Source organism: Argopecten irradians, unplaced genomic scaffold (assembly GCF_041381155.1).
Source record: "Argopecten irradians isolate NY unplaced genomic scaffold, Ai_NY scaffold_0017, whole genome shotgun sequence".
NCBI classification, from domain to species: Eukaryota; Metazoa; Mollusca; class Bivalvia; order Pectinida; family Pectinidae; genus Argopecten; species Argopecten irradians.
In genome coordinates this window covers 613134-685222 of record NW_027187484.1, presented here as the reverse complement: position 1 = coordinate 685222, position 72089 = coordinate 613134, and the positions used below count along the sequence as shown (strand labels likewise).

The following is a 72089-nucleotide window of genomic DNA, read 5'->3' as shown; positions in this document are numbered from 1 at the left end:
CCAAGATGGCTACCTGTCGGCCATCTTATTCACAGATTGGTCCTAAAATGCAATATGCACAACTAGACCCATAGAATGCACATACAATTTGAGACAGATCCCTTCAGTACATTCTTAGACATAGCGGAAAAAAACTTCAATTGTCAAAATCCAAGATGGCGTCCTGTTTGCCATCTTGTTCACCGATCGGTACCAAAATGCAATATGCATAACCAGGGACCTAGGGGAACCTACACATGAAATTTGAGACAGATCCCTTCAGTACTTTCTAAGAAATAGTGGTAACAAGCTTCAACTATCAAAATCCAAGATGGCGTCTTGTCGGCCATCTTGTTCATCGATCGGTCTGAAAATGCAATATGCACAACTTGACCCCTAGGGGAACCTGCACATGCAATTTGATACAGATCCCTTGAGTACTTTCTGAGAAATAGTGGTAACAAGCTCTAACTATCAAAATCCAAGATGGCCGCCTGTCGGCCATCTTGTTCATCAATTGGTCCCAAAATGCAATATGCATAACTAGGCCCCTAGGGGAACCTGCACATGCAATTTGAGACAGATCCCTTCAGTGCTTTCTGAGAAATAGCTGTAACAAACTTCAATTGTCAAAATCCAAGATGGCGGCCTGTCGGCCATCTTGTTTATCGATCGGTCCCAAAATGCAATATGCACAACTAGGGCCCTAGGCAAATCTGTACATGAATTTTAAGAAGAATTCTTTTGGTACTTTCTGAGAAATAGCGGTAAACAAACTTTAAACTATCAAAATCCAAGATGGCAGCCTGTCGGCCATCTTGTTCACCGATTGGTCCCAAAATGCAATATGCACAACTAGACCCCTAGGGGAACTTACATGTGAAATTTGAGAAAGATCCCTCCAATACATTCTGAGAAATAGCGGTAACAAACTTTAACTATCAAAATCCAAGATGGCTGCCTGGCGGCCATTTTGTTGACCGATTGGTCCCAAAATACAATATGCAAAACTAGGGCCCTAGGGGAGCCTACATATGAAATTTGAGAAACATCCCTTCAGCACTTTCTGAGAAATAGCGGTAACAAGAATTGTTAACGGACGGAAGGACGGACGACGGACCACGGACAAAAAGCGATTTGAATAGCCCACCATCTGTTGATGGTGGGCTAAAAATGCAGTCAAAATCAATTATCATGGCCGAATAATGTGCATGACAACTGTTTAACACTAAAGATATATATTTAAGTACAAGGTCAAAGTGTGTCACAAAAACAAACCAATACATTTTACAGTATTAATGCTTCATATGCAGATAACATTTTGTTTACTTGAGCCTATGTCACAGTATTGAAAGCAGTTTCCAAAATGTAATGTTAAATACTCACGTCATTTACAGAAATTCTCTGGAATTGGTCTGAAAATAGATTAATTCCCATTCATTAATTAACAAATTGCAACAAGAGATCCCAGAGGGATCTTGGCGCCCACCAAAGAATGATCTTTGTCTGACGATGGAAAGAGGGATCTTTTCCCTGCTTTTCAAACTTTTTCAAACACACTATATATAAAATTTGAGACAGATCGCTATAGTACTTTCTAAGAAATAGCGATAACAAACTTTAAGTATCAAAATCCAAGATGGCCGCCTGTCGGCCATCTTGTTAACCGATCGGTCCCAAAATGCAACATGCACAACTAGGGTCCTAGGGGAACCTGTATATGAAATTTGCGAAAGATACCTCCTGCACTTTTTGAGAAATAGCGGTAACAAACTTTAACTATCAAAATCCAAGATGGCCGTCTGTCGGCCATCTTGTTGACCGATTGGTCCCAAAATGCAATATGCACAACTAGGACCCTAGGGAAACCTATATATGAAATTTGAGAAAGATCCCTTATGCACTTTTTGAGAAATAGCGGTAACAAACTTTAAGTATCAAAATCCAAGATGGCCGCCTGTCGGCCATCTTGTTGACCGATCGGTCCCAAAATGCAATATGCACAACTAGGGTCCTAGGGGAACCTGTAAATGATTTGAGAAAGATCCCTTCTGCACTTTTTGAGAAATAGCGGTAACAAACTTTAACTATCAAAATCCAAGATGGCCGCCTGTCGGCCATCTTGTTGACCGATCGGTCCCAAAATCCAATATGCACAACTAGGGTCCTAGGGAAACCTACATATGAAATTTGATAAAGATCCCTTCAGTACTTTCTGAGAAATAGCGGTAACAAGAATTGTTAACGGACGGACGGACGGACGGAAGGACGGAAGGACGGACGGACGGACGGACGACGGACCACGGACGAAAGGCGATTTTAATAGCCCACCATCTGATGATGGTCGGCTAATAAAACTGGTACTGTTTGCAAATGCGCCAATATATTTCCCACGTTAGTAGACTGGAGTATATATTCTCGTTAATGGTTGGATTTTTACCAGATCCTAATCCTACTGTTAATGGCTGGCATTTTTATGTTATACAAAACATATCATATATGTGTATGTTGTCTTGAAAATATACTTTTAATGACTCCTTACGTTTGATTGTACGTTTCCTCTTGGCTCTTGTTGGCAGTTTCTTAAGAAGAGGTTCAGTGGACAATTTTCGTTTTTTGGATGGTCTCTTTGGAGGAATATTCTCCAACAGCAATGAACCATTGGCAGGGCAACCATCTCGGAGTTGCTCTGATGCAGAGGACAGATGTTTTCTTGCCTCTTCCATAGCCTGAACGGAATCAGCAATGTACGTGAGATTGTATAAATCTTTCAAGATTTCCCTGACCTTCCTGGCAGAGTCAGAAAGAGAAGGACCTTGCGGCTGCTGTGGCTCTGTGATGGTGTTATCTAGGTCTTTACAAGGTGCACATGCTGTTGTAGAATGCTCCACTTCTTGTATGTTAAAAAGTTGATCTTTCGGCAGCTTGACACAATCCTCATCAATGATAAAATGAGGATTGTTCATGTAGAAGTTTGTCAAAGAGTTCCATGTGATGTTATTGATGTGGCATATCAAAACACAGAAATGCTTACAGGGGAAATGTGTTTTCTTGAATGCCCTACAGTCACAAGATGGCATGGTGTGACTGGATTCATCACCTAGGTTAATACGATAGAAGTGAGACTGGCGGTTAGATGACTGCACTAGAAACTCTTTCTCAGTTACCATTGTGACCATGTCTGAAGTGATGTCCGAACATCTAACCGTTGCTTCACGAATATGTTGTACAAGGTATTTGGGCCGGTTATGAAGCTCTTTTGGAACAGAGCCTGATGGTTCCCTCCAACCAGCTGACATTGTGACATTGCTCTCCAGGTACCTGGGGAAAATGTAATTATTTACCAGTAAAAATTTGTTAAATTTGAAAATAAAGTGGATTGCATCACTGATTGAATCGAAATATCTCCCTTATATACAATAGAATGTAAACATCAAGAATGATATATAAATCATTTAAGTATTGGTTGTCATATTTCGACACGCATTGGGTGTTCTAGCATAGCCAATGCTAGTAACATTGGTATGTTACACACCAATGCATGTCAAATGTATGACAACCAATGCTTATATTTACATTTAAATACAGTCATTCCCACTATAACAAGAGATCCCAGAGGGATCTTGGCGCCCACCAAAGAATGATCTATATCTGACAAAGGAAAGATGGATCTTTTCTCTACTTTTTAAACTTTTTCAAACATACTACATATAAAATTTGAGACAGATCGCTTCAGTACCTTTTGAGAAATAGCGGTAACAAACTTCAACTATCAAAATCCAAGATGACTCCTTGGCGGCCATCTTGTTGATCAATCAGTCCCAAATCACAATATGCACAACTAGGGCCCTAGGGGAACCTACATGTGAAATTTGAGAAAGATCCATTCAATACTTTCTGAGAAATAGCGATAACAAACTTTGAATATCAAAATCCAAGATGGCTGCCTGGCAGCAATCTTGTTGACCGATCGGTCCCAAATCACAATATGCACAACTAGGGCCCTAGGGGAACCTACATATGAAATTTGAGACAGATCCCTTCAGTACTTTCTGAGAAATAGCAATAACAAACTTTGAATAACAAAATCCAAGATGGCTGTCTGGCGGCCATCTTGTTGACCGATCGGTCCCAAAATGCAATATGCACAACAAGGTCCCTAGGGAAACCTACATATGAAATTTGAGACAGATCCCTTCAGTACTATCTGAGAAAAAGCGATAACAAACTTTAACTATCAAAATCCAAGATGGCGGCCTGGCGGCCATCTTGTTCACCGATTGGTCCAAAAATGCAATATGCACAACTAGGGCCCTAGGGGAACCTACATATTAAATTTGAGAAAGATCCCTTCAGCACTTTTTGAGAATTAGAGGTTATTATATAACAATTTTGATATCGCACCATTTAACAGCCCGAGACCGCCATATCAGCCCAAGGGCCGCAGGCCCGATGGCTGATATCAGGTCAAGGGCTGATAAAGGGTGCGATATCAAAATTGACATATCATAACCTTTTTATCACACATTTTGGGAAAAAAAAAGAAAGAAATTTTAACAATTTAAATACACGTATTAAAATGTATTGATCAATGACCCAGGGGCGTAGGAAGCGGGGGGACAGGGGGGGCAACTGCCCCCCCCCCCCCATTCCCCAGGACGGGGGGGCAAACATGTCTTTTTGCCCCCCCATTTTCGCCGACTGAAATTTTCTAAAAATGCTTATTTGAAAGAAAAAAGGGTCCTCCTGCACATTTTTCGTACTTCATTCAAGAAAATTTTCCACTGTGCGGCGCATTTCCTAAAACGTTCAAGCACATAATGTCAAACCTTAAATAGTAAAAATTCAATACACACGAACTAGACTAAAAGGGATTATATGTACTATTTAAAAAAATGTCCCTTAAAAGATCAATTTGTTTATATGTCGAGACAATTAATTCATTTTTTTATGTTACACAACAATGTGCCGATGGTGTGAAGCCGGTATATTCAGATCAAGTAGGGTTGCATAATGTTATGGCGACAATTATCATTTCTAAATGCAGGTAGCTTTAAATTGAAAAATTACCATGTTAAGAACGCTTTATAATAATTACAAGAGATCCCAGAGGGATCTTGGCGCCCACCAATGAATGATCTATGTCTGACAATGGAAAGAGGGATCTTTTCCCTGCTTTTCAAACTTTTTCAAACACGACTACACATAAAATTTGAGACAGATCGCTGCAGCACTTTCTAAGAAATAGCTGGCAACAAACTTCAACAATGAAATCCAAGATGGCGGCCGTGTAGCCATCTTGTTGACCTATCAGTTACAAAATGCAATATGCACAACTAAGGCCCTAAGGGAACCTACATATAAAATTTGAGAGACATCCTTTCCGGCGGCGGGGGGGGGGGGGGGGGGGGGGGGGGGGGGTGGGGGGGGGGGAGGGGGGGGGGGGGGGGGGGGGGGGGTTACAAAATATTGAGGGCCTTTGCCCCCACATTACCTTTCATCATCCTACACAACTGTGACCGATATTCCACTGGTCATCATGTAGTCAATTTGATGTTGAAAACAGTGGGAAAACTTCATTACATGTACATGTAGATCTATATGTTTTTAACAAATACATAATCCCCCCCGTTAAATGAACGAGTTGAAACACAAAATTTTAAAGCAAAATTAACAAGAATCCTATTGAAGGCTAACTATATCACTTAAAACAAAATGATAATGTTCAACAAATTCCGGCAAAGCGAGGTTCATACTTTCAGAATGATCAGTTTACAACGGACAGCAGGAATTATGAATCCAAGATCGACGGGAAAATTAAACTACATCGTATTAAACTGTCTTAATTTATTCCTGTGTCTCTTCTTGTTGACAAACGCATGTCGTTGATTTATGTCGTTGATTTTATTTATACCGAATACATTCTTTTTTGTGTTATAATTATGTGAATTGCGATGCTTTGCGTTTTCGGCACAGTGGACATTTTAACTCATTTCAACCTGATCTTAGTTACAGACAATATCTCCAGTAAAATCAATATGAAATTTGATAACCATTTCTGATTTCTGATATCTTTCTCGAAAATACCGGTTATCCGAAGCTATTTTGAAATTGAAATTGTATCCGTTATTCAACTTATCGTCTGTAGGAATCTGAATGGAATCGGCAACTCTAAAATCCGGACTGAAAACCCCGGATGACGTGATTATCACCGGCCGATAAACTGATATCAAGCCCGGTCAGTGGTCCCAGGCTGATATCAAATTATGACGTCAAATGTGATATCAGCCGGGCGCTGCTATGACCGCACGGACAGCACTAGTATCGCATGGGGCAAAACGTTCATTATCAAAACAAACTGTGATAAATAGGATATCAAACCTTAACTATCAATCCAAGATGGCCACCTGGCTGCCATCCTTGTTTTTCCCCTATCAGCCACAAAAATCTGTATGGCCATCTTAACCTCCAGTGAAGTTTTGAACCTAGTAGTTTCAGCCCTTATCTGCCAAAATCAAAGATATGCCTTGCACAACTAGGGACCCTAAGGTAACCTCCATATGAAGTTTGAAAGAACAAAATCCCTCCAGTAGTTTCTCAAGAAATATCGATAACAAACTTCAACTGCCAAAAATCAAGATGGCTGCCTGCGGCCATCTTGTTTTTTCCGATCAGCCTCAAAATCTGTATGGGCAACAACTAGGGACTAAGGGTAACCTCCATTGAATTTTGAACAAAAATCCCATCAGTAGTTCTCAAGAAATAGTTGATAACAAACTTCAACTGCCAAAATCAAAGATGGCTGCCCGGCGGCCATCTTGTTTTTCCGATCAGCCCACAAAATCTGTAAGCTACATTATAATCAAATATGGACCAAGGGGACCCTCCATGTGAAGTTTTGAACAAAATCCCTGCAGTAGTTTTTTAAGAAATAGTGATAACAAGTATTGTTTACGGACATACCCGCCGGACGCCGTTGACTCCTGGCCTGCCGTACGCCGACGCTGTGACTACGGACGCCGAACTACGGCCACGTACGCCAGGGCAATTTGAATAGCCCCACCATCTGATGATGGTGGGCTAAATAGGAAAGGGTGGGCTAAAAAAATAAATTGTGAAAAATAAAAGTTATACGTTTTGTTTAGTGAAAAATATAATTTGATGAAACAGCCAATTATTGTAAATGTATAGTATCTATATGTATGATAGAAAAATGTACTGAAAATATTACCAAAATTATAGTAAATTTTAACCAATTCTTGTCGAATGACATGTCACAATCATGCCCTACAGGATACGAAATTGCTAAAAATCAACCCAGCCCTGTTAGAGAAAAATACATAGATATACATTTTTTTTTGAAAATTAAAAAAAAGAAATGATTTTTAGGTGTGGGATCTAATCTAAATAGTTATGAGTTTCTATGAACAGTGCAGAGGATAGATCTAGAGTGCTGCAAGTTGGAGAAGAACATATTAGAAATCATTAGTTGGATTTTATATAGGTCAATACACAATATTCAATTACCATGCATTGTGCTGACATAATGGAATTCGGGATATGCAGAGGAGAAATGATATTTACAATCATGCAATGAATATTAGTGTAATAATGTACCAGACACCAAAGCAAAGCTGACACCAACACCAAGCCACACAAAATACTTATACTTACATACCAATAAACATCAATAAATTTTGAGCCTGAATGTGAAGAAAGCAGTTTTGAAATTTATTTCATATTCTTATAAAATGATGAAAAACCACAGTTTTACCAATCAATAACAAAATAACTAATTTATTTTTTTTTAGAAATAATATGCAATGTTTTAAAGTTGATTTACACATGTCATCTTTGAAAATATTAAACCATATTTCAGTTATGTTCACTTAATGAATCAAATGTGTGAAATTTTATACTCATATCATAACATACTTGCGATAGGAATCCACAAAGAAGTCCTCCACGAGCAGAGTCATGAGGCTTGATACAGTCTTCATAGGGAGAGATGACAGGTATTCATATTTAAAAACCTCGTTCTGTGCCTCCACACCATTGTTGCTATTGACAACCAGAGTAAGTTCATCCCCTCGGTATGCCCAGACCCACATCTTCAAATTGATATCAACTGGAATAAATTGTTAAACAAGAAATGTTTGTAAAACCATCATAAAAAAAGCAAGTAGAATTCTACAAGACGCAACAGGACATCATTTCATATGTTTCATTTCATTTATATTGGAAACTATTGCCTTTATATAACCGGGTCATAGATCAAACAACTGCATTCCTTAATGTAATGTCTTGCAAAATGGAATGGCATTGCATGTCATTGTCTAGTGTTACAAATAGAGGATATTACATGAGTGGTTATTAATAGAAATGATAACTGAATTTTCTAAATTTTGTCTATATTTAAAAAAGACAGTAGAAATCTGATGTGACTTTTCCATTTGCTGTCAGACAATCATGCAAAGTCATATAAAGATTATGACGTTAAAACTTCCTATGATGTCATAATAGTGTCATTACAGATGTGTCTTACGATACTTATGACATGGTCGTATAACATGGCTATAGAAGGGCCAGTTATACGATAAATAGCAAATTAAATGTAATATGATTTGTAGATTTTTACTTTACCTTGTGTTTGTCATTTGCAAGCCACTGTCCATTGATGTAATTTTGTAGCTTTGGTTGGGTTTTCCAAACCTGGCTTTCATGAAGACGTGTCAAATTTTGTTGAAATTCATCTTCAGTGAAAGACTCTGCAACAGCCTGCAAAATAGCAAGGTCATTCGTTTAAACAAACTTTGTAGTCCTTCATGCCGACACATGACTGGCCCAATATCAGGACTCTGAACCTCGTAGTTATTCACAAGCTCAAAAGATTTTAGCCATATTAAACATAGCTGCAATATTGTAGCTCAAAAGACTTTTAGACAGAAAATGGTGTCGTCTTTAGAGCTACAATTGGTGCCTATTACTGCTAATGGAGCAAAGTAATGATTATACAAACCATTATAAAACTTGCATTTTATCATACTTTTTTGATATCGCTTACCTACTAGGGAATAAAACTGAACTATATAAAATATCAAATTCTCATCGATCATTATTTTTTTTTATATAATACATGTGAAGGTCTTTCTGAAGGGAATTTATACGGCAAGTCCACAAGCTGTCAATTTTATGTCTTGTGAGCGGTACTGTATATATTAAGAATGGTAGTTATGTTTGTTTTAGACAAAAATAATATGTAAATGCATGTATACGCTTAAAATAATTGGAAACCTACAAAAAAGTATAGAAAATTGTGCCCGAGTGATTTTCGAAGGCAGTGCTCCACTACGACACATAGGGACCAATTCGTACCCGGCCGAAAGGTATAGTAGGCCGGGTACGTATATTCGTTCTATATTAAACCATGTGAACTTGAATGGGGGTCAAGGTCATTCCGTTCAACAATTTTGGTAGCCCTTCATCCCAGCATGCTACAGGTCAAATATCAGTACCCTAGACCTTTCTGTTATTGAGAAGAAGTCTCTTATGACGACTGACGATGTATGATGAAGATAGGTCATTCTGAAGTCACATATGTAGATTTTTGTCTCTGCAAAATTATAGTATGAGTACAATGAGGGGGAAATATCATCATGACCAGGCCCCAGGATCATGAAACAGTCTTAGACTTAAGATTTTGCTTAGCCAATCAAGAATGATGTAACCTTTCATATATTTTTACGTATTATAGCTAAAATAAAGTTTGATGTGGTATAAAATGTACTTTTGATTATTTTATTTATGATAACATGAGGAACTATATTACATTTGGAAAACATTACATAATTTGCATAATGTAGTCACGATATGTAAAGTCGAGAAGCGTTCCGAGAGCAAAAATGAACATGGCGGTGACGGTTAAAGTAAGTGAGCTACACGATGTTTAAATGCAGTTTCTACAAAGTACGGGTCATGACATCTCCAAAGGAGATTGTGGATGAACACAGTTATGGGTACTGTTTACCACCACAAGCGTAGATTTTGTGATTTTGGCTTGGTTTTTGAGGTGCCCAATAGAGCCGAGACAACATTTCGACCGGACAGGGAATTGTCTACCTAGCATATTTTTCGTAAATTTCCCAATTCATCAAGCCATAACTTCGTCAATACTTGGCCAATTTTGTTCATCAAGCACTCAATGGAAAGATAAATTATTTCCCTTTAAGGTAAGATATCCGTCAATGTTGTATAGAACCCATTTATTAAAATAATCACGGTTTTAAAAAAAAATAGGTCTGTTTTTCTCGACCGCCGAGTTCATACCCTTGATACTATAATATATATATGTATACTCTTGGTTAAAAATTTTCGTGCCAGGTCCCTGTGCTTCAGATTGTTTCATGATCTTGGAGCCTGATGACCTAAAAACTTACGTTTAGAAGATTGGATGTCTGCTCCTGGCTAGTAACACCATGCTTTGATGCAATCAACCACCTGTGCCAAGCTTGTTTCCGATGGAAGTCACATATGTAGATTTTCGACTCTGCAAATTTATAGTACAATGAATGGGATATATCAGATACATTTCAGGTATACACGTATCAGGTACATGTATGATTTCAGCAATTCACTAATTCAGCTATATTGTACAGTTAAAGAATGGGTGTGAGGGATATAGCAAGTATATATATATTTGTATGGTCAATGTACATAGCTTTTATTAAAACACACATTTGGAATAAAAACAAATTCAACATCAACTGCTTTGCAGATTATTCAATTTGTTTCAAGAGCAACTCAATTCATCACGCCATGAAATCGACCAAAGCAAGATTCAATTCCTATATTTCAATTCAATACTAGCGCATTATGAAGATTGTCTGCAAAGCTCTGGAATCTATATAGACCCTAGATGCCATAGGAAGATAGTTTAATGCTTAAATAAGATATCACTTACCAGGGAACACACTGTGAATAGCATTGGCTTCTACCTCTGAGGAGTCTATCATAAATCCTTTACAGGTCCATGCTGAGTTGTTATCTTTGATGACTTGCAAAGCTTCAGCAACAGAGCTGGAGTCCTCCCTCTCGGTGATAAAAGCTCCCACAACACAAAACCCACCATTGGTCTGCACACAAAGGAAAAACAATGGCAAAGCATACTTAGTTGTTCTGTATGTGGCATCCAGATACACCAGCTCGTTTCCATATCTAGCAAGTAAATTTCTCTGCCATTTAGACTGGTAAATAACCAGGAGAGACTCTTCCTCATTGACCATAAGGCAACCATCATCCTCTTCAGAGTCGTCATCTATGACAGGGCGCTTTACAATGGAAGATTTACGAAAAGTCTACGAGTCATCAGGGTGGTCTTCTTGCCAGACATGTATTTTCTCGGCCAAGTCCTCCTGGTCTATCAGACTGTGTAGTGTTTTACGCCTCTGACGGTACATTATCTTCCTCAGATCCTCCCTGCTTGGATAAAACCTTCGGTTGATGGCTCTGGGCATCTCCCGCTCCCTGAACAGATCTTTGATGAATATCTTCAGGTGTCGGTGCATTTCTTTTGGGCTATAAACACCATCATTGACAAGCGTCCAGATTTTCCTGAGAACTCGTTCATCAATAGGAGACTTCAGATCAGCAGCCTGCAATACAGTGTATATCAGAGATAAAAAAAGCAATATGATGGGACAGATAAAAACATTTGGTGATTTTACATTTACTGTACTATAGCATTTTGAGTAGTTTTTTAAATGACAGAACCAGAATACATGTACATAATGTAGAGTGTCTATCTGGTTTTATATGTTGTGGTTTAGTGATTGACAACAGATAGGACCAGAATACAAGGTGTTGGGTGTATATCTGGTTGTATCTGTTGTGGTTTAGTAAATGACAACAGATAGGACCAGAATACAAGGTGTTGGGTGTATATCTGGTTGTATCTGTTGTGGTTTAGTAAATGACAACAGATAGGACCAGAATACAAGGTGTAGAGTGTATATCTGGTTGTATCTGTTGTGGTTTAGTAAATGACAACAGATAGGACCAGAATACAAGGTGTAGAGTGTATATCTGGTTGTATCTGTTGTGGTTTAGTAAATGACAACAGATAAGACCAGAATACAAGGTGTAGAGTGTATATCTGGTTGTATCTGTTGTGGTTTAGTAAATGACAACAGATAAGACCAGAATACAAGGTGTAGAGTGTATATCTGGTTGTATCTGTTGTGGTTTAGTAAATGACAACAGATAGGACCAGAATACAAGGTGTAGAGAGTATATCTGGTTGTATCTGTTGTGGTTTAGTAAATGACAACAGATAGGACCAGAATACAAGGTGTAGAGTGTATATCTGGTTGTATCTGTTGTGGTTTAGTAAATGACAACAGATAGGACCAGAATACAAGGTGTAGAGTGTATATCTGGTTGTATCTGTTGTGGTTTAGTAAATGACAACAGATAGGACCAGAATACAAGGTGTAGAGTGTATATCTGGTTGTATCTGTTGTGGTTTAGTAAATGACAACAGATAGGACCAGAATACAAGGTGTAGAGTGTATATCTGGTTGTATCTGTTGTGGTTTAGTAAATGACAACAGATAAGACCAGAATACAAGGTGTTGGGTGTATATCTGGTTGTATCTGTTGTGGTTTAGTAAATGACAACAGATCTAGATAGGACCAGAATACAAGGTGTAGAGTGTATATCTGGTTGTATCTGTTGTGGTTTAGTAAATGACAACAGATAGGACCAGAATACAAGGTGTAGAGTGTATATCTGGTTGTATCTGTTGTGGTTTAGTAAATGACAACAGATAGGACCAGAATACAAGGTGTAGAGTGTATATCTGGTTGTATCTGTTGTGGTTTAGTAAATGACAACAGATAGGACCAGAATACAAGGTGTAGAGTGTATATCTGGTTGTATCTGTTGTGGTTTAGTAAACGACAACAGATAGGACCAGAATACAAGGTGTAGAGTGTATATCTGGTTGTATCTGTTGTGGTTTAGTAAATGACAACAGATAGGACCAGAATACAAGGTGTAGAGTGTATATCTGGTTGTATCTGTTGTGGTTTAGTAAATGACAACAGATAGGACCAGAATACAAGGTGTAGAGTAGTATATCTGGTTGTATCTGTTGTGGTTTAGTAAATGACAACAGATAGGACCAGAATACAAGGTGTAGAGTGTATATCTGGTTGTATCTGTTGTGGTTTAGTAAACGACAACAGATAAGACCAGAATACAAGGTGTGTAGAGTGTATATCTGGTTGTATCTGTTGTGGTTTAGTAAATGACAACAGATAGGACCAGAATACAAGGTGTTGGGTGTATATCTGGTTGTATCTGTTGTGGTTTAGTAAATGACAACAGATAGGACCAGAATACAAGGTGTAGAGTGTATATCTGGTTGTATCTGTTGTGGTTTAGTAAATGACAACAGATAGGACCAGAATACAAGGTGTAGAGTGTATATCTGGTTGTATCTGTTGTGGTTTAGTAAATGACAACAGATAAGACCAGAATACAAGGTGTAGAGTGTATATCTGGTTGTATCTGTTGTGGTTTAGTAAATGACAACAGATAGGACCAGAATACAAGGTGTTGAGAGTGTATATCTGGTTGTATCTGTTGTGGTTTAGTAAATGACAACAGATAGGACCAGAATACAAGGTGTAGAGTGTATATCTGGTTGTATCTGTTGTGGTTTAGTAAATGAATGACAACAGATAGGACCAGAATACAAGGTGTAGAGTGTATATCTGGTTGTATCTGTTGTGGTTTAGTAAATGACAACAGATAGGACCAGAATACAAGGTGTAGAGTGTATATCTGGTTGTATCTGTTGTGGTTTAGTAAATGACAACAGATAGGACCAGAATACAAGGTGTAGAGTGTATATCTGGTTGTATCTGTTGTGGTTTAGTAAATGACAACAGATAAGACCAGAATACAAGGTGTAGAGTGTATATCTGGTTGTATCTGTTGTGGTTTAGTAAATGACAACAGATAGGACCAGAATACAAGGTGTAGAGTGTATATCTGGTTGTATCTGTTGTGGTTTAGTAAATGACAACAGATAGGACCAGAATACAAGGTGTAGAGTGTATATCTGGTTGTATCTGGTTGTATCTGTTGTGGTTTAGTAAATGACAACAGATAGGACCAGAATACAAGGTGTAGAGTGTATATCTGGTTGTATATGTTGTGGTTTAGTAAATGACAACAGATAGGACCAGAATACAAGGTGTAGAGTGTATATCTGGTTGTATCTGTTGTGGTTTAGTAAATGACAACAGATAGGACCAGAATACAAGGTGTAGAGTGTATATCTGGTTGTATCTGTTGTGGTTTAGTAAATGACAACAGATAGGACCAGAATACAAGGTGTAGAGTGTATATCTGGTTGTATCTGTTGTGGTTTAGTAAATGACAACAGATAGGACCAGAATACAAGGTGTAGAGTGTATATCTGGTTGTATCTGTTGTGGTTTAGTAAATGACAACAGATAGGACCAGAATACAAGGTGTTGGGTGTATATCTGGTTGTATCTGTTGTGGTTTAGTAAATGACAACAGATAGGACCAGAATACAAGGTGTAGAGTGTATATCTGGTTGTATCTGTTGTGGTTTAGTAAATGACAACAGATAGGACCAGAATACAAGGTGTGGAGAGTGTATATCTGGTTGTATCTGTTGTGGTTTAGTAAATGACAACAGATAGGACCAGAATACAAGGTGTAGAGTGTATATCTGGTTGTATCTGTTGTGGTTTAGTAAATGACAACAGATAGGACCAGAATACAAGGTGTAGAGTGTATATCTGGTTGTATCTGTTGTGGTTTAGTAAATGACAACAGATAGGACCAGAATACAAGGTGTAGAGTGTATATCTGGTTGTATCTGTTGTGGTTTAGTAAATGACAACAGATAGGACCAGAATACAAGGTGTTGGGTGTATATCTGGTTTTATATGTTGTGGTTTAGTAAATGACAACAGATAGGACCAGAATACAAGGTGTTGAGTGTATATCTGGTTGTATCTGTTGTGGTTTAGTAAATGACAACAGATAGGACCAGAATACAAGGTGTAGGGTGTATATCTGGTTGTATCTGTTGTGGTTTAGTAAATGACAACAGATAGGACCAGAATACAAGGTGTAGAGTGTATATCTGGTTGTATCTGTTGTGGTTTAGTAAATGACAACAGATAGGACCAGAATACAAGGTGTAGAGTGTATATCTGGTTGTATCTGTTGTGGTTTAGTAAATGACAACAGATAAGACCAGAATACAAGGTGTTGGGTGTATATCTGGTTGTATCTGTTGTGGTTTAGTAAATGACAACAGATAGGACCAGAATACAAGGTGTAGAGTGTATATCTGGTTGTATCTGTTGTGGTTTAGTAAATGACAACAGATAGGACCAGAATACAAGGTGTAGAGTGTATATCTGGTTGTATCTGTTGTGGTTTAGTAAATGACAACAGATAGGACCAGAATACAAGGTGTAGGGTGTATATCTGGTTGTATCTGTTGTGGTTTAGTAAATGACAACAGATAGGACCAGAATACAAGGTGTAGAGTGTATATCTGGTTGTATCTGTTGTGGTTTAGTAAATGACAACAGATAGGACCAGAATACAAGGTGTAGAGTGTATATCTGGTTGTATCTGTTGTGGTTTAGTAAATGACAACAGATAGGACCAGAATACAAGGTGTTGGGTGTATATCTGGTTGTATCTGTTGTGTTTTAGTAAATGACAACAGATAGGACCAGAATACAAGATGTAGAGTGTATATCTGGTTGTATCTGTTGTGGTTTAGTAAATGACAACAGATAGGACCAGAATACAAGGTGTAGAGTGTATATCTGGTTGTATCTGTTGTGTTTTAGTAAATGACAACAGATAGGACCAGAATACAAGGTGTAGAGTGTATATCTGGTTGTATCTGTTGTGGTTTAGTAAATGACAACAGATAGGACCAGAATACAAGGTGTAGAGTGTATATCTGGTTGTATCTGTTGTGGTTTAGTAAATGACAACAGATAGGACCAGAATACAAGGTGTAGAGTGTATATCTGGTTGTATCTGTTGTGGTTTAGTAAATGACAACAGATAGGACCAGAATACAAGGTGTAGAGTGTATATCTGGTTGTATCTGTTGTGGTTTAGTAAATGACAACAGATAGGACCAGAATACAAGGTGTTGGGTGTATATCTGGTTGTATCTGTTGTGGTTTAGTAAATGACAACAGATAAGACCAGAATACAAGGTGTAGAGTGTATATCTGGTTGTATCTGTTGTGGTTTAGTAAATGACAACAGATAGGACCAGAATACAAGGTGTAGAGTGTATATCTGGTTGTATCTGTTGTGGTTTAGTAAATGACAACAGATAGGACCAGAATACAAGGTGTAGAGTGTATATCTGGTTGTATCTGTTGTGGTTAAGTAAATGACAACAGATAGGACCAGAATATAAGACATAGAGTGTATATCTGGTTGTATCTGTTGTGGTTTAGTAAATGACAACAGATAGGACCAAAATACAAGGTGTAGAGTGTATATCTGGTTGTATCTGTTGTGGTTTAGTAAATGACAACAGATAGGACCAGAATACAAGGTGTAGAGTGTATATCTGGTTGTATCTGTTGTGGTTTAGTAAATGACAACAGATAGGACCAGAATACAAGGTGTAGAGTGTATATCTGGTTGTATCTGTTGTGGTTTAGTAAATGACAACAGATAGGACCAGAATACAAGGTGTAGAGTGTATATCTGGTTGTATCTGTTGTGGTTTAGTAAATGACAACAGATAGGACCAGAATACAAGGTGTTGGGTGTATATATCTGGTTGTATCTGTTGTGGTTTAGTAAATGACAACAGATAGGACCAGAATACAAGGTGTAGAGTGTATATCTGGTTGTATCTGTTGTGGTTTAGTAAATGACAACAGATAGGACCAGAATACAAGGTGTTGGGTGTATATCTGGTTGTATCTGTTGTGGTTTAGTAAATGACAACAGATAGGACCAGAATACAAGGTGTAGAGTGTATATCTGGTTGTATCTGTTGTGGTTTAGTAAATGACAACAGATAGGACCAGAATACAAGGTGTAGAGAGTATATCTGGTTGTATCTGTTGTGGTTTAGTAAATGACAACAGATAGGACCAGAATACAAGGTGTTGGGTGTATATCTGGTTGTATCTGTTGTGGTTTAGTAAATGACAACAGATAGGACCAGAATACAAGGTGTAGAGTGTATATCTGGTTGTATCTCTTTTGTGGTTTAGTAAATGACAACAGATAAGACCAGAATACAAGGTGTAGAGTGTATATCTGGTTGTATCTGTTGTGGTTTAGTAAATGACAACAGATAGGACCAGAATACAAGGTGTAGAGTGTATATCTGGTTGTATCTGTTGTGGTTTAGTAAATGACAACAGATAGGACCAGAATACAAGGTGTAGAGTGTATATCTGGTTGTATCTGTTGTGGTTTAGTAAATGACAACAGATAGGACCAGAATACAAGGTGTAGAGTGTATATCTGGTTGTATCTGTTGTGGTTTAGTAAATGACAACAGATAGGACCAGAATACAAGGTGTAGAGTGTATATCTGGTTGTATCTGTTGTGGTTTAGTAAACGACAAAAGATAGGACCAGAATACAAGGTGTAGAGTGTATATCTGGTTGTATCTGTTGTGGTTTAGTAAATGACAACAGATAGGACCAGAATACAAGGTGTAGAGTGTATATCTGGTTGTATCTGTTGTGGTTTAGTAAATGACAACAGATAAGACCAGAATACAAGGTGTAGAGTGTATATCTGGTTGTATCTGTTGTGGTTAAGTAAATGACAACAGATAGGACCAGAATACAAGGTGTAGAGTGTATATCTGGTTGTATCTGTTGTGGTTTAGTAAATGACAACAGATAGGACCAGAATACAAGGTGTAGAGTGTATATCTGGTTGTATCTGTTGTGGTTTAGTAAATGACAACAGATAGGACCAGAATACAAGGTGTAGAGTGTATATCTGGTTGTATCTGTTGTGGTTTTTTAGTAAATGACAACAGATAGGACCAGAATACAAGGTGTAGAGTGTATATCTGGTTGTATCTGTTGTGGTTTAGTAAATGACAACAGATAGGACCAGAATACAAGGTGTTGAGTGTATATCTGGTTGTATCTGTTGTGGTTTAGTAAATGACAACAGATAGACCAGAATACAAGGTGTAGGTTGTATCTGTTGTGGTTTAGTAAATGACAAGGTGATAGGACCAGAATACAAGGTGTAGGTGTATATCTGGTTGTATCTGTTGTGGTTTAGTAAATGACAACAGATAGGACCAGAATACAAGGTGTAGAGTGTATATCTGGTTGTATCTGTTGTGGTTTAGTAAATGACAACAGATAGGACCAGAATACAAGGTGTTGGGTGTATATCTGGTTGTATCTGTTGTGTTTAGTAAATAGACAAACAGATAAGACCAGAATACAAGGTGTTGGGTGTATATCTGGTTGTATCTGTTGTGGTTAAGTAAATGACAACAGATAAGACCAGAATACAAAGTGTAGAGTGTATATCTGGTTGTATCTGTTGTGGTTTAGTAAATGACAACAGATAGGACCAGAATACAAGGTGTAGAGTGTATATCTGGTTGTATCTGTTGTGGTTTAGTAAATGACAACAGATAGGACCAAAATACAAGGTGTAGAGTGTATATCTGGTTGTATCTGTTGTGGTTTAGTAAATGACAACAGATAGGACCAGAATACAAGGTGTTGGGTGTATATCTGGTTGTATCTGTTGTGGTTTAGTAAATGACAACAGATAGGACCAGAATACAAGGTGTAGAGTGTATATCTGGTTGTATCTGTTGTGGTTTAGTAAATGACAACAGATAGGACCAGAATACAAGGTGTAGAGTGTATATCTGGTTGTATCTGTTGTGGTTTAGTAAATGACAACAGATAGGACCAGAATACAAGGTGTAGAGTGTATATCTGGTTGTATCTGTTGTGGTTTAGTAAATGACAACAGATAGGACCAGAATACAAGGTGTAGAGTGTATATCTGGTTGTATCTGTTGTGGTTTAGTAAATGACAACAGATAGGACCAGAATACAAGGTGTAGAGTGTATATCTGGTTGTATCTGTTGTGGTTTTAGTAAATACAACAGATAGGACCAGAATACAAGGTGTTGGGTGTATATCTGGTTGTATCGGTTGTGGTAGTAAATGACAACAGATAGGACCAGAATACAAGGTGTTTGGTGTATATCTGGTTGTATCTGTTGTGGTTTAGTAAACCACAACAGATAGGACCAGAATACAAGGTGTTAGAGTGTATATATCTGGTTGGTATCTGTTGTGGTTTAGTAAACGACAACAGATAGGACCAGAATACAAGGTGTAGAGTGTATATCTGGTTGTATCTGTTGTGGTTTAGTAAATGAAACCACAACAGATAGGACCAGAATACAAGGTGTACACTGTATATCTGGTTGTATCTGTTGTGGTTTAGTAAATGACAACAGATAAACCAGAATACAAGGTTTGGTGTATATCTGGTTGTATCTGTTGTGTTTACAAAACCACAAGGTAGATACAACTGTTGTGTTTATAAATTCAACAGATACACCAAGGTGTGTATATCTGGTTGTATCTGTTGTGGTTTAGTAAACCACAACAGATAGGACCAGATATACACACACCTTGTATATCTGGTTGTATCTGTTGTGATTTACTAAACCACAACAGATACAACCAGATATACACTCTACACCTTGTATTCTGGTCCTATCTGTTGTCATTTACTAAACCACAACAGATACAACCAGATATACACTCTACACCTTGTATTCTGGTCCTATCTGTTGTCATTTACTAAACCACAACAGATACAACCAGATATACACTCTACACCTTGTATTCTGGTCCTATCTGTTGTCATTTACTAAACCACAACAGATACAACCAGATATACACTCTACACCTTGTATTCTGGTCCTATCTGTTGTCATTTACTAAACCACAACAGATACAACCAGATATACACTCTACACCTTGTATTCGGGTCCTATCTGTTGTCATTTACTAAACCACAACAGATACAACCAGATATACACCCTACACCTTGTATTCTGGTCCTATCTGTTGTCATTTACTAAACCACAACAGATACAACCAGATATACACTCTACACCTTGTATTCTGGTCCTATCTGTTGTCATTTACTAAACCACAACAGATACAACCAGATATACACACTCTACACCTTGTATTCTGGTCCTATCTGTTGTCATTTACTAAACCACAACAGATACAACCAGATATACACTCTACACCTTGTATTCTGGTCCTATCTGTTGTCATTTACTACCACAACAGATACAACCAGATATACACCCAACACCTTGTATTCTGGTCCTATCTGTTGTCATTTACTAAACCACAACAGATACAACCAGATATACACTCTACACCTTGTATTCTGGTCCTATCTGTTGTCATTTACTAAACCACAACAGATACAACCAGATATACACTCTACACCTTGTATTCTGGTCCTATCTGTTGTCATTTACTAAACCACAACAGATACAACCAGATATACACTCTACACCTTGTATTCTGGTCCTATCTGTTGTCATTTACTAAACCACAACAGATACAACCAGATATACACTCTACACCTTGTATTCTGGTCCTATCTGTTGTCATTTACTAAACCACAACAGATACAACCAGATATACACTCTATGTCTTATATTCTGGTCCTATCTGTTGTCATTTACTAAACCACAACAGATACAACCAGATATACACTCTACACCTTGTATTCTGGTCCTATCTGTTGTCATTTACTAAACCACAACAGATACAACCAGATATACACTCTACACCTTGTATTCTGGTCCTATCTGTTGTCATTTACTAAACCACAACAGATACAACCAGATATACACTCTCACACCTTGTATTCTGGTCCTATCTGTTGTCATTTACTAAACCACAACAGATACAACCAGATATACACTCTACACACCTTGTATTCTGGTCCTATCTATCTGTTGTCATTTACTAAACCACAACAGATACAACCAGATATACACTCTACACCTTGTATTCTGGTCCTATCTGTTGTCATTTACTAAACCACAACAGATACAACCAGATATACACTCTACACCTTGTATTCTGGTCCTATCTGTTGTCATTTACTAAACCACAACAGATACAACCAGATATACACTCTACACACCTTGTATTCTGGTCTTATCTGTTGTCGTTTACTAAACCACAACAGATACAACCAGATATACACTCTACACCTTGTATTCTGGTCCTATCTGTTGTCATTTACTAAACCACAACAGATACAACCAGATATACACTCTACACCTTGTATTCTGGTCCTATCTGTTGTCATTTACTAAACCACAACAGATACAACCAGATATACACTCTACACCTTGTATTCTGGTCCTATCTGTTGTCATTTACTAAACCACAACAGATACAACCAGATATACACTCTACACACTTGTATTCTGGTCCTATCTGTTGTCATTTACTAAACCACAACAGATACAACCAGATATACACTCTACACCTTGTATTCTGGTCCTATCTGTTGTCATTTACTAAACCACAACAGATACAACCAGATATACACTCTACACCTTGTATTCTGGTCCTATCTGTTGTCATTTACTAAACCACAACAGATACAACCAGATATACACTCTACACCTTGTATTCTGGTCCTATCTGTTGTCATTTACTAAACCACAACAGATACAACCAGATATACACACTCTACACCTTGTATTCTGGTCCTATCTGTTGTCATTTACTAAACCACAACAGATACAACCAGATATACACTCTACACCTTGTATTCTGGTCCTATCTGTTGTCATTTACTAAACCACAACAGATACAACCAGATATACACTCTCCACACCTTGTAGTCTGGTCCTATCTGTTGTCATTTACTAAACCACAACAGATACAACCAGATATACACTCTACACCTTGTTATATTCTGGTCCTATCTGTTGTCATTTACTAAACCACAACAGATACAACCAGATATACACTCTACACCTTGTATTCTGGTCCTATCTGTTGTCATTTACTAAACCACAACAGATACAACCAGATATACACTCTACACCTTGTATTCTGGTCCTATCTGTTGTCATTTACTAAACCACAACAGATACAACCAGATATACACTCACCACACCTTGTATTCTGGTCCTATCTGTTGTCATTTACTAAACCACAACAGATACAACCAGATATACACTCTACACCTTGTATTCTGGTCCTATCTGTTGTCATTTACTAAACCACAACAGATACAACCAGATATACACTCTACACCTTGTATTCTGGTCCTATCTGTTGTCATTTACTAAACCACAACAGATACAACCAGATATACACTCTACACCTTGTATTCTGGTCCTATCTGTTGTCATTTACTAAACCACAACAGATACAACCAGATATACACTCTACACCTTGTATTCTGGTCCTATCTGTTGTCATTTACTAAACCACAACAGATACAACCAGATATACACTCTACACCTTGTATTCTGGTCCTATCTGTTGTCATTTACTAAACCACAACAGATACAACCAGATATACACTCTACACCTTGTATTCTGGTCCTATCTGTTGTCATTTACTAAACCACAACAGATACAACCAGATATACACTCTACACCTTGTATTCTGGTCCTATCTGTTGTCATTTACTAAACCACAACAGATACAACCAGATATACACTCTACACCTTGTATTCTGGTCCTATCTGTTGTCATTTACTAAACCACAACAGATACAACCAGATATACACTCTACACCTTGTATTCTGGTCCTATCTGTTGTCATTTACTAAACCACAACAGATACAACCAGATATACACTCTACACCTTGTATTCTGGTCCTATCTGTTGTCATTTACTAAACCACAACAGATACAACCAGATATACACTCTACACCTTGTATTCTGGTCCTATCTGTTGTCATTTACTAAACCACAACAGATACAACCAGATATACACTCTACACCTTGTATTCTGGTCCTATCTGTTGTCATTTACTAAACCACAACAGATACAACCAGATATACACTCTACACCTTGTATTCTGGTCCTATCTGTTGTCATTTACTAAACCACAACAGATACAACCAGATATACACTCTACACCTTGTATTCTGGTCCTATCTGTTGTGTCATTTACTAAACCACAACAGATACAACCAGATATACACTCTACACCTTGTATTCTGGTCCTATCTTTTGTCATTTACTAAACCACAACAGATACAACCAGATATACACTCTACACCTTGTATTCTGGTCCTATCTGTTGTCATTTACTTTACTAAACCACAACAGATACAACCAGATATACACTCTACACCTTGTATTCTGGTCCTATCTGTTGTCATTTACTAAACCACAACAGATACAACCAGATATATACACTCTACACCTTGTATTCTGGTCCTATCTGTTGTCATTTACTAAACCACAACAGATACAACCAGATATACACTCTACACCTTGTATTCTGGTCCTATCTGTTGTCATTTACTAAACCACAACAGATACAACCAGATATACACTCTACACACCTTGTATTCTGGTCCTATCTGTTGTCATTTACTAAACCACAACAGATACAACCAGATATACACTCTACACCTTGTATTCTGGTCCTATCTGTTGTCATTTACTAAACCACAACAGATACAACCAGATATACACTCTACACCTTGTATTCTGGTCCTATCTGTTGTCATTTACTAAACCACAACAGATACAACCAGATATACACTCTACACCTTGTATTCTGGTCCTATCTGTTGTCATTTACTAAACCACAACAGATACAACCAGATATACACTCTACACCTTGTATTCTGGTCCTATCTGTTGTCATTTACTAAACCACAACAGATACAACCAGATATACACTCTACACCTTGTATTCTGGTCTTATCTGTTGTCGTTTACTAAACCACAACAGATACAACCAGATATACACTCTACACCTTGTATTCTGGTCCTATCTGTTGTCATTTACTAAACCACAACAACAGATACAACCAGATATACACTCTACACCTTGTATTCTGGTCCTATCTGTTGTCATTTACTAAACCACAACAGATACAACCAGATATACACACTACACCTTGTATTCTGGTCCTATCTGTTGTCATTTACTAAACCACAACAGATACAACCAGATATACACTCTAACACTTGTATTCTGGTCCTATCTGTTGTCATTTACTAAACCACAACAGATACAACCAGATATACACTCTACACCTTGTATTCTGGTCCTATCTGTTGTCATTTACTAAACCACAACAGATACAACCAGATATACACTCTACACCTTGTATTCTGGTCCTATCTGTTGTCATTTACTAAACCACAACAGATACAACCAGATTATACACTCTACACCTTGTATTCTGGTCCTATCTGTTGTCATTTACTAAACCACAACAGATACAACCAGATATACACTCTACACCTTGTATTCTGGTCCTATCTGTTGTCATTTACTAAACCACAACAGATACAACCAGATATACACTCTCACACTTGTATTCTGGTCCTATCTGTTGTCATTTACTAAACCACAACAGATACAACCAGATATACACTCTACACCTTGTATTCTGGTCCTATCTGTTGTCATTTACTAAACCACAACAGATACAACCAGATATACACTCTACACCTTGTATTCTGGTCCTATCTGTTGTCATTTACTAAACCACAACAGATACAACCAGATATACACTCTACACCTTGTATTCTGGTCCTATCTGTTGTCATTTACTAAACCACAACAGATACAACCAGATATACACTCTACACCTTGTATTCTGGTCCTATCTGTTGTCATTTACTAAACCACAACAGATACAACCAGATATACACTCTACACCTTGTATTCTGGTCCTATCTGTTGTCATTTACTAAACCACAACAGATACAACCAGATATACACTCTACCACCTTGTATTCTGGTCCTATCTGTTGTCATTTACTAAACCACAACAGATACAACCAGATATACACTCTACACCTTGTATTCTGGTCCTATCTGTTGTCATTTACTAAACCACAACAGATACAACCAGATATACACTCTACACCTTGTATTCTGGTCCTATCTGTTGTCATTTACTAAACCACAACAGATACAACCAGATATACACTCTACACCTTGTATTCTGGTCCTATCTGTTGTCATTTACTAAACCACAACAGATACAACCAGATATACACTCTACACCTTGTATTCTGGTCCTATCTGTTGTCATTTACTAAACCACAACAGATACAACCAGATATACACTCTACACCTTGTATTCTGGTCCTATCTGTTGTCATTTACTAAACCACAACAGATACAACCAGATATATACACTCTACACCTTGTATTCTGGTCCTATCTGTTGTCATTTACTAAACCACAACAGATACAACCAGATATACACCCCAACCCCTTGTATTCTGGTCCTATCTGTTGTCATTTACTAAACCACAACAGATACAACCAGATATACTCTCTACACCTTGTATTCTGGTCCTATCTGTTGTCATTTACTAAACCACAACAGATACAACCAGATATACACTCAACACCTTGTATTCTGGTCCTATCTGTTGTCATTTACTAAACCACAACAGATACAACCAGATATACACTCTACACCTTGTATTCTGGTCCTATCTGTTGTCATTTACTAAACCACAACAGATACAACCAGATATACACTCTACACCTTGTATTCTGGTCCTATCTGTTTATTTACTAAACCACAACAGATACAACCAGATATACACTCTACACCTTGTATTCTGGTCCTATCTGTTGTCATTTACTAAACCACAACAGATACAACCAGATATACACCCTTGTATTCTGGTCTTATCTGTTGTCATTTACTAAACCACAACAGATACAACTAGATATACACTCTACACCTTGTATTCTGGTCCTATCTGTTGTCATTTACTAAACCACAACAGATACAACCAGATATACACTCTACACCTTGTATTCTGGTCCTATCTGTTGTCATTTACTAAACCACAACAGATACAACCAGATATACACTCTACACCTTGTATTCTGGTCCTATCTGTTGTCATTTACTAAACCACAACAGATACAACCAGATATACACCCAACACCTTGTATTCTGGTCCTATCTGTTGTCATTTACTAAACCACAACAGATACAACCAGATATACACTCTACACCTTGTATTCTGGTCCTATCTGTTGTCATTTACTAAACCACAACAGATACAACCAGATATACACTCTACACCTTGTATTCTGGTCCTATCTGTTGTCATTTACTAAACCACAACAGATACAACCAGATATACACTCTACACCTTGTATTCTGGTCCTATCTGTTGTCATTTACTAAACCACAACAGATACAACCAGATATACACTCTACACCTTGTATTCTGGTCCTATCTGTTGTCATTTACTAAACCACAACAGATACAACCAGATATACACTCTACACCTTGTATTCTGGTCCTATCTGTTGTCATTTACTAAACCACAACAGATACAACCAGATATACACTCTACACCTTGTATTCTGGTCCTATCTGTTGTCATTTACTAAACCACAACAGATACAACCAGATATACACTCTACACCTTGTATTCTGGTCCTATCTGTTGTCATTTACTAAACCACAACAGATACAACCAGATATACACTCTACACCTTGTATTCTGGTCCTATCTGTTGTCATTTACTAAACCACAACAGATACAACCAGATATACACTCTACACCTTGTATTCTGGTCCTATCTGTTGTCATTTACTAAACCACAACAGATACAACCAGATATACTCTCTACTCCTTGTATTCTGGTCCTATCTGTTGTCATTTACTACCACAACAGATACAACCAGATATATACTCTCTACACCTTGTATTCTGGTCCTATCTGTTGTCATTTACTAAACCACAACAGATACAACCAGATATACACTCTACACCTTGTATTCTGGTCCTATCTGTTGTCATTTACTAAACCACAACAGATACAACCAGATATACACTCTACACCTTGTATTCTGGTCTTATCTGTTGTCATTTACTAAACCACAACAGATATAACCAGATATACACTCTACACCTTGTATTCTGGTCCTATCTGTTGTCATTTACTAAACCACAACAGATACAACCAGATATACACTCTACACCTTGTATTCTGGTCCTATCTGTTGTCATTTACTAAACCACAACAGATACAACCAGATATACACTCTACACCTTGTATTCTGGTCCTATCTGTTGTCATTTACTAAACCACAACAGATACAACCAGATATACACTCTACACCTTGTATTCTGGTCCTATCTGTTGTCATTTACTAAACCACAACAGATACAACCAGATATACACTCTACACCTTGTATTCTGGTCCTATCTGTTGTCATTTACTAAACCACAACAGATACAACCAGATATACACTCTACACCTTGTATTCTGGTCCTATCTGTTGTCATTTACTAACCACAACAGATACAACCAGATATACCTGGTCTATCTGTTGTCATTTACTAAACCACAACAGATACAACCAGATATACACTCTACACCTTGTATTCTGGTCCTATCTGTTGTCATTTACTAAACCACAACAGATACAACCAGATATACACTCTACACCTTGTATTCTGGTCCTATCTGTTGTCATTTACTAAACCACAACAGATACAACCAGATATACACTCTACACCTTGTATTCTGGTCCTATCTGTTGTCATTTACTAAACCACAACAGATACAACCAGATATACACTCTACACCTTGTATTCTGGTCCTATCTGTTGTCATTTACTAAACCACAACAGATACAACCAGATATACACTCTACACCTTGTATTCTGGTCCTATCTGTTGTCATTTACTAAACCACAACAGATACAACCAGATATACACCAGATATACACCTTGTATTCTGGTCCTATCTGTTGTCATTTACTAAACCACAACAGATACAACCAGATATACACTCTACACCTTGTATTCTGGTCCTATCTGTTGTCATTTACTAAACCACAACAGATACAACCAGATATACACTCTACACCTTGTATTCTGGTCCTATCTGTTGTCATTTACTAAACCACAACAGATACAACCAGATATACACTCTACACCTTGTATTCTGGTCCTATCTGTTGTCATTTACTAAACCACAACAGATACAACCAGATATACACTCTACACCTTGTATTCTGGTCCTATCTGTTGTCATTTACTAAACCACAACAGATACAACCAGATATACACTCTACACCTTGTATTCTGGTCCTATCTGTTGTCATTTACTAAACCACAACAGATACAACCAGATATACACTCTACACACTTGTATTCTGGTCCTATCTGTTGTCATTTACTAAACCACAACAGATACAACCAGATATACACTCTACACCTTGTATTCTGGTCCTATCTGTTTTCATTTACTAAACCACAACAGATACAACCAGATATACACCCACACCTTGTATTCTGGTCCTATCTGTTGTCATTTACTAAACCACAACAGATACAACCAGATATACACTCTACACCACCTTGTATTCTGGTCCTATCTGTTGTCATTTACTAAACCACAACAGATACAACCAGATATACACTCTACACCTTGTATTCTGGTCCTATCTGTTGTCATTTACTAAACCACAACAGATACAACCAGATATACACTCTACACCTTGTATTCTGGTCCTATCTGTTGTCATTTACTAAACCACAACAGATACAACCAGATATACACTCTACACCTTGTATTCTGGTCCTATCTGTTGTCATTTACTAAACCACAACAGATACAACCAGATATACACTCTACACCTTGTATTCTGGTCCTATCTGTTGTCATTTACTAAACCACAACAGATACAACCAGATATACACCCACACCTTGTATTCTGGTCCTATCTGTTGTCATTTACTAAACCACAACAGATACAACCAGATATACACTCTACACACCTTGTATTCTGGTCCTATCTGTTGTCATTTACTAAACCACAACAGATACAACCAGATATACACTCTACACCTTGTATTCTGGTCCTATCTGTTGTCATTTACTAAACCACAACAGATACAACCAGATATACACTCTACACCTTGTATTCTGGTCCTATCTGTTGTCATTTACTAAACCACAACAGATACAACCAGATATACACTCTACACCTTGTATTCTGGTCCTATCTGTTGTCATTTACTAAACCACAACAGATACAACCAGATATACACTCTACACCTTGTATTCTGGTCCTATCTGTTGTCATTTACTAAACCACAACAGATACAACCAGATATACACTCTACACCTTGTATTCTGGTCCTATCTGTTGTCATTTACTAAACCACAACAGATACAACCAGATATACACTCTACACCTTGTATTCTGGTCCTATCTGTTGTCATTTACTAAACCACAACAGATACAACCAGATATATACACTCTACACCTTGTATTCTGGTCCTATCTGTTGTCATTTACTAAACCACAACAGATACAACCAGATATACACTCTACACCTTGTATTCTGGTCCTATCTGTTGTCATTTACTAAACCACAACAGATACAACCAGATATACACTCTACACCTTGTATTCTGGTCCTATCTGTTGTCATTTACTAAACCACAACAGATACAACCAGATATACACTCTACACCTTGTATTCTGGTCCTATCTGTTGTCATTTACTAAACCACAACAGATACAACCAGATATACACTCTACACCTTGTATTCTGGTCCTATCTGTTGTCATTTACTAAACCACAACAGATACAACCAGATATACACTCTACACCTTGTATTCTGGTCCTATCTGTTGTCATTTACTAAACCACAACAGATACAACCAGATATACACTCTACACCTTGTATTCTGGTCCTATCTGTTGTCATTTACTAAACCACAACAGATACAACCAGATATACACTCTACACCTTGTATTCTGGTCCTATCTGTTGTCATTTACTAAACCACAACAGATACAACCAGATATACACTCTACACCTTGTATTCTGGTCCTATCTGTTGTCATTTACTAAACCACAACAGATACAACCAGATATACACACAACACCTTGTATTCTGGTCCTATCTGTTGTCATTTACTAAACCACAAACAGATACAACCAGATATACACTCTACACCTTGTATTCTGGTCCTATCTGTTGTCATTTACTAAACCACAACAACAGATACAACCAGATATACACTCTACACCTTGTATTCTGGTCCTATCTGTTGTCATTTACTAAACCACAACAGATACAACCAGATATACACTCTACACCTTGTATTCTGGTCCTATCTGTTGTCATTTACTAAACCACAACAGATACAACCAGATATACACTCTACACCTTGTATTCTGGTCCTATCTGTTGTCATTTACTAAACCACAACAGATACAACCAGATATACACTCTACACCTTGTATTCTGGTCCTATCTGTTGTCATTTACTAAACCACAACAGATACAACCAGATATACACTCTACACACCTTGTATTCTGGTCTTATCTGTTGTCGTTTACTAAACCACAACAGATACAACCAGATATACACTCTACACCTTGTATTCTGGTCCTATCTGTTGTCATTTACTAAACCACAACAGATACAACCAGATATACACTCTACACACCTTGTATTCTGGTCCTATCTGTTGTCATTTACTAAACCACAACAGATACAACCAGATATACACTCTACACACCTTGTATTCTGGTCTTATCTGTTGTCGTTTACTAAACCACAACAGATACAACCAGATATACACTCTACACCTTGTATTCTGGTCCTATCTGTTGTCATTTACTAAACCACAACAGATACAACCAGATATACACTCTACACACCTTGTATTCTGGTCTTATCTGTTGTCGTTTACTAAACCACAACAGATACAACCAGATATACACTCTACACCTTGTATTCTGGTCCTATCTGTTGTCATTTACTAAACCACAACAGATACAACCAGATATACACTCTACACCTTGTATTCTGGTCCTATCTGTTGTCATTTACTAAACCACAACAGATACAACCAGATATACACTCTACACACCTTGTATTCTGGTCTTATCTGTTGTCGTTTACTAAACCACAACAGATACAACCAGATATACACTCTACACCTTGTATTCTGGTCCTATCTGTTGTCATTTACTAAACCACAACAGATACAACCAGATATACACTCTACACCTTGTATTCTGGTCCTATCTGTTGTCATTTACTAAACCACAACAGATACAACCAGATATACACTCTACACCTTGTATTCTGGTCCTATCTGTTGTCATTTACTAAACCACAACAGATACAACCAGATATACACTCTACACCTTGTATTCTGGTCCTATCTGTTGTCATTTACTAAACCACAACAGATACAACCAGATATACACTCTACACCTTGTATTCTGGTCCTATCTGTTGTCATTTACTAAACCACAACAGATACAACCAGATATACACCTACACCTTGTATTCTGGTCCTATCTGTTGTCATTTACTAAACCACAACAGATACAACCAGATATACACTCTACACCTTGTATTCTGGTCCTATCTGTTGTCATTTACTAAACTACAACAGATACAACCAGATATACACTCTACACCTTGTATTCTGGTCCTATCTGTTGTCATTTACTAAACCACAACAGATACAACCAGATATACACTCTACACCTTGTATTCTGGTCCTATCTGTTGTCATTTACTAAACCACAACAGATACAACCAGATATACACTCTACACCTTGTATTCTGGTCCTATCTGTTGTCATTTACTAAACCACAACAGATACAACCAGATATACACCCAACACCTTGTATTCTGGTCCTATCTGTTGTCATTTACTAAACCACAACAGATACAACCAGATATACACTCTACACCTTGTATTCTGGTCCTATCTGTTGTCATTTACTAAACCACAACAGATACAACCAGATATACACTCTACACCTTGTATTCTGGTCCTATCTGTTGTCATTTACTAAACCACAACAGATACAACCAGATATACACTCTACACCTTGTATTCTGGTCCTATCTGTTGTCATTTACTAAACCACAACAGATACAACCAGATATACACTCTACACCTTGTATTCTGGTCCTATCTGTTGTCATTTACTAAACCACAACAGATACAACCAGATATACACTCTACACCTTGTATTCTGGTCCTATCTGTTGTCATTTACTAAACCACAACAGATACAACCAGATATACACTCTACACCTTGTATTCTGGTCCTATCTGTTGTCATTTACTAAACCACAACAGATACAACCAGATATACACTCTACACCTTGTATTCTGGTCCTATCTGTTGTCATTTACTAAACCACAACAGATACAACCAGATATACACTCTACACCTTGTATTCTGGTCCTATCTGTTGTCATTTACTAAACCACAACAGATACAACCAGATATACACTCTACACCTTGTACCTTGTATTCTGGTCCTATCTGTTGTCATTTACTAAACCACAACAGATACAACCAGATATACACTCTACACCTTGTATTCTGGTCCTATCTGTTGTCATTTACTAAACCACAACAGATACAACCAGATATACACTCTACACCTTGTATTCTGGTCCTATCTGTTGTCATTTACTAAACCACAACAGATACAACCAGATATACACCCAACACCTTGTATTCTGGTCCTATCTGTTGTCATTTACTAAACCACAACAGATACAACCAGATATACACTCTACACCTTGTATTCTGGTCCTATCTGTTGTCATTTACTAAACTAAACCACAACAGATACAACCAGATATACACTCTACACCTTGTATTCTGGTCCTATCTGTTGTCATTTACTAAACCACAACAGATACAACCAGATATACACTCTATGTCTTGTATTCTGGTCCTATCTGTTGTCATTTACTAAACCACAACAGATACAACCAGATATACACTCTACACCTTGTATTCTGGTCCTATCTGTTGTCATTTACTAAACCACAACAGATACAACCAGATATACACCCTACACCTTGTATTCTGGTCCTATCTGTTGTCATTTACTAAACCACAACAGATACAACCAGATATACACTCTACACCTTGTATTCTGGTCCTATCTGTTGTCATTTACTAAACACAACAGATACAACCAGATATACACACCACACCTTGTATTCTGGTCCTATCTGTTGTCATTTACTAAACCACAACAGATACAACCAGATATACACTCTACACCACCTTGTATTCTGGTCTTATCTGTTGTCATTTACTAAACCACAACAGATACAACCAGATATACACTCTACACACCTTGTATTCTGGTCTTATCTGTTGTCGTTTACTAAACCACAACAGATACAACCAGATATACACTCTACACCTTGTATTCTGGTCCTATCTGTTGTCATTTACTAAACCACAACAGATATACAACCAGATATACACTCTACACCTTGTATTCTGGTCCTATCTGTTGTCATTTACTAAACCACAACAGATACAACCAGATATACACTCTACACCTTGTATTCTGGTCCTATCTGTTGTCATTTACTAAACCACAACAGATACAACCAGATATACACTCTACACCTTGTATTCTGGTCCTATCTGTTGTCATTTACTAAACCACAACAGATACAACCAGATATACACTCTACACCTTGTATTCTGGTCCTATCTGTTGTCATTTACTAAACCACAACAGATACAACCAGATATACACTCTACACCTTGTATTCTGGTCCTATCTGTTGTCATTTACTAAACCACAACAGATACAACCAGATATACACTCTACACCTTGTATTCTGGTCCTATCTGTTGTCATTTACTAAACCACAACAGATACAACCAGATATACACTCTACACCTTGTATTCTGGTCCTATCTGTTGTCATTTACTAAACCAACAACAGATACAACCAGATATACACCTAACACCTTGTATTCTGGTCCTATCTGTTGTCATTTACTAAACCACAACAGATACAACCAGATATACACTCTACACCTTGTATTCTGGTCCTATCTGTTGTCATTTACTAAACCACAACAGATACAACCAGATATACACTCTACACCTTGTATTCTGGTCCTATCTGTTGTCATTTACTAAACCACAACAGATACAACCAGATATACACCTAACACCTTGTATTCTGGTCCTATCTGTTGTCATTTACTAAACCACAACAGATACAACCAGATATACACTCTACACCTTGTATTCTGGTCCTATCTGTTGTCATTTACTAAACCACAACAGATACAACCAGATATACACTCTACACCTTGTATTCTGGTCCTATCTGTTGTCATTTACTAAACCACAACAGATACAACCAGATATACACTCTACACCTTGTATTCTGGTCCTATCTGTTGTCATTTACTAAACCACAACAGATACAACCAGATATACACTCTACACCTTGTATTCTGGTCCTATCTGTTGTCATTTACTAAACCACAACAGATACAACCAGATATACACCTACACCTTGTATTCTGGTCCTATCTGTTGTCATTTACTAAACCACAACAGATACAACCAGATATACACTCTACACCTTGTATTCTGGTCCTATCTGTTGTCATTTACTAAACCACAACAGATACAACCAGATATACACTCTACACCTTGTATTCTGGTCCTATCTGTTGTCATTTACTAAACCACAACAGATACAACCAGATATACACTCTACACCTTGTATTCTGGTCCTATCTGTTGTCATTTACTAAACCACAACAGATACAACCAGATATACACTCTACACCTTGTATTCTGGTCCTATCTGTTGTCATTTACTAAACCACAACAGATACAACCAGATATACACTCTACACCTTGTATTCTGGTCCTATCTGTTGTCATTTACTAAACCACAACAGATACAACCAGATATACACTCTACACCTTGTATTCTGGTCCTATCTGTTGTCATTTACTAAACCACAACAGATACAACCAGATATACACTCTACACACCTTGTATTCTGGTCCTATCTGTTGTCATTTACTAAACCACAACAGATAAAACCAGATATACACTCTACACCTTGTATTCTGGTCCTATCTGTTGTCATTTACTAAACCACAACAGATACAACCAGATATACACTCTACACCTTGTATTCTGGTCCTATCTGTTGTCATTTACTAAACCACAACAGATACAACCAGATATACACACTACACCTTGTATTCTGGTCCTATCTGTTGTCATTTACTAAACCACAACAGATACAACCAGATATACACTCTACACCTTGTATTCTGGTCCTATCTGTTGTCATTACTAAACCACAACAGATACAACCAGATATACACTCTACACCTTGTATTCTGGTCCTATCTGTTGTCATTTACTAAACCACAACAGATACAACCAGATATACACTCTACACCTTGTATTCTGGTCCTATCTGTTGTCATTTACTAAACCACACAACAGATACAACCAGATATACACTCTACACCTTGTATTCTGGTCCTATCTGTTGTCATTTACTAAACCACAACAGATACAACCAGATATACACTCTACACCTTGTATTCTGGTCCTATCTGTTGTCATTTACTAAACCACAACAGATACAACCAGATATACACTCTACACACCTTGTATTCTGGTCCTATCTGTTGTCATTTACTAAACCACAACAGATACAACCAGATATACACTCTACACCTTGTATTCTGGTCCTATCTGTTGTCATTTACTAAACCACAACAGATACAACCAGATATACACTCTACACCTTGTATTCTGGTCCTATCTGTTGTCATTTACTAAACCACAACAGATACAACCAGATATACACTCTACACCTTGTATTCTGGTCCTATCTGTTGTCATTTACTAAACCACAACAGATACAACCAGATATACACTCTACACCTTGTATTCTGGTCCTATCTGTTGTCATTTACTAAACCACAACAGATACAACCAGATATACTCTCTACACCTTGTATTCTGGTCCTATCTGTTGTCATTTACTAAACCACAACAGATACAACCAGATATACACTCCCACCTTGTATTCTGGTCCTATCTGTTGTCATTTACTAAACCACAACAGATACAACCAGATATACACTCTACACCTTGTATTCTGGTCCTATCTGTTGTCATTTACTAAACCACAACAGATACAACCAGATATACACTCTACACCTTGTATTCTGGTCCTATCTGTTGTCATTTACTAAACCACACAACAGATACAACCAGATATACACTCTACACCTTGTATTCTGGTCCTATCTGTTGTCATTTACTAAACCACAACAGATACAACCAGATATACACTCTACACCTTGTATTCTGGTCCTATCTGTTGTCATTTACTAAACCACAACAGATACAACCAGATATACACTCTACACCTTGTATTCTGGTCCTATCTGTTGTCATTTACTAAACCACAACAGATACAACCAGATATACACCCAACACCTTGTATTCTGGTCCTATCTGTTGTCATTTACTAAACCACAACAGATACAACCAGATATACACTCTACACCTTGTATTCTGGTCCTATCTGTTGTCATTTACTAAACCACAACAGATACAACCAGATATACACTCTACACCTTGTATTCTGGTCCTATCTGTTGTCATTTACTAAACCACAACAGATACAACCAGATATACACTCTACACCTTGTATTCTGGTCCTATCTGTTGTCATTTACTAAACCACAACAGATACAACCAGATATACACTCTACACACCTTGTATTCTGGTCTTATCTGTTGTCGTTTACTAAACCACAACAGATACAACCAGATATACACTCTACACCTTGTATTCTGGTCCTATCTGTTGTCATTTACTAAACCACAACAGATACAACCAGATATACACTCTACACCTTGTATTCTGGTCCTATCTGTTGTCATTTACTAAACCACAACAGATACAACCAGATATACACTCTACACCTTGTATTCTGGTCCTATCTGTTGTCATTTACTAAACCACAACAGATACAACCAGATATACACCCAACACCTTGTATTCTGGTCCTATCTGTTGTCATTTACTAAACCACAACAGATACAACCAGATATACACTCTACACCTTGTATTCTGGTCCTATCTGTTGTCATTTACTAAACCACAACAGATACAACCAGATATACACTCTACACCTTGTATTCTGGTCCTATCTGTTGTCATTTACTAAACCACAACAGATACAACCAGATATACACTCTACACCTTGTATTCTGGTCCTATCTGTTGTCATTTACTAAACCACAACAGATACAACCAGATAGATATACACTCTACACCCTTGTATTCTGGTCCTATCTGTTGTCATTTACTAAACCACAACAGATACAACCAGATATACACTCTACACCTTGTATTCTGGTCCTATCTGTTGTCATTTACTAAACCACAACAGATACAACCAGATATACACTCTACACCTTGTATTCTGGTCCTATCTGTTGTCATTTACTAAACCACAACAGATACAACCAGATATACACTCTACACCTTGTATTCTGGTCCTATCTGTTGTCATTTACTAAACCACAACAGATACAACCAGATATACACTCTCCACACCTTGTATTCTGGTCCTATCTGTTGTCATTTACTAAACCACAACAGATATACAACCAGATATACACTCTACACCTTGTATTCTGGTCCTATCTGTTGTCATTTACTAAACCACAACAGATACAACCAGATATACACTCTACACCTTGTATTCTGGTCCTATCTGTTGTCATTTACTAAACCACAACAGATACAACCAGATATACACTCTACACCCTTGTATTCTGGTCCTATCTGTTGTCATTTACTAAACCACAACAGATACAACCAGATACACCACACCTGTATTTGTCTATCGTTTCATTTACTAAACACAACAGATACAACCAGATATACCCACACCTTGTATTCTGGTCCTATCTGTTGTCATTTACTAAACCACAACAGATACAACCAGATATACACTCTACACCTTGTATTCTGGTCCTATCTGTTGTCATTTACTAAACCACAACAGATACAACCAGATATACACTCTACACCTTGTATTTCGGTCCTATCTGTTGTCATTTACTAAACCACAACAGATACAACCAGATATACACTCTACACCTTGTATTCTGGTCCTATCTGTTGTCATTTACTAAACCACAACAGATACAACCAGATATACACCCTACACCTTGTATTCTGGTCCTATCTGTTGTCATTTACTAAACCACAACAGATACAACCAGATATACACTCTACACCTTGTATTCTGGTCCTATCTGTTGTCATTTACTAAACCACAACAGATACAACCAGATATACACTCTACACCTTGTATTCTGGTCCTATCTGTTGTCATTTACTAAACCACAACAGATACAACCAGATATACACTCTACACCTTGTATTCTGGTCCTATCTGTTGTCATTTACTAAACCACAACAGATACAACCAGATATACACTCTACACCTTGTATTCTGGTCCTATCTGTTGTCATTTACTAAACCACAACAGATACAACCAGATATACACTCTACACACCTTGTATTCTGGTCTTATCTGTTGTCGTTTACTAAACCACACAAACAGATACAACCAGATATACACTCTACACCTTGTATTCTGGTCCTATCTGTTGTCATTTACTAAACCACAACAGATACAACCAGATATACACTCTACACCTTGTATTCTGGTCCTATCTGTTGTCATTTACTAAACCACAACAGATACAACCAGATATACACTCTACACACCTTGTATTCTGGTCTTATCTGTTGTCGTTTACTAAACCACAACAGATACAACCAGATATACACTCTACACCTTGTATTCTGGTCCTATCTGTTGTCATTTACTAAACCACAACAGATACAACCAGATATACACTCTACACCTTGTATTCTGGTCCTATCTGTTGTCATTTACTAAACCACAACAGATACAACCAGATATACACTCTACACCTTGTATTCTGGTCCTATCTGTTGTCATTTACTAAACCACAACAGATACAACCAGATATACACCCAACACCTTGTATTCTGGTCCTATCTGTTGTCATTTACTAAACCACAACAGATACAACCAGATATACACTCTACACCTTGTATTCTGGTCCTATCTGTTGTCATTTACTAAACCACAACAGATACAACCAGATATACACTCTACACCTTGTATTCTGGTCCTATCTGTTGTCATTTACTAAACCACAACAGATACAACCAGATATACACCCAACACCTTGTATTCTGGTCCTATCTGTTGTCATTTACTAAACCACAACAGATACAACCAGATATACACTCTACACCTTGTATTCTGGTCCTATCTGTTGTCATTTACTAAACCACAACAGATACAACCAGATATACACTCTACACCTTGTATTCTGGTCCTATCTGTTGTCATTTACTAAACCACAACAGATACAACCAGATATACACTCTACACCTTGTATTCTGGTCCTATCTGTTGTCATTTACTAAACCACAACAGATACAACCAGATATACACTCTACACCTTGTATTCTGGTCCTATCTGTTGTCATTTACTAAACCACAACAGATACAACCAGATATACACCCAACACCTTGTATTCTGGTCCTATCTGTTGTCATTTACTAAACCACAACAGATACAACCAGATATACACTCTACACCTTGTATTCTGGTCCTATCTGTTGTCATTTACTAAACCACAACAGATACAACCAGATATACACTCTACACCTTGTATTCTGGTCCTATCTGTTGTCATTTACTAAACCACAACAGATACAACCAGATATACACTCTACACCTTGTATTCTGGTCCTATCTGTTGTCATTTACTAAACCACAACAGATACAACCAGATATACACTCTACACCTTGTATTCTGGTCCTATCTGTTGTCATTTACTAAACCACAACAGATACAACCAGATATACACTCTACACCTTGTATTCTGGTCCTATCTGTTGTCATTTACTAAACCACAACAGATACAACCAGATATACACTCTACACCTTGTATTCTGGTCCTATCTGTTGTCATTTACTAAACCACAACAGATACAACCAGATATACCTCTACACCTTGTATTCTGGTCCTATCTGTTGTCATTTACTAAACCACAACAGATACAACCAGATATACACTCTACACCTTGTATTCTGGTCCTATCTGTTGTCATTTACTAAACCACAACAGATACAACCAGATATACACTCTACACCTTGTATTCTGGTCCTATCTGTTGTCATTTACTAAACCACAACAGATACAACCAGATATACACTCTACACCTTGTATTCTGGTCCTATCTGTTGTCATTTACTAAACCACAACAGATACAACCAGATATACACCCTACACCTTGTATTCGGGTCCTATCTGTTGTCATTTACTAAACCACAACAGATACAACCAGATATACACTCTACACCTTGTATTCTGGTCCTATCTGTTGTCATTTACTAAACCACAACAGATACAACCAGATATACACTCTACACCTTGTATTCTGGTCCTATCTGTTGTCATTTACTAAACCACAACAGATACAACCAGATATACACTCTACACCTTTTATTCTGGTCCTATCTGTTGTCATTTACTAAACCACAACAGATACAACCAGATATACACCCTACACCTTGTATTCTGGTCCTATCTGTTGTCATTTACTAAACCACAACAGATACAACCAGATATACACTCTACACCTTGCAATTGTATTCTGGTCCTATCTGTTGTCATTTACTAAACCACAACAGATACAACCAGATATACACTCTACACCTTGTATTCTGGTCCTATCTGTTGTCATTTACTAAACCACAACAGATACAACCAGATATACACTCTACACCTTGTATTCTGGTCCTATCTGTTGTCATTTACTAAACCACAACAGATACAACCAGATATACACTCTACACACCTTGTATTCTGGTCTTATCTGTTGTCGTTTACTAAACCACAACAGATACAACCAGATATACACTCTACACCTTGTATTCTGGTCCTATCTGTTGTCATTTACTAAACCACAACAGATACAACCAGATATACACTCTACACCTTGTATTCTGGTCCTATCTGTTGTCATTTACTAAACCACAACAGATACAACCAGATATACACTCTACACCTTGTATTCTGGTCCTATCTGTTGTCATTTACTAAACCACAACAGATACAACCAGATATACACTCTACACCTTGTATTCTGGTCCTATCTGTTGTCATTTACTAAACCACAACAGATACAACCAGATATACACTCTCCACACCTTGTAGTCTGGTCCTATCTGTTGTCATTTACTAAACCACAACAGATACAACCAGATATACACCCAACACCTTGTATTCTGGTCCTATCTGTTGTCATTTACTAAACCACAACAGATACAACCAGATATACACTCTACACCTTGTATTCTGGTCCTATCTGTTGTCATTTACTAAACCACAACAGATACAACCAGATATACACTCTACACCTTGTATTCTGGTCCTATCTGTTGTCATTTACTAAACCACAACAGATACAACCAGATATACACTCTACACCTTGTATTCTGGTCCTATCTGTTGTCATTTACTAAACCACAACAGATACAACCAGATATACACTCTACACCTTGTATTCTGGTCCTATCTGTTGTCATTTACTAAACCACAACAGATACAACCAGATATACACTCTACACCTTGTATTCTGGTCCTATCTGTTGTCATTTACTAAACCACAACAGATACAACCAGATATACACCCAACACCTTGTATTCTGGTCCTATCTGTTGTCATTTACTAAACCACAACAGATACAACCAGATATACACTCTACACCTTGTATTCTGGTCCTATCTGTTGTCATTTACTAAACCACAACAGATACAACCAGATATACACTCTACACCTTGTATTCTGGTCCTATCTGTTGTCATTTACTAAACCACAACAGATACAACCAGATATACACTCTACACCTTGTATTCTGGTCCTATCTGTTGTCATTTACTAAACCACAACAGATACAACCAGATATACACTCTACACCTTGTATTCTGGTCCTATCTGTTGTCATTTACTAAACCACAACAGATACAACCAGATATACACTCTACACCTTGTATTCTGGTCCTATCTGTTGTCATTTACTAAACCACAACAGATACAACCAGATATACACCCAACACTTTGTATTCTGGTCCTATCTGTTGTCATTTACTAAACCACAACAGATACAACCAGATATACACTCTACACCTTGTATTCTGGTCCTATCTGTTGTCATTTACTAAACCACAACAGATACAACCAGATATACACTCTACACCTTGTATTCTGGTCCTATCTGTTGTCATTTACTAAACCACAACAGATACAACCAGATATACACTCTACACCTTGTATTCTGGTCCTATCTGTTGTCATTTACTAAACCACAACAGATACAACCAGATATACACTCTACACCTTGTATTTTGGTCCTATCTGTTGTCATTTACTAAACCACAACAGATACAACCAGATATACACTCTACACCTTGTATTCTGGTCCTATCTGTTGTCATTTACTAAACCACAACAGATACAACCAGATATACACTCTACACCTTGTATTCTGGTCCTATCTGTTGTCATTTACTAAACCACAACAGATACAACCAGATATACACTCTACACCTTGTATTCTGGTCCTATCTGTTGTCATTTACTAAACCACAACAGATACAACCAGATATACACTCTACACCTTGTATTCTGGTCCTATCTGTTGTCATTTACTAAACCACAACAGATACAACCAGATATACACTCTACACCTTGTATTCTGGTCCTATCTGTTGTCATTTACTAAACCACAACAGATACAACCAGATATACACTCTACACACCTTGTATTCTGGTCTTATCTGTTGTCGTTTACTAAACCACAACAGATACAACCAGATATACACTCTACACCTTGTATTCTGGTCCTATCTGTTGTCATTTACTAAACCACAACAGATACAACCAGATATACACTCTACACCTTGTATTCTGGTCCTATCTGTTGTCATTTATAAACCACAACAGATACAACCAGATATACACTCTACACCTTGTATTCTGGTCCTATCTGTTGTCATTTACTAAACCACAACAGATACAACCAGATATACACTCTACACCTTGTATTCTGGTCCTATCTGTTGTCATTTACTAAACCACAACAGATACAACCAGATATACACTCTACACCTTGTATTCTGGTCCTATCTGTTGTCATTTACTAAACCACAACAGATACAACCAGATATACACTCTACACCTTGTATTCTGGTCCTATCTGTTGTCATTTACTAAACCACAACAGATACAACCAGATATACACTCTACACCTTGTATTCTGGTCCTATCTGTTGTCATTTACTAAACCACAACAGATACAACCAGATATACACTCTACACCTTGTATTCTGGTCCTATCTGTTGTCATTTACTAAACCACAACAGATACAACCAGATATACACTCTACACCTTGTATTCTGGTCTCCTATCTGTTGTCGTTTACTAAACCACAACAGATACAACCAGATATACACTCTACACCTTGTATTCTGGTCCTATCTGTTGTCATTTACTAAACCACAACAGATACAACCAGATATACACTCTACACCTTGTATTCTGGTCCTATCTGTTGTCATTTACTAAACCACAACAGATACAACCAGATATACACTCTACACCTTGTATTCTGGTCCTATCTGTTGTCATTTACTAAACCACAACAGATACAACCAGATATACACTCTACACCTTGTATTCTGGTCCTATCTGTTGTCATTTACTAAACCACAACAGATACAACCAGATATACACTCTACACCTTGTATTCTGGTCCTATCTGTTGTCATTTACTAAACCACAACAGATACAACCAGATATACACTCTACACCTTGTATTCTGGTCCTATCTGTTGTCATTTACTAAACCACAACAGATACAACCAGATATACTCTCTACACCTTGTATTCTGGTCCTATCTGTTGTCATTTACTAAACCACAACAGATACAACCAGATATACACTCTACACCTTGTATTCTGGTCCTATCTGTTGTCATTTACTAAACCACAACAGATACAACCAGATATACACTCTACACACTTGTATTCTGGTCCTATCTGTTGTCATTTACTAAACCACAACAGATACAACCAGATATACACTCTACACCTTGTATTCTGGTCCTATCTGTTGTCATTTACTAAACCACAACAGATACAACCAGATATACACCCAACACCTTGTATTCTGGTCCTATCTGTTGTCATTTACTAAACCACAACAGATACAACCAGATATACACTCTACACCTTGTATTCTGGTCCTATCTGTTGTCATTTACTAAACCACAACAGATACAACCAGATATACACTCTACACCTTGTATTCTGGTCCTATCTGTTGTCATTTACTAAACCACAACAGATACAACCAGATATACACTCTACACCTTGTATTCTGGTCCTATCTGTTGTCATTTACTAAACCACAACAGATACAACCAGATATACACCCTACACCTTGTATTCTGGTCCTATCTGTTGTCATTTACTAAACCACAACAGATACAACCAGATATACACCCAACACCTTGTATTCTGGTCCTATCTGTTGTCAATCACTAAACCACAACAGATACAACCAGATATACACTCTACACCTTGTATTCTGGTCCTATCTGTTGTCATTTACTAAACCACAACAGATACAACCAGATATACACCCTACACCTTGTATTCTGGTCCTATCTGTTGTCATTTACTAAACCACAACAGATACAACCAGATATACACCCAACACCTTGTATTCTGGTCCTATCTGTTGTCATTTACTAAACCACAACAGATACAACCAGATATACACTCTACACCTTGTATTCTGGTCCTATCTGACTCCTATTGATGAACGAGTTCTCAGGAAAATCTGGACGCTTGTCAATGATGGTGTTTATAGCCCAAAAGAAATGCACCGACACCTGAAGATATTCATCAAAGATCTGTTCAGGGAGCGGGAGATGCCCAGAGCCATCAACCGAAGGTTTTATCCAAGCAGGGAGGATCTGAGGAAGATAATGTACCGTCAGAGGCGTAAAACACTACACAGTCTGATAGACCAGGAGGACTTGGCCGAGAAAATACATGTCTGGCAAGAAGACCACCCTGATGACTCGTAGACTTTTCGTAAATCTTCCATTGTAAAGCGCCCTGTCATAGATGACGACTCTGAAGAGGATGATGGTTGCCTTATGGTCAATGAGGAAGAGTCTCTCCTGGTTATATACCAGTCTAAATGGCAGAGAAATTTACTTGCTAGATATGGAAACGAGCTGGTGTATCTGGATGCCACATACAGAACAACTAAGTATGCTTTGCCATTGTTTTTCCTTTGTGTGCAGACCAATGGTGGGTTTTGTGTTGTGGGAGCTTTTATCACCGAGAGGGAGGACTCCAGCTCTGTTGCTGAAGCTTTGCAAGTCATCAAAGATAACAACTCAGCATGGACCTGTAAAGGATTTATGATAGACTCCTCAGAGGTAGAAGCCAATGCTATTCACAGTGTGTTCCCTGGTAAGTGATATCTTATTTAAGCATTAAACTATCTTCCTATGGCATCTAGGGTCTATATAGATTCCAGAGCTTTGCAGACAATCTTCATAATGCGCTAGTATTGAATTGAAATATAGGAATTGAATCTTGCTTTGGTCGATTTCATGGCGTGATGAATTGAGTTGCTCTTGAAACAAATTGAATAATCTGCAAAGCAGTTGATGTTGAATTTGTTTTTATTCCAAATGTGTGTTTTAATAAAGGCTATGTACATTGACCATACAAATATATATATACTTGCTATATCCCTCACACCCATTCTTTAACTGTACAATATAGCTGAATTAGTGAATTGCTGAAATCATACATGTACCTGATACGTGTATACCTGAAATGTATCTGATATATCCCATTCATTGTACTATAAATTTGCAGAGTCGAAAATCTACATATGTGACTTCCATCGGAAACAAGCTTGGCACAGGTGGTTGATTGCATCAAAGCATGGTGTTACTAGCCAGGAGCAGACATCCAATCTTCTAAACGTAAGTTTTTAGGTCATCAGGCTCCAAGATCATGAAACAATCTGAAGCACAGGGACCTGGCACGAAAATTTTTAACCAAGAGTATACATATATATATTATAGTATCAAGGGTATGAACTCGGCGGTCGAGAAAAACAGACCTATTTTTTTAAAACTGTGATTATGTTAACAAATGGGTTCTATACAACATTGACGGATATCTTACCTTAAAGGGAAATAATTTATCTTTCCATTGAGTGCTTGATGAACAAAATTGGCCAAGTATTGACGAAGTTATGGCTTGATGAATTGGGAAATTTACGAAAAATATGCTAGGTAGACAATTCCCTGTCCGGTCGAAATGCTGTCTCGGCTCTATTGGGCACCTCAAAAAACAAGCCAAAATCACAAAATCTACGCTTGTGGTGGTAAACAGTACCCATAACTGTGTTCATCCACAATCTCCTTTGGAGATGGCATGACCCGTACTTTGTAGAAACTGCATTTAAACATCGTGTAGCTCACTTACTTTAACCGTCACCGCCATGTTCATTTTTCTCTCGGAACGCTTCTCGACTTTACATATCGTGACTACATTATGCAAATTATGTAATGTTTTCCAAATGTAATATAGTTCCTCATGTTATCATAAATAAAATAATCAAAAGTACATTTTATACCACATCAAACTTTATTTTAGCTATAATACGTAAAAATATATGAAAGGTTACATCATTCTTGATTGGCTAAGCAAAATATTAAGTCTAAGACTGTTTCATGATCCTGGGGCCTGGTCATGATGATATTTCCCCCTCATTGTACTCATACTATAATTTTGCAGAGACAAAAATCTACATATGTGACTTCAGAATGACCTATCTTCATCATACATCGTCAGTCGTCATAAGAGACTTCTTCTCAATAACAGAAAGGTCTAGGGTACTGATATTTGACCTGTAGCATGCTGGGATGAAGGGCTACCAAAATTGTTGAACGGAATGACCTTGACCCCCATTCAAGTTCACATGTAGAACGAATATACGTACCCGGCCGTAACTATACCTTTCGGCCGGGTACGAATTGGTCCCTATGTGTCGTAGTGGAGCACTGCCTTCGAAAATCACTCGGGCACAATTTTCTATACTTTTTTGTAGGTTTCCAATTATTTTAAGCGTATACATGCATTTACATATTATTTTTGTCTAAAACAAACATAACTACCAATCTTAATATATACAGTGCCGCTCACAAGACATAAAATTGACAGCTTGTGGACTTGCCGTATAAATTCCCTTCAGAAAGACCTTCACATGTATTATATAAAAAAAATAATGATCGATGAGAATTTGATATTTTATATAGTTCAGTTTTATTCCCTAGTAGGTAAGCGATATCAAAAAAGTATGATAAAATGCAAGTTTTATAATGGTTTGTATAATCATTACTTTGCTCCATTAGCAGTAATAGGCACCAATTGTAGCTCTAAAGACGACACCATTTTCTGTCTAAAAGCCTTTTGAGCTACAATATTGCAGCTATGTTTAATATGGCTAAAATCTTTTGAGCTTGTGAATAACTACGAGGTTCAGAGTCCTGATATTGGGCCAGTCATGTGTCGGCATGAAGGACTACAAAGTTTGTTTAAACGAATGACCTTGCTATTTTGCAGGCTGTTGCAGAGTCTTTCACTGAAGATGAATTTCAACAAAATTTGACACGTCTTCATGAAAGCCAGGTTTGGAAAACCCAACCAAAGCTACAAAATTACATCAATGGACAGTGGCTTGCAAATGACAAACACAAGGTAAAGTAAAAATCTACAAATCATATTACATTTAATTTGCTATTTATCGTATAACTGGCCTTTCTATAGCAATGTTATACGACCATGTCATAAGTATCATAAGACACATTTGTAATGACACTATTATGACATCATAGGAAGTTTTAATGTCATAATCTTTATATGACTTTGCATGATTGTCTGACAGCAAATGGAAAAGTCACATCAGATTTCTACTGTCTTTTTTAAATATAGACACAATTTCGAAAATTCAGTTATCATTTCTATTAATAACCACTCATGTAATATCCTCTATTTGTAACACTAGACAATGACATGCAATGTCATTCCATTCTGCAAGACATTACATTAAGGAATGCAGTTGTTTGATCTATGACCAGGTTATATAAAGGCAATAGTATTCAATATAAATGAAATGAAACATATGAAATGATGTCCTGTTGCGTCTTGTAGAATTCTACTTGCATTTCATATGATGGTTTTACAAACATTTCTTGTTTAACAATTTATTCCGGTTGATATCAATTTGAAGATGTGGGTCTGGGCCTACCGAGGGGATGAACTTACTCTGGTTGTCAATAGTAACAATGGTGTGGAGGCACAGAACGAGGTTTTTAGATATGAATACCTGTCATCTCTCCCTATGAAGACTGTATCAAGCCTCATGACTCTGCTCGTGGAGGACTTCTTTGTGGATTCCTATCGCAAGTATGTTATGATATGAGTATAAAATTTCACACATTTGATTCATTAAGTGAACATAACTGAAATATGGTTTAATATTTTCCAAGATGACGTGTGTAAATCAACTTTAAAACATTGCATATATTTCTAAAAAAAAATTAGTTATTTTGTTATTGATTGGTAAACTGTGGTTTTTCATCATTTTATAAGAATATGAAATAATTTCAAAACTGCTTTCTTCACATTCAGGCTCAAAAATTATTGATTTTATTGGTATGTAAGTATAAGTATTTTGTGTGGCTTGGTGTTGGTGTCAGCTTTGCTTTGGTGTCTGGTACATTATTACACTAATATCCATTGCATGATTGTAAATATCATTTCTCCTCTGCATATCCCAATTCCATTATGTCAGCACAATGCATGGTAATTGACATATTGTGTATGACCTATAAAATCCAACTAATGATTTCTAATATGTTCTTCTCCAACTTGCAGCACTCTAGATCTATCCTCTGCACTGTCATAGAAACTCACTAACTATTTAGATTAGATCCCACACCTAAAATCATTTCTTTTTTCTTAATTTTCAAACATATTATTATGTATATCTATGTATTTTTCTCTAACAGGGCTGGGTTGATTTTTAGCAATTTCGTATCCTGTAGGCATGATTGTGACAATGTCATTCGACAAGAATTGGTTAAATTTACTATAATTTTGGTAATATTTTCAGTACATTTTTCTATCATACATATAGATAAATACATACAATAATTGGCTGTTTCATCAAATTATATTTTTCACTAAACAAACGTATAACTTTTATTTTCACAATTTATTTTTCACCCTTTTTTAGCCCACCATCATCAGATGGTGGGCTATTCAAATTGCCCTGCGTCCGTGGTCCGTCGTCCGGCGTCCGTCGTCCAGCGTCCGGCGTCCGGCGTCCGGCGTCTGTCCGTAAACAATACTTGTTATCACTATTTCTTAAAAACTACTGCAGGGATTTTGTTCAAACTTCACATGGAGGGTCCCCTTGGTCCATATTTGTGCCATACAGATTTTGTGGCTGATCGGAAAAACAAGATGGCCGCCGGGCAGCCATCTTTGATTTTTGCAGTTGAAGTTTGTTATCAATATTTCTTGAGAACTACTGAAGGGATTTTGTTCAAACTTCACATGGAGGATACCCTTGGTCCCTAGTTGTGCCATACAGATTTTGAGGCTGATCGGAAAAACAAGATGGCCGCCAGGCAGCCATCTTTGATTTTGGCAGTTGAAGTTTGTTATCGATATATCTTGAGAACTACTGGAGGAATTTTGTTCAAACTTCACATGGAGGTTACCCTTGGTCCCTAGTTGTGCCATACAGATTTTGAGGCTGATAGGAAAAATAAGATGGCCGCCAGGTGATATCCCTATTTATCACACTTTTGTTTTTGATAATGAACGTTTTGCCCATGCGATACTAGTGCTGTCCGTGCCGTCATATCAGCGCCCGGGCTGATATCACATTATGACGTCATAATTTGATATCAGCCTGGGCTGACCGGGCTGATATCAGTTATCGGCCCGGGCTGATATCACGTCATCCGGGGTTTTCAGTCCGGATTTTAGAGTTGCCGCTTCCATTCAGTTTCCTACAGACGATAAGTTGAATAACGGATACAATTTTCAATTTCAAAATAGCTCTCGGATAAAGGTATTGAGAAAGATATCAGAAATCAGAAATGGTCTCATATTTCATATTGATTTTACTGGAGATATTGTCTTAACTAAGATCAGGTTGAAATGAGTTAAAATGTCCACTGTGCCGAAAACAAAGCATCGCAATTCACATAATTATAACACAAAAAGAATGTATTCGGTATAAATAAAATCAACGACATAAATCAACGACATGCGTTTGTCAACAAGAAGAGACACAGGAATAAATTAAGACAGTTTAATACGAGTAGTTTAATTTTCCCGTCGAATTCATAATTCCTGTCCGTTGTAAAACTGATCATTCTGAAAATGAACCCGCTTTGCCGGAATTTGTTGAACATTATCATTTTGTTTTAAGTGATATAGTTAGCCTTCAATAGGATCTTGTTAATTTTGCTTAAAATTTGTGTTTCAACTCGTTCATTTAACCGGGGATTATGTATTTGTTAAAAACATATAGATCTACATGTACATGTAATGAAGTTTTCCCACTGTTTCAACATCAAATTGACCTACATGATGACCAGTGGAATATCGGTCACAGTTGTGTAGGAAGATGAAACGTAATGGGGGGGCAAAGGTCCTCAATATTTTGTAACTCCCCCCCCCCGCACCTACAGGAGGAGATTCATTCAACTCCCAACCATATATGCTTTATGTACATTTTTCATATCTCATTAAATTTAATCCTTGTACACGTTTATAAGCAGTGGGGTCACTAAAAGGAAAATAACGAATATGTAAATTGGCTAAATTGGCGTGTGAGCGTCGAAGGTGCGAGATTTTGGTGTTTTATGGGTCTGAGGGTGACCCCCGGGAAAAAATATTGAAATTTAAAATGGCTGAGATGAGTTTTACAATGTATTTTGATGATTTTACGAGTGCCCGAAAGCGTGAGATTTTGGTGTTTGTGGGGTCCGGGGCCTCCCCCGGGAAAATATTACGATTTAGAATAGCTTAAATGAGTTTTGATGAATTTGCGAGCGCCCGAAAGTGTGAGATTTTGATGTTTGGGGGGTTTTAGATTTAGAATGGCTTAGATAAGTTTTACGATGCATTTTGATGAATTTACTAGCGCTCCAAGGTGCGGGAATTTGGTGTTAGGGGGGGTCCGGGGGTCTCCCCCGGCAAAAAAATTACGATTTAGAATGGCTGAGATGAGTTTTACGAGGTATTTTAATTATTATAAATCGTTCTTAACATGGTAATTTTTCGATTTAAAGCTACCTGCATTTAGAAATGATAATTGTGTCGCCATAACATTATGCAACCCTACTCGATCTGAATATACCGGCTTCACACCATCGGCACATTGTTGTGTAACATAAAAAAATGAATTAATTGTCTCGACATATAAACAAATTGATCTTTTAAGAGACATTTTTTTAAATAGTACATATAATACCTTGATGGACATTTTAGTCTAGTTCGTGTGTATTGAATTTTTACTATTTAAGGTTTGACATTATGTGCTTGAACGTTTTAGGAAATGCGCCGCACAGCGGAAAATTTTCTTGAATGAAGTACGAAAAATGTGCAGGAGGACCCTTTTTTCTTTCAAATAAGCATTTTTAGAAAATTTCAGTCGGCGAAAATAGGGGGGCAAAAAGACATGTTTGCCCCCCCGTCCTGGGGAACGGGGGGGGGGGGGGGGGGGGGGGGGGGGGGGGGGGGGGGAAAAGGTTATGATATGATGATGCGGCCCTTGGGCTGATATGGCGGTTTCGGGCTGTTAAATGGTGCGATATCAAAATTGTTATATAATAACCTCTAATTCTCAAAAAGTGCTGAAGGGATCTTTCTCAAATTTAATTTGTAGGTTCCCCTAGGGCCCTAGTTGTGCATATTGCATTTTTGGACCAATCGGTGAACAAGATGGCCGCCAGGCCGCCATCTTGGATTTTGTTATTCAAAGTTTGTTATCGCTATTTCTCAGAAAGTACTGAAGGGATCTGTCTCAAATTTCATATGTATGTTCTCCTAGGGACCTAGTTGTGCATATTGTGATTTGTGACCAATCGGTCAACAAGATTGCTGCCAGGCAGCCATCTTGGATTTTGATATTCAAAGTTTGTTATCGCTATTTCTCAGAAGGTACTGAAGCGATCTGTCTCAAATGTTATATGTAGTATGTTTGAAAAAGTTTAAAAAGTAGAGGAAACATCCCTCTTTCCTTTGTCAGATATAGATAATTCTTTGGTGGACGCCAAGATCCCTCTGGGGTCTCTTGTGATAGTTAAGGTTTGATATCCCTATTTCTCAAAAAGTGCTGAAGGGATCTTTCTCAAATTTAATATGTAGGTTCCCCTAGGGCCCTAGTTGTGCATATTGTGATTTGGGACCGATCGGTCAACAAGATTGCTGCCAGGCAGCCATCTTGGATTTTGATATTCAAAGTTTGTTATCGCTATTTCTCTCAGAAAGTATTGAATGGATCTTTATCAAATTTCACATGTAGGTTCCCCTAGGGCCCTAGTTGTGCATATTGTGATTTGGGACCGATTGATCAACAAGATGGCCGCCAAGGAGTCATCTTGGATTTTGATAGTTGAAGTTTGTTACCGCTATTTCTCAAAAGGTACTGAAGCGATCTGTCTCAAATTTTATATGAAGTATGTTTGAAAAAGTTTAAAAAGTAGAGAAAAGATCCATCTTTCCTTTGTCAGATATAGATCATTCTTTGGTGGGCGCCAAGATCCCTCTGGGATCTCTTGTTATAGTGGGAATGAGTGTATTTAAATGTAAATATAAGCATTGGTTGTCATACATTTGACATGCATTGGTGTGTAACATACCAATGTTACTAGCATTGGCTATGCTAGAACACCCAATGCATGTCGAAATATGACAACCAATACTTAAATGATTTATATATCATACTTGATGTTTACATTCTATTGTATATAAGGGAGATATTTCGATTCAATCAGTGATGCAATCCACTTTATTTTCAAATTTAACAAATTTTTACTGGTAAATAATTACATTTTCCCCAGGTACCTGGAGAGCAATGTCACAATGTCAGCTGGTTGGAGGGAACCATCAGGCTCTGTTCCAAAAGAGCTTCATAACCGGCCCAAATACCTTGTACAACATATTCGTGAAGCAACGGTTAGATGTTCGGACATCACTTCAGACATGGTCACAATGGTAACTGAGAAAGAGTTTCTAGTGCAGTCATCTAACCGCCAGTCTCACTTCTATCGTATTAAGCTAGGTGATGAATCCAGTCACACCATGCCATCTTGTGACTGTAGGGCATTCAAGAAAACACATTTCCCCTGTAAGCATTTCTGTGCTTTGATATGCCACATCAATAACATCACATGGAACTCTTTGCCAAACTTCTACATGAACAATCCTCATTTTATCATTGATGAGGATTGTGTCAAGCTGCCGAAAGATCAACTTTTTAACATACAAGAAGTGGAGCATTCTACAACAGCATGTGCACCTTGTAAAGACCTAGATAACACCATCACAGAGCCACAGCAGCCGCAAGGTCCTTCTCTTTCTGACTCTGCCAGGAAGGTCAGGGAAATCTTGAAAGATTTATACAATCTCACGTACATTGCTGATTCCGTTCAGGCTATGGAAGAGGCAAGAAAACATCTGTCCTCTGCATCAGAGCAACTCCGAGAAGGTTGCCCTGCCATTGGTTCATTGCTGTTGGAGAATATTCCTCCAAAGAGACCATCCAAAAAACGAAAATTGTCCACTGAACCTCTTCTTAAGAAACTGCCAACAAGAGCCAAGAGGAAACGTACAATCAAACGTAAGGAGTCATTAAAAGTATATTTTCAAGACAACATACACATATATGATATGTTTTGTATAACATAAAAATGCCAGCCATTAACAGTAGGATTAGGATCTGGTAAAAATCCAACCATTAACAAGAATATATACTCCTTTCTACTAACGTGGGAAATATATTGGCGCATTTGCAAACAGTACCAGTTTTATTGCAATTTGTTAATTGATGAATGGGAATTAATCTATTTTCAGACCAATTCCAGAGAATTTCTGTAAATGACGGTGAGTATTTAACATTACATTTTGGAAACTGCTTTCAATACTGTGACATAGGCTCAAGTAAACAAAATGTTATCTGCATATGAAGCATTAATACTGTAAAATGTATTGGTTTGTTTTTGTGACACACTTTGACCTTGTACTTAAATATATATCTTTAGTGTTAAACAGTTGTCATGCGCATTATTCAGCCATGATAATTGATTTTGACTGCATTTTTAGCCCACCATCAACAGATGGTGGGCTATTCAAATCGCTTTTTGTCCGTGGTCCGTCGTCCGTCCTTCCGTCCGTCCATCCTTCCGTCCGTTAACAATTCTTGTTACCGCTATTTCTCAGAAAGTACTGAAGGGATGTTTCTCAAATTTCATATGTAGGCTCCCCTAGGGCCCTAGTTTTGCATTTTGTATTTTGGGACCAATCGGTCAACAAAATGGCCGCCAGGCAGCCATCTTGGATTTTGATAGTTAAAGTTTGTTACCGCTATTTCTCAGAATGTATTGGAGGGATCTTTCTCAAATTTCACATGTAGGTTCCCCTAGGGCCCTAGTTGTGCATACTGCATTTTGGGACCAATCGGTGAACAAGATGGCCGACAGGCTGCCATCTTGGATTTTGATAGTTTAAAGTTTGTTACCGCTATTTCTCAGAAAGTACCAAAAGAATTCTTCTTAAAATTCATGTACAGATTTGCCTAGGGCCCTAGTTGTGCATATTGCATTTTGGGACCGATCGATAAACAAGATGGCCGACAGGCCGCCATCTTGGATTTTGACAATTGAAGTTTGTTACAGCTATTTCTCAGAAAGCACTGAAGGGATCTGTCTCAAATTGCATGTGCAGGTTCCCCTAGGGGCCTAGTTATGCATATTGCATTTTGGGACCAATTGATGAACAAGATGGCCGACAAGACGCCATCTTGGATTTTGATAGTTGAAGCTTGTTACCACTATTTCTTAGAAAGTACTGAAGGGATCTGTCTCAAATTTCATGTGTAGGTTCCCCTAGGTCCCTGGTTATGCATATTGCATTTTGGTACCGATCGCTGAACAAGATGGCAAACAGGACGCCATCTTGGATTTTGACAATTGAAGTTTTTTTCCGCTATGTCTAAGAATGTACTGAAGGGATCTGTCTCAAATTGTATGTGCATTCTATGGGTCTAGTTGTGCATATTGCATTTTAGGACCAATCTGTGAATAAGATGGCCGACAGGTAGCCATCTTTGATTTTGATAATTGAAATTTGTTACTGTTATATATCTCAGAAAGTAGTCAAAGGATCTTTCTCAAATTTCATGTGTAGTAATATGTAGTAAAAGCTTGAAAAGCAGAGAAAAGATCTGTAACGAAGCTGCGGTGCGCTTCGTTGCTATATTTTCCGGAAATTATATTAACCGAGACTTTGACGGGATTTTGCTGTGCTCGAGATCTCGGGACTGCGCAGAGACTTTCAGTTTTCTACCGGGCCTTGAGAGGTGAGGGTTGTGTTTTTGAATCCCATGTAATTTTTAGCCCACCATCATCAGATGGTGGGCTATTCAAATCGCTTTTTGTCCGTGGTCCGTCGTCCGTCCTTCCGTCCGTCCTTCCGTCCGTCCTTCCGTCCGTCCTTCCGTCCGTCCGTTAACAATTCTTGTTATCGCTATTTCTCAGAAAGTACTGAAGGGATCTGTCTCACATATCATATGTAGGTTCCCCTAGGGCCTTAGTTGTGCATATTGCATTTTGGGACCAATCGGTCAACAAGATGGCCGCCAGGCAGCCATCTTGGATTTTGATACTTAAAGTTTGTTATCGCTATTTCTCAGAAAGCACTGAAGGGATCTTTCTCAAATTTCATATGTAGGTTCCCCTAAGGCCCTAGTTGTGCATATTGCATTTTGGGACCAATCGGTCAACAAGATGGCCGCCAGGCAGCCATCTTGGAATTTGATAGTTAAAGTTTGTTATCCCTATTTCTCAGAAAGTACTGAAGGGATCTTTCTCAAATTTCATATGTAGGTTCCCCTAGGGCTGTAGTTGTGCATAATGCGTTTTTGGATCGATCGGTCAACAAGATGGCCGCTAGGCAGCCATCTTGGATTTTGATAGTTAAAGATTGTTATCGCTATTTCTCAGAAAGTACTGAAGGGATCTTTCTCAAATTTCATATGTAGGTTCCCCTAGGGCTCTAGTTGTGCATAATGCGTTTTTGGATCGATCGGTCAACAAAATGGCCGCCAGGCTGCCATCTTGGATTTTGATAGTTAAAGTTTGTTACCGCTATTTCTCAAAAAGTATTGAATGAATCTGTCTCAAATTTCATATATAGGTTCCCCTAGGGCCCTAGTTGTGCATATTTCGATTTGGGACTGATCGATTAACAAGATGGCCGCCAAGGAGCCATCTTGGATTTTGATAGTTGAAGTTTGTTACTGCTATTTCTCAGAAAGTACTGAAGCGATCTGTCTCAAATTTTATATGTAGTATGTTTGCAAAAGTTTGAAAAGCAGAGAAAAGATCCCTCTTTCCATTGTCAGACATAGATCATTCTTTGGTGGGCGCCAAGATCCCTCTGGGATCTCTTGTTATATATTTGTCGCCCATCCTTTCCCTAATTTGCTGTTATCGTATAGTATGGAAATGCATTAACATTACTGTGTGTGTATTTTTCGCTGTCAGTCGATATTTTTGCTATATTTTTGAGTTTGAAATACTTGTGAAATTGTGCAATGTTGGACGCTTTTAGACGGGTTTCGATAGTATTTAAAAGTCTTCACTCATGAGTTGAGAGCCGTTGGTAGGCTGGAAAAGAGTGGGAGCCTCCTGTGTTGAGTTTCGGGGTTAACCGTTAAGGAGATATTTTGTGAATCTTCGCTGGAGAACGGTGTTTGTGAAATTGGAGGTTAAACTATCGATAATCGGCCCGGTGTGTAGCGCCACGTGCTCGGTCTTTCATTGATGGGTAGGAGTTAATTCTGATAGCGAAAACGTGAAAATATTAGCAGCAAAACTGTCCATTACACACTACTTCCCACTGAGCCACGCGGGTATTTTCTTGTTGTCGCCTTTACACATGTTAAATATTAATAAACTGTAAAATGAATTTGATGTCGTCCATTGTCCATACTCACTGGTACCTTTGAATATTGTAGCGAGACATAGGAATCTGCAAGCTAACGCGACAGTCGAACCCAGGGCAAAACAAATTAATTGTATCATTCTTACTCTACGCTAATGACTACGGTCGTAGCGAAACAAGTCGTTACAATTTGGAACCTCCGGCGGGACCCTAATTAACTAATTAATTGAATTTCTGATTGTTGACTTACTCGTTTATTTACTACGCGGTGTGACGAATCCCTGTGGTTGTGGAATTTATACAGGTGTACTGTTTACGTTTCGGTTGAGTGGGTACGCTTGTGTGTATAATTTCTCAGGTGTGAGCTATTTATAGCTTGCACTGTGTTTCTCTTTAATATTTTGGACCTAGTCTTGTTAGCTTGATTAACGAAACTTGTGTAGGCGTTTCACATTAGTACTGGTGAGAATGTGGACAAAGCGGATTTGGGAAATGAAATATAGGCTTTACAATCCTGGGTAAAAAAACTTTCATTGCGAATGCTCATGGGAGGTGTCGTGTAACAGGGTACGGGGGAAGGATGGGCGACAGTATTACTGGGGAGGCCGCTCATAGGTAAAGGGGACTAAGTAGGATTTATTGTAGTAACTGATATTGGGTTAGAGTGAGTTAAATTCCGAAACTGATAGGCCAGTACTGAAAATACAATAATAGTATTGATATTACAATTTTATAGGACTAACATTTGTTGTTCAACTTGTTTTTCATGTTTGCTGTGTACTGGTGCCCCTGACCTGGGGGGAGGAACTAAGGAAGAGGACCCAGGCCCCTGTGTCATTGCTGGTGCCACAACGTCAAAGCGGTTTGGGGAAATGCGTACGGCCCTGCCTGGACCCAGACGTCCTTATGGTTATTCCGGAAAGTGTGACATAAAGTGCCCGGAGGAACTTTAATGTGATAAGTATCGGTACATTGGGGTGTTGTTTTTGGCCATGGTAACAAAAAACCCCTGTACATGATTCCAGGGAATTTCAGTGTTACACAAGGAGAACATTATAGTTTGGGCCCGATCCATCCTCGATACTCCAGGGCTTCCGATCACTTACGATCTCTACACCCCTGGACTATCTCGTAGCAAAATTGAAGGCTCCCGGGTCTGCCACCTACCGGTCGGAGTGGGTTACGTCCCTTTGAATTACGTATTTACCGACCAATCAAATTGCGTGTTACAAAATAGCTCCACTTCAATAAAAGGTAAACATGGACGATGATAAACATGGATGAGCAAGAAAACTTAATGAAATTGATATGCGAACGATTTAAGATTACCGAATTACGACAACACCAGGAAACAGCTATTCGCGCTCTAAGCGATGGAAAAGATGTGTTTATCGGCACAAAGACAGGTAGTGGGAAGTCTCTTGCATACGAATGTTTCCCCTTACTACGTCAAAGCACCACCGTTTTAATCATAGCACCACTAATTTCGATAATGTATGAACAGTGTGACCGGTTGGAAAAGCATGGATTCAGGGCAACATATATCGGCAAGGACCAGAATGAAAATGATGGCATTATAAACGGAGACTATGACTTTGTTTTTGGTAGTCCTGAATGTTTCTTAGACGATTCGAAATGGCGAAGTATGTTGAAATCGGAACCCTTCCAACAGAAGCTGAGACTAATAGTTGTTGATGAAGCGCATACAGTTATCCAATGGTATGTAGAGAGTAGAAGACGTACAACTCATACTGATTACAATGATTTGCTAATTTTAATGCCATAATTTAATATAGAAATTTCTAAACTTGTCAATCGGTATAGACTTGCGGCCATAGATTTGTTGTACCTTTTTGTATGTTACTTAGAACAGGTTGCTTAATTCCCCTATTGCACAATTATACTAGTATATTTAGAACATATTACCTTTATTCTGTGTTACAGGGGTAAAGGTTCAACAAAGGAGGATCCGTTTCGAATTGCCTTTTCTAGAATTGGAGAGCTACGCTCATTGTGCAAAAAAGCCCAACTTCTTGCATTAACAGCAACATCTGGACCAACACAGAGGAGGCAAATAATGAGGACTCTCTGTTTCAAACCAATTCATGAGGTGATCACAGAATCACCAGATCGACGCAACATTAAGATCTCCACTCGTTGCATTCCCAACAATGATGATGTAGAAGACACTTTTAACTTTCTAATAAACTATTTATCATCAGAGAAGGAGAAACTCCCTAGGCATGTTATTTTTTGTGAATCGATTGTGAATGTTTCCAAAATTCACTCCGTATTTGTTAAACATTTTGGACAGTCGTGTGAACTTTTTGATATGTATCACAGCAAAACTACTGAAAAGGTGAAATCAAAAATAAGGAAAGACATGTCAGAAGACGGAAAAATACGTGTTCTCATTTGCACAAACTCTGCAGGAATGGGTGTTAACTTTCAAGAATTAAATCACATTATACACTACGGTATACCACGCCAAATGGACACATTTGTGCAACAGATGGGTCGTGCTGGTCGAGATGGTAATTTTGCAAACGAACTTGTTCTATATAAGGCACACAAAGGTCATTTAAAACACATAGAAAGTGATCTTGTGAAACTAGTGAAGGACTCAAAACAGTGTCGACATAAAGAGTTATGTTCTGTCACAACACACACACCTATTGAACCAAAGCATCAATGCTGTGATGTATGTGAGAACAGTTGTAAGTGTGGTGGAAACGCGTGTCAAGAGACTCAAATAGCACCATACCCTGCAGACACAGAAAATGTTGAGTCTCAGATGGAAATGAAACGTGGGGTTTCAAATGACGAACGGAATAATCTGCGCCATGAACTTTTTGTGCTAAAGTATTCATTGGATGACTTCAGCACATTTGTGAATACAGAGGTTATTCACGGATTGACAGAAAAAGTCATTGACAACATTGTCCTCAAATGTGATGTTTTATTCACAACTGCAGACATTTTGAAACATGTTGACATTTGGACATACAATGTTGCTTTGGACATATACAATGTTATTAGTAAAGTGTTTGGGGACTCAGAAATGTACAATTTAGGAATTGAGCTTGAGGATGATGGTGATTCGGACAGTGATTGAAAACGTTGGTACTATCAATTCCTATTAAATAAATCCATCTGTACCTTACTATTTTATGATTGTTGCTTTATATTTCTGAATGTACATGTATATGAATAATGCATGTACATGTAATTTTGAAGGATAGGGATATCATAACTAATTTACTATAGCCACAAAATGTAGTAGTACAATTGTACCTGAGCGATTATGATTTGCCATTTTAAAATAAGATTAAAGAAAACTGCAACTGGAAATTGATTCATGTATGATAAAACTGTGTGATATTTTTTTTTATTAAAATCAAGTTGTTTACATTCTATACATTAAAACATTTTACCTATAAATAGTTATTTTGTTGATGCAATAGTAATGTCACATCATAAGGTTCTATTGTACAGGTACCATATGTAAATCAGCTTGCTGCGCATTCCTAAAAGGACACATATGTTTTAATTTACATTAATATTAGACTAATTAAAACAGTATTACCTGTAGGTAGCACGTGCACTATGAGAGAGAAAAAAGTTTTCTAAAAATGAAGTAGGTACTGCAAATAATTTGAAGGCCAAAACTACACACACCAGAGTTGAAAATAAAACAATGCAGCATATTGAAAATCTGGCCATAACAAGTCTTGGAATAGCTGAAAAAATTATATACATGTATATGCATATCATAGTCAGATTTGAATTGTTAAGCTCTGTTTTCTTTAAGTCCAAAAAGAGCCACATTTAATTACACAATCTCATATGACAGTCGTTCCTTTTGTTTTGAAAGCCATTTATGAAAAACGTCTGTCTTCACGCGCGAGTAGATATCACGAAAACCTGGAAATGAACAAAACTCTCTACCAGGGACATAGTCCATAATGTCAGATTCCTGGATTTCTTTCACCATGGAAACAAGGTCATTGATTTTTGATACCTCTGGACGCTTGGTACCACTTGGTTTCATCAAACACTCATGTTTCATATTCTCCCGCATCTCATGTTGAACTTGGAGTGTAAGTGCGGCTCGTCGAGCACTAGCATAGGTACAGTTTGCGCCTTGATCCTGAATTTTTTTCTTTACGTTGTGTACTTGGATCTCGACCAAATTGTCATTAGGGATGTTGTGTTCACGTCCACCACGTAAACTTGAAGTACAATTCCATTTGTACTCGTATGCCATGCGTGGAGATAGTAAAGCCACAATGTAAGCCAAAAATCTGAAAAGCCACAGTTGGTATTTTGTATGATTTCCAACATGAGATAGAAGTAACTGGAACTTGGCATTTTCTTCTATTCTATCACCATCGGCCATTTGGTATGCATCATTGGTGTCTCGAAGAAGTAGTGCACACTTAAGGAAAGAAGCCCGATAAATAGCGATGCTGTCCGCTTTACAGGAATCCTCATCCATGCCATCATTGTCTTCTTCCATCCAATCATGATGTGCTTGGAGGTGACCTTTCAAATTACCAACTCTTTTGTACTTTTTGTCACAATAGCTGCAGACATATCTTTGTTCATGATCAACAAACATGTCTTTCAAGACATTTCTCTGTCTGTCCAATTCCATAGTTCTTTGCTGTATCAGTTCCAACTCTGAAAAATAAGAAACAAATTTAAACTTAATTTAACAAATGGAACATTGCACATAAGGGGCTTCCTCGATACTCCTGGGGTTACAATCACTTGTGATCCCCTTTTAAACCTAATTTTTAATTCATTATCAAGGATCACAGAAATTGTTCATTTTTTATTAGTTACTGAATATCATTTGCAAAATGAGCAAATAACTATACAAACTTGGTTTCTCTTCCCCATGTGTTTCTTGCCCAATTATGTTTCAATCACCACAATACTCCAGGGGTACTATCATTGAAGTTATTTCCAGGTATAATGTAAGTGGCAGTAGCCCCTGGAGTATTGAGGATGAGTAGTGATTAACAAGATGGACAGACCAGGTTAGGTAAAAATCCTACATAAATATCACTTACTGTCATTAAACTTGATGTATTTATCAAGGATTTCTTTGGCTACACCATGGATGAACTCAAGTTTTTGATCTGTTCCAAGAGCTGCAAAGAACGGTTGTTTCCTGGTAGATTCAGAATCTATCTCATCAAGCCCCAGCAAATGCATGCATGCTGCCAAAATATACGCATCCAAGACATCATCTATGAAGGCGTAGTGAGCCCTGAAGAAAGAAAACTTCTGATTGAACACTTTAATGTGAATAATGGTTTTAAAGAAAAAAAAATATTTTAAAGCCTCTTCCCATTCTCACTTCATTTATTGATATACCAGATAGGTACTTTTGTACATGTAGAGAGCACTAGTGTACAAGAGAATTTTAATATTCAGTTTTGTTTGTGAATATTCATTATAATAAATCATATACATTTTCTTTAACACAGCTGTTAAAGTTTGCTACTAATATAACATATTAAAGAGACGCATTTCTTTGTCACAACGGTATACTTTTATCTAACATATGCATAATCACCTGTATTTCTCAATAACCTGGTCAGCCCCCTGGACATTAGTACGGCCAATGACATTCCTCAGGCTGGCAAGAGTTCCTTGATCTGTTGCAGAGCTGATCTTGTAGAAAGTCTGATATATGAACTGAAACAAAAAGATCAAACTTAAATGTCAATAATTAAATTTACTTTGTTCTTATGCTAAATCTGACTTTCTGATTAGCCAACAACTGAGTTTAACACATTTTTTTTCATAACCCAATGACATTAACAAATAGTGACATCAATGTTTATAATTAAATAATAGCATGTAATTATATTATATTGGACACCAATGCAATATTTTATCATAAAAAATCAATTCCATATTTTCCATATATAAACTGTATATTGTACTGTGAACCAACTTAATATTGAAGGAACTTGTTTGGTATTAATTGTAAATTCTGAAGACATTTTTGCAGTTTTGAGATTCCTAGCTAATCGCCAACAAAATATGCATTAGTTAATTGCATGCATTACAAAGTTTGCAACATGGCTAGCTTTGTGAACAAGTGGAAATTAACGAAAAACAAATGAAAAAGTACTGTATAGCATGAAATCTCAGCAGGTACTATCTTTAGTGGTTTGGAGCTGATATAGGTAGAAATATTTGTGATTCACGGATCCATAGCAACCACAAAAACAACTATTTCTTCACTACGAAAATTTCATGTTAAACAGTATAAACAATCTATATGAATGGCCTTCCATGACAGGTTTCTACAACTACTTTGAACATAAAACACAACAACAGAAAAACACATGCCAGATCTTCTGAGGATGTTAAACAAGGGTTGACACTAGTGGGGAAGTCCGGGGCTGTCTGAAAAAAACATATTGGGCTTCACTGATAGTAAAGCAGTTAAGCAGGATGCCTATCACATTTCAGCTTATCCATGTTTATTTTAGAAAGGTAAAATAATTACGCTTTGAGATTTGCAAATATCAATCCCAAATTTCACTGGAATGCTGGGTATTGCATCTGGGAATTGGAAAATTTTCAAGACCCTGTATATATTATATAACAACAGAATAAGGGCTGCAAAGAATAACAACATAGCATCCCTATGGTCTGTCGGGGAGAAAAAGTTAGTGTCTACCTCTGTTTAACTAATAAAACTAAACTAAATTTCTTATCTAAACCAACTGGGTGAACTCTGAACTCATGAAAAAGAATACCAATAACAAGTTCATCATCCTGTGCAGTCCTTCTGGCCTGTGGATAACACCTGCTAGTCTTTCAAAATCAGTGGGACTATTCAGCATGGCCAACTGAGCTGAGTAAGCTGTTTCGTTGGTCAGTACATCCCCACCTTCTTTTGGATCACTGATGGATTTTCATCATCAGTGTGAGCAATGTACTTTTCGTGGACATGTTCTAATATGGAAATCATATCCTCTGACTTGTTTTCACTCTTGTCGAGCAAATCCAATATGGCAAAGTCAGATTTTTTGGATGTTTCCTCTATATGGGGATGTGGTATATATTCTGGGATGCAGTCACTGTACTTTTTGAAACAGTCCATATACTTGACAAGCACTTTCATGATGTGAAGTGTAAACCGTTTCTCCATGGAAGTACATTCTGCCAAACTTGGAACAAATTGGCTATTATCCACCTTAGTGATTTCTGCTAACGGAGCACTGTCATCTAGAAACGGGTTAAGTACCCTTTTCTCCACTCCAACTAGAAGAAACCAGTGCCAACTGTGACCTTTATTTTCTTTGGTCATATGTGATGGTCTACGGGTAATATCTATATTGTCCCCAATGATTTCAGCTGACTTCAACTGAACTGACCTACCTGTCGGATGTTCAATCTCCTGCTTTTCCTCCAACATTAGGACTTTTGTATGTTTCCTTTGCCTCTCCATCAGATTGCTCCTCATGTTGCTTGTGGCTTGTGTAGACACACTCAGTCCAAGTTTGTTTAGGATAGAGATAGTCTGAAATAAATAATTACAAAGAAAAAATGCTGTCAAAGATATGGAAGTTATATGTTCAAATTATTTTTCATCAAAATTAACAAACATTTTAATCTACTGTACAGTGTAACCTGTCTATAAAGACCACTCAAGGAACCAAGAAGGAATAGACTTTGTAGCCAAGTGATCTATATACACAAGTGTTATTGTGTTTGAATTTGACCATTAGGTACCTAAGACAGTGATCTAATTTTTTTTAAAGTCGGTTTTATTAATTTAATGTCCTATTAACAGCCAGTGTCATGTAAGGACGTGCCAGGTTTTTTGGTGGAGCAAAGCCAGAGTACCCGGAGAAAAACCACCGACCAGTGGTCAGTACCTGGCAATGGCTCCACATGGGATTCAAACTCGCAAATCAGAGGTGGAGGGCTTGTGGCTATATGTCAAGACAACTTTACCACTTGGCCACTGCGACCGCTGTCTTATTAAGAAGTCAGTCTCTACACTGAGGTGGCCGATAAGGAAGGTTCGATTGTATACTGCATTTCAAATGTAACGCTTCAGACAATAAAAACTATATATGGTACTGAAATAAAATTCCATGTCCTTTCTATAGGTATATTTTTCTGATTTCATCATTTGTTTATAATAATTTTTTCTATACAAATATGTTATTTAATAATTAAATCACTTAATTTTTACCTCATCTGTTGCTCCTCCGTGATCCAATATCTGACTGATGATATGCTGGAATGCTGACATGTGGGTGTTTCTGAATTTCAATGCTACAGCTGATGTCACTGCAGTTCCCACTTTGGAGTCTTTCACTATTGTGGTAATGAGTTGGTGAAAAAGTGGAGCCCATGTTGCTACTTCTGTATTAAGGTTGGCAAATTTGAATGTTGTGAGACTATTGCTGTCCAGATTTCGGAGAATAGATTTATTAATTGTGGAGGTTAAACGTGAGATTTCGGTTTGTAATTCTGCAACGATACACTTATGAATGTGTTCTTTTAGGGGTGTTTTCATTAAAGCTTTTGCTGTCCTCAATTTTGAATTATGGATTGCCAAGTTCTTTATACTCTGTGAGAGTTGAATGTCCTTGATGATTTTTGACCTAATGCGAGCATCTGTTTTTGTTCTGTACATGACCTATTGTGGGGAAAAAACATAGTCATTAAAATTAAAGTACCTAGCTCTTGTAATAAAACAACTGTCAGAAAATCATGTGCAAATGCATTGAAACTAGTTGTTTAGTTAACAATATTATTAACAGTTTAAATTTCTATCAGTCACATGCACTCTAATTCCCTTTAAAACATGTATATCTTGTAACACATGTACAAGAAAACAACACATAATTCATACACTAATGCTTATAAAGCTTTATATCAATACATCAACAGTATTCCCCTCCTCAAGAATTTATAGTAAAAACATGTACATGTATAAATGTATACACATCTTATATAATATGTTTATATATAGTAATACATGTCTTTCGATACATCACAATAAACAAGAAAAGTAGATTAATTTTGTTATCTAATGGGTATTAATCTTAGAGTTTTTTTTATTGTATTTCACTATAAAATGATGGCCGAAACAGGAGTATAGATTGAAATCCCGACTTCTTAAAAAAAAAATTCGTAAAAAAGTGGAAAAAAATTAGGGTCGGGGGTAAAAACATTCGGTCGGTCCGGTAACCCTAAACAGACATTTTTTTTGGCCTTATTAATCAAATGGAAGCAAATTTATCTCTATTGCTTTACTATGGGGCTAAAAATATAACACAGGTAAAACTCAATCAACCACGACACCTGCACTGAATTTCCCTGTTGGATATATACTAGTCAATCACAGGGCCATGTATAGTTTCTATATGAAAAAATAGGCAGATTCTGGCTATTTTTTCATATAGAAACTATACATGGCCCTGTGAGTCAATGAAGAACACCTAACCTATCATTTTCATTTCACAGAATCCTGCTTTTGAATTTATACAACTAAATGATCACAATTATATACAATAGCATGCGTTAAGATGACATTGTAAAGACATACCTTCACTTTATCGGGCGAGAATAATTTTACGGGCCTTTTGCGTGTTTGTCCAAGATCGCCAATCGAAGATGTTGGGAGCACATGCAACGTTACAGTCTTGGGAGATTTCGGAACTTGGTCCGACACTTTAGATGGTGTAGAAAATGTCAGCGCCTTTTTGGTCTTTCTTGGCGTCGGGGAATGAATGATAACTCTTTTTTTAGATACGGGGGTGACACAGAGTGGTTTCCTTGCATGTTTATGCTTTTCCCTTAAAGCAGCCACTAGCGTATCGTTCTCTGCACGAAGTGAATCAAGCTTGTGAGTCAGGTCAAACTGCAAACGGCTGAGTTTATTCAGCTTCACAAAGCATTGACCACAAACGTGGCGTGACAACCCATCTTCCGTAGTAGCTAAATACCCAAGTATTTGGGACAGTTGATCGATCACTTTAAATGTTGGCCCAAAGATCACTCTACGGTCTTTCACTGGCAATGTTCCTCCACACAGACGACAGTCAAGCGATGCAGTCGCCATGTTTGTTTTGACAGTAAGTCCACACGACCGAATGTGATAACGAGCATTTTCATTGGTCAGGCGCTTTACTCAGAAAACGGCCCTAGACCAATGAAATGGCGACCCGGGAGCCTTCAATTTTGCTACGAGATAGTCCAGGGGTGTAGAGATCGTAAGTGATCGGAAGCCCTGCAGTATCGAGGATGGGCTTTCGTGTGCATCGGTGAAAAAAAATCCGCACTGTATTTAAATGTATATATTATACTATTCAAAATATATCAAGAAAACAATACCCTTACCTTTCTATCAAATCGATCTTCCGACCAGTTACCACTGCCCCTCTCGCTCTCAATATTCCGCTTTCAGTTTGGGAACTGCCCAGTTTCGACAAGGCTTTGCCGCCATATTATTTATAATCGCTATGGACCTTAGTACACTAGCGCCACCACAGAGTTATCGTTCCTGAGTGATCTCGGCGGAGTCCATTAGAAGCTCAAACTTTTCAATGGTGGTACTGGTTGGCGACATATTATCGTGAAGAACATATTATCGTGATTTTGATTGACGGGTTACACTGAATGCGATTTTTAAACGGTTTTGTGTTTAGAAAGATGACACCTACCAAAATTACCAACAATATTTTCAAATTTTGAAGAAAATTTAATTTTTAACATAAAAATACCAAATTTCAGTAAATCTTACCTCACAAGTACAACATTAGCCAGGGGGAATGCATGATATCGGCTTTATTCTAAGATAATAGTCCCGATTTATATATCGTCTGCTTCCTCTGATGACAGACAACAGCGTTCAAAAAACGAAAGTTGTAAGGGAGGTAATTCAATCTTAGAAAAGAACGCTGATCGGGGTCACTCAAGCGCTTTTGACCAGACGACAAAATACAAGGTAGAAAACAATGCCGATTTGATTTGTTATTTTATTGTTTACAGAATTAATCACCACCAGAAATCATTCAAATATATTTAATATTTATTCAGAATACTAATAATTTATACAGACATGTGAGAAATATTTGTCATTTTGCCAGAAATAGATCGGTAAATGGCGACCTCTTCATTTCCCCTGTCAGCGTAATCTAACGATTTTACATGTCATAAACAATACACGTTTTCTCTCTTTCGCAACGCAGTTTTTACATCAATTATTTTTTTTAAAATAGTTCAAATGTTTATCTTTATGTTGATACCAAATTTAATTTATTCCATCACACGTAACTATTTTTAATATTTTTTTGAAAAAAAATCACGATAATATGTTCAGTAAAAAGACACGAAAACATATTTGACCGACTTTTTTCAAAGGGCTGTGTTTATTGTAAAATATCATATAAATTCACTTAAAGCTTATTTATTTAAAGTGTTGTGGACCAAAGCCTATTTACAACTCTAAAAATCTAAATTTAGATACAACGTTTAGAAAAAAATCGAGAAAAATCGCTATTTTTTCACGATAATATGTCGCCAGCCAGTAATGGTATAAAGTAAGTAACTATTGTAACTGAAGAAAAATACTAAATCGTCTGCTCCTGTTTTTTATAAAGAAAAACTGTCATTTGTCAGCGGTGGGGCATCTTTAATGAAACTGTTTATGTAGAATAACATTGGAAAGATTTCGGACTAGAGTCAAAAATCAGTTTGATTTGACTGTAACTTACAGAGTTATTGCCCTTTGCACTAATAATTATTATTAGACCTTGTGAAAACGATAACTTAAGTAAATACTTACAGAGATTACCAGGGTTATGAAACTTTGGATTTAGACTAACATTGGAAAGATCTCTGACTAGTCTTGATTCGACTGTAACTTATGGAGTTGATTACTGTGTTGTGTAAATATTTTTATGTTCACAAAAAATTGTTTCCTATTTCGTGAATTTTTTGTGAAAAGGAACAAAAGACATCAGTTGGCTAATAAATATGGATCAAATATCAGGTGACTGTTAAGGTCCCATGGGCCCCTTATCCTGTTTCCGGTTTTTACGGTAAAACTTGGTTTTACCAGTATTGGGATCGCAATTCCGGAACTAGCTTTTTACCCCCCCCGGCTGGTGTCGTGAAGAATAAACTGAATAACCACACATTTGTGGTATATGTAGTTGTAATTTGCACCCAGATACAATATAAACTAGTTTAGAATCTTTCTGTAAACTTATTCAGCAGCATCAATATCAATTTAAGTGGATTGCGAAGAAAATAAGAAAATTTAGTGAACTGCATTTCATTATTAACTTAATAATATTCACAAGACGATTATCATATACAAGTGGTGTCGTGGTAAGTCCTGAGCATTCTATGCTGACGTCCGGGGTTCAACCCTTGTCGTCGGCAGCTTACTTTTATTTTTTTTTATTTCATATTTTTATTTGTTGTTAATTCACCATGCTTGAAAATATTCTTTTATTTTGTCTTTATATTTATTTTTGTTTTATTTTATTTTTATTTTCCAAAAGTTTATTCCAAACATAGACATGTACTGTACAGTATAGCATATACACTAAATTACGAACATCCCACTATTACGGCCACTTATTTTCAGTTCCGATTTTTTTTCTCTTCAGAAATACAATCACACCGCTATTCCGTTTTACGACCAATTTTCATAGTCCCAACGACCACTAAATTAAAGGCCGGGCACGGGGTATAAAAGGGAGACAACTTGAGAAAATGGCTGGAAATACAAAATTTTGGCAGCTCTCACTTCAGAGAAAGATTCTCTTTTATTTCATGTTTTTCATTAACACCTTTATATTAAATTCTGTCATGGCAATTCATATTTTAGTAAGGAATCTGAATATGTAAATGGTTTTTTTATCAAAATTATCTTTTAGTAGTTATTTCAATGTATAGAATTATTTGGCAAGATAAGGGTCCTGTCAATCAAAGTTTGAATTTGCCGTTGATCTCACCGGAAGTTTATAGCGGATGTTTACAGACACACTGTTGCTATGGTCTAGGCTACGCATGCTGAGTAACAAGTTACCCTACCTTATCTCAGTTTTGGCGCTAATATCCAGAATCTCACACAGGTTTTATCCAATTACCAGAGTAAATACCATAGTTATGTACTATCCATAATCCAGTAATGTTAATGATACAAATCAAATACAACACAGAGCTTCTAGTCAATGGTTCATATTTCACCCAAAGGCCGGTATGATTTCACACTGTAACACATTGATGACCAACCCACTTTTTGTTTCTACATGAGAGGTGATTCTCATCAAAGAATAAATTCATGTGGTTAAGGAGTATCCAAAACCATCAACATTTAACCATTCCTTTGTATTATCAGCTTTTACATATCCTTTCTGTGTTATGTCGTTTCCCGCCATATCTGTCTTATTCTTCAACAATCCCAACTCACAAGCTCATCTTTGTCTTGTTAAATCACAAATCAAATTACTTCCTTGGTGTTTCCATTGTTCTCTCTTATTTCTAAATCCTTATATATTTTGTCTCCTGTTTGTGTTCAAGCATCAAAAGTTGCACAAACTCTGGGAATTTCCATCACCATCAGACGATGCCCTAGTTTTGTTATCTATAACTCCTTACTAAGTGTCTGGAGGGAGACTGATGGTCAGTCTTTAGCATTGACCGGATGGAAAATAAAGGGCATGGAATTTCAGTTTCATGTTACAGAGGAATGTTGTGAAGGGAGTGTAATCTATTAAATACATTACATCCATTTCAGCTTTGGATTACATATTCAAAATTGTTCATCATTGCACATTCCTTATACAGGTTGAATTTGGTATTATATTGTTATAAAGAAAATGCATATATAACTCTTCAGTTGTTTTCTAAAGTAGGTTTTGATCGTATGCAGCCTGATTATAAAAACATTTATTATAATTCCATAACTAACAAAAGGAACTTTATTTAATGATGTACGATTTTAAATTTGCTTTATTAAATAAAAGGCTACAAAAAATACTTCTTTAATAGAACTTTAAACACTATCATACCAAACAAATATCTTATACCGCTTATAAAATAATGTTATTCTATGCTAGCAGTAATCTTCCCTCACCATCTACAGTATACACTGACCATGTGGTTTAGACCCATGTGGTAGTGTTTACAAGCTGTACCAGAGGCTGGTCTCTATGCACTATAAGTATAGTCCCGCCTTCTTCCTTATCGGCTTAATTGCCAACCACCCGGTTTTTTAAGTAGGTCGTGCCCGGCCTAAATAAATGATATTTTGAAAAGAAGCATCGGAAAATTTTGAAAATATTATGAGCTGAAAGTGTAGACAATCGGTAATTTTTTGAAAATATTATGAGCTGAAAGTGTAGACAATATTCTCTTTACCTATAAGTATGCCAAATTTGGTGAAAATATAT

The 72089-nt window shown here is 37.4% G+C and overlaps 4 protein-coding genes across 4 annotated transcripts; 2 read left to right on the top strand and 2 right to left on the bottom strand.

Annotated features, from left to right (window-relative positions):
- Nucleotides 1–1371: 1371 nt before the first annotated feature.
- Nucleotides 1372–11860, bottom strand: LOC138311314 (uncharacterized). The gene is made up of 5 exons (XM_069252743.1): nucleotides 10940–11860; nucleotides 10416–10525; nucleotides 8623–8757; nucleotides 7915–8090; nucleotides 1372–3300 (listed from the first exon to the last, which is right to left on the bottom strand). Exons 1-5 carry the CDS (start codon nucleotides 11259–11261, stop codon nucleotides 2454–2456), a joined length of 1590 nt encoding a protein of 529 aa, XP_069108844.1. The 5' UTR covers nucleotides 11262–11860; the 3' UTR covers nucleotides 1372–2453.
- A 33313-nt stretch (nucleotides 11861–45173) lies between these two features.
- On the top strand, nucleotides 45174–56480 carry LOC138311340 (uncharacterized). The gene is made up of 6 exons (XM_069252761.1): nucleotides 45174–45837; nucleotides 46252–46361; nucleotides 48010–48144; nucleotides 48677–48852; nucleotides 53532–54310; nucleotides 54544–56480. The coding sequence occupies exons 1-6, from the start codon at nucleotides 45516–45518 to the stop codon at nucleotides 54654–54656; spliced, it is 1635 nt and encodes a 544-aa protein (XP_069108862.1). The 5' UTR covers nucleotides 45174–45515; the 3' UTR covers nucleotides 54657–56480.
- Nucleotides 56481–57904: 1424 nt separating this feature from the next.
- LOC138311341 (ATP-dependent DNA helicase RecQ-like) lies at nucleotides 57905–60999 on the top strand. Its single transcript, XM_069252762.1, has 2 exons — nucleotides 57905–59352; nucleotides 59578–60999. Exons 1-2 carry the CDS (start codon nucleotides 58901–58903, stop codon nucleotides 60746–60748), a joined length of 1623 nt encoding a protein of 540 aa, XP_069108863.1. The 5' UTR covers nucleotides 57905–58900; the 3' UTR covers nucleotides 60749–60999.
- A 58-nt stretch (nucleotides 61000–61057) lies between these two features.
- On the bottom strand, nucleotides 61058–69210 carry LOC138311343 (uncharacterized). The gene is given in 7 exon segments (XM_069252763.1): nucleotides 61058–62316; nucleotides 62712–62911; nucleotides 63221–63342; nucleotides 64419–64555; nucleotides 64558–65185; nucleotides 65867–66316; nucleotides 67229–69210. Coding segments are annotated over 7 exon segments (2904 nt in total). The 5' UTR covers nucleotides 67745–69210; the 3' UTR covers nucleotides 61058–61465.
- Between the last annotated feature and the right edge of the window lie 2879 nt (nucleotides 69211–72089).

Coding starts and splice junctions, on each gene's coding strand:
- LOC138311314 (XM_069252743.1), bottom strand. CDS start 11,261: ATGGTCAATGAGGAAGAGTCTCTCCTGGTTATTTACCAGTCTAAATGG. Junction 8,758..10,415: donor AGACATCCAATCTTCTAAAC/GTAAGTTTTTAG, acceptor GCTATTTTGCAG/GCTGTTGCAGAGTCTTTCAC. Junction 8,091..8,622: donor TTGCAAATGACAAACACAAG/GTAAAGTAAAAA, acceptor ATCAATTTGAAG/ATGTGGGTCTGGGCATACCG.
- LOC138311340 (XM_069252761.1), top strand. CDS start 45,516: ATGGTCAATGAGGAAGAGTCTCTCCTGGTTATATACCAGTCTAAATGG. Junction 46,362..48,009: donor AGACATCCAATCTTCTAAAC/GTAAGTTTTTAG, acceptor GCTATTTTGCAG/GCTGTTGCAGAGTCTTTCAC. Junction 54,311..54,543: donor GAGGAAACGTACAATCAAAC/GTAAGGAGTCAT, acceptor ATCTATTTTCAG/ACCAATTCCAGAGAATTTCT.
- LOC138311341 (XM_069252762.1), top strand. CDS start 58,901: ATGATAAACATGGATGAGCAAGAAAACTTAATGAAATTGATATGCGAA. Junction 59,353..59,577: donor GCGCATACAGTTATCCAATG/GTATGTAGAGAG, acceptor TCTGTGTTACAG/GGGTAAAGGTTCAACAAAGG.